Consider the following 60,948-nt stretch of genomic DNA (forward strand, 5'->3'; position numbering starts at 1 on the left):
TGATGAGAGGAGCTGCAACGTCAGATTGCAAAGGAGTGGTGGAGAACTGGGGTCCCTCCACTCTGGCCCCAATTACTCGCATGACTCTCACATGCAGTGTGCCCTCTCTCACATCCCAGGGTCTCTACAGGCCTTATATAAACCTAGCATCTGGCTCAAAATCCAGGATTTATAATCTATAGTAGGTCCATATGAGATCCTCAGATGCATCCTCTTGACCAGGACACTTATGAGCTAAAAGACTGCCCTGCCACATACACACTCAGCATACAGTGGTGAAACAGGGGCAGGATAGGCACAGTGAACAATCTCATTTGAAAAGAGGAGGGATGGGAGCCACATAACAGTCACTGCTCCAGAGCAATTCTCAATTTTCTCTGGGCAGATGTTGCCAAGGACCTTGACTCTGATGAGACTCCTTGATTTCCTTCTAGTTCTGCTTCTCAAGAGTAGTTCCCAATCTGTTGTTCTTGTCTCTGACCTCTAGGTTCTTTGCTATCTAAGACATCTTTCTTTTTCTATCAGCCTCCTTGTCTACCTCTGAAGAAATGGCCTGTGTTAGCAGCTAAGCTTTTTTGGCCTACTTCTTGCCCACAAAGGAAGGGCCCAGAGACTCTTAGCATTTGGATAATCTCAGTCTCTTTTAGCCTAGGCTGGCAGCACCTTTACCAGTACATTCCTTTACACACTCTGTGGGCTTTCCATGCTTCCAAAAGCCATATCTGTTAATAATCATTTTTGAAACATGTCCCTCTTTCTAAATCTATTTACTGTTTTGAGAATTATGTTTTCAAGGAACCATGTCTTTAAGCTTCCTAAAATCCCTTTCATCCAGCCAAGAAGGATGACTAAAACTGCCTTGATGCTTCCAGAAGTTTTAATAAATCACCCTTGATTTATTCTTGATCTTGATCTTTCTGCCAAGACTTTGTCTTTCTGACAGTGTTGTGGATTTGATCTGTTACTGGCTTGAGAATCTGGAGGTAAGAAATAATTTTATTTTCCAACATAGCAATTCTTGAACACTCTATATGTGCTATACATTTTATTTGGTAACTGGCCAGTTCCTTTTTGCAATACCTTATCATGTGCAGTTAGGAACAGCAGTTGACACTTCATTTTCTGCCTGGCAGTAATTCCTGGTCAGGGTCAAAACTGTATTGAGTACTTTTTCTATTTTCCAGACTACTGTGGGGCATCATTTTACCAAATGTTCTGCCACTACATAACAGGGGTCACCATTTTCCTAGCTTTTATTAAACGCATTTCATTTCTCCAGCCACAACTGCCACACAGCCCAAAGTCAGTGCCACAAATTTAGGATTTTGTTATAGCAGCACTCCATTCTGGGTACCAATTTTTGTATCAGCTAGCTATTTCTGTGTAACAAACTACCCCCAAGTTTAGCAATTTGAAATACTACTATTTTTAATGAGTCCAGGGAAGGCTCTGCAGTTCTGCTGATCTGGGCCAGGCTTACTCACATGTCTGGGGCCTTAGCAAAGACAGCTGATCCAGGTCAGCTCTGTTGCATGTATCTCATCCTAAGCAGGCAAGTCCAGGTTTGTTGAGGCAGAGTCAAGTTCCAAGAAATAGTAGAGACACAAAATCCCTTGAGATAGAGGTGCAAACTGACACATGACACTTTTGCCACATTCCTTTGGACAAAGTAAGTCTCAAGGCCAGCCTAGATTTGAGAGGTAGAGAAATAAGCTTTACCCTTTGATGGAAGGAGCTTCAGTCACCTTGCAAAGGATGGGTGGAGAGTTTTGACTGTTTATGCTATTACTTCACCATATATACAATATTTTCTTATAAATTTCCATAGTAATAGACACAGATATAGATCAATCTTAATGGTTTCATAGTATTCCAAGCATGGATATAAGACAGCTTATGTAACTAAATCCTTTTAAATGAAAACTAAAGTCTCAATGGAATACATGAATCTAAATATGTAGTCACAACACTATCAGAAAGACAAGGACTCAGGGGCTGGCCCCGTGGCTTAGCGGTAGGTGTGCGCACTCCACTACTGGCGGCCCAGGTTCGGATCCTGGGCGTGCACCGACGCACCGCTTGTCCAGCCATGCTGAGGCAGCGTCCCACATACAGCAACTAGAAGGATGTGCAACTATGACATATACAACTCTCTACTGGGGCTTTGGGAAGAAGAAGGGAAAAAAAAAAAGGAGGAGGATTGTCAATAGATGTTAGCTCAGGGCCAGTCTTCCTCAGCAAAAAAAAAAAAAGAGGAGGATTGGCATGGATGTTAGCTAGGGCTGATCTTCCTCACACACACACACACAAAAAAGTCAAGGACTCGGTATAAAAATCAAATCCAAGGTGTGGCTATAGGATATTTTATTAAAACCTCTGAGAGAAATAAGGCAGTCTAAGCTGAACAGAATTTTTCTAGGAAGCTTAAAGTCACAGCCTATGGAATCTTAATACCCACAGCAATAAACAGATCTAGAAACAGGAGCATATCCTGCAACAATTTGGTATTAGTGGGTGTGGATTTTGGAGCATGGGATGGACTATACTCAGTAAATAGAAAGCCCACAAAGTGTCAAAAGGATTATAGTGGGAAAGTGCTGCAAGCCTATACTGAAAGACTGATCAAATATTTTTATACTTGTGTCAATTAATTTTAAATAGAAAATATTTAAAAGTTCATTAAAAACACTGTACATAACTCTAAACTCCACTTTGCCACCTCCCTCCATACCACGCTCTTCCCCATAGGAAGCACTGTCATGTGTGACACGTACATATCTTTATAGATCCTTTTCTGTTCCATTGGGTCGTATATAACTACCCACAGGAAATATACAGTATTGTTTTGGTATACACACATACACACAGAGAGAGTATCAAACTGTATATAGTATATTGTTCAGCAACCTGATGTTTTCACTTAACCTTTGTCTTCTAGTTCCACATTGTATTAATTATTGTGACTTTATATATTTTATATATTTATATGTTATGGATATAATATATATGTGTGTGTGTATATATATATATCTTTTATTCTTGGTAGGGTAAGTCCAACCCTTTTGTTTGTTATTCTTTTAGTAAAATTGCCTTTTCTCCATTTTTTTTACCATTATTTCTATTATATTAACAGTTCTCTCTTAAATTTTTTTTGATTACATTGGCTAGAATCTTCAGTATAACTAGAGTAATAGAAGTACCACTGAATATCCTTTTTCTGTTTTAAAAATGAAAATATATGAAACATTTTACCATTTTTTAAATATAGGGTTTTGGTACAGACCTTTATCTCAAAAAGTTTAAAAGATTTTTTTCTGTTCATTTTCACAGTATGGTTTTAATCCATCTGCAGTTTAATTCTGTATATGGCGTGAAGCAGTAAATACTTTTTTAAATGACCATTTCTCATCATAATTTATTTGACTGTTTCATTCTCTTTCTCCATCATCTGGAAGCTCAATTCTCTAACATACTAAGATCCCATAAAACTTTGTGTCTCTTTCTGCACTTCCATCTACTTCATTGGGAAACCTTAAATCCTGTCACTATTTGACTAATTTAACTTGATCAAGGAAATTTAGTAAAATTGCCAATCATTGCTAAGGCTGCAATTAAGATTTGTGTTCTTATATTGAAAATGGGACTACTTATCTTCATGATGTGTGCTTTTCCAGCTATGTTCAGTCATGCTGGTTCAAACAGAGTGTCTGATGAAGCAGGATATTGAATTGAACCAAATTTGGAGATTGATTCAACAGTTACTGTGATAGATCAAGGAATCAAAGCTGAATAAGCAAAAATGAGAATAAGACAAAGGTGTTGGACTGTGAAAAAGTACTACCACTTACTGAGCAGTAGTTTATGTGAGAGATGGGTTTAAATAACATCCATTGCATAATTCTCATAGTTGCCAAACTCTCCCTCCTTAGTTATAACAATTAATAGTAGATACTACTTATTGAGAACTCATGTTGTGCCAAGGTTGTTTAGTCTTAATCCTCACAACAATTTCATCAGAATAGTTACCCATTTATCAAATGAGAGTTTGAGGACTCAGATTAGTTAAGTAATTTGTCTAAGACATAAAGGTAATGGGACTTGAAAATATAATCTATCTGAAGGGTGTTCTGGTTATTTTCCATGTGGAACTCATTAGTGATGTACCCTTTTCTCTAAACCTACCCATTTACTTTGTCACTGCTGGAACCTTCACTGAGTTCTTCCTCTCTTCTTTCAAAGACATTATAACACAAGCATACAGTTTAGAAGTTCCTGTAAATACGCTATATAATATTCATGGATTTCTTTTTATCCTCCACTCTTTGTAGACTTATTTAGCACCTTAAATTTTTTTCAATTCCTCTACCTGGACTCCTGTCCTCAATATTTGAGAATGTTTTTGGCTATTTACTTCTATTGAGCATGATTTTCACTTATCTCCAATTTCTGCCATAGAAGTTTTATTTTTCATGAAACAGGAAAACTTTATGTGTACAATTTATTGTTATTTTTCAGATTTGCAGTGCATGTGTGATACTGAGTTATTTCCAAACAAAAGCATTTTTGAAAAAATCATTTCAATGGTGTATAATGGAAAGATTAAAGAACCACCTTGATGGATCCAATTTCACAGGCCTATGTGAAAAACAACAGAGAACTGAGGAGGAATATTTCAGGCAAGGGAAATATGAAAATATGCATACTTTCAGCCAGCACCCAGCAGCAGCACACATTCATAAGACTTTTCATAAGAATTCTCAAGAGCTGCATCAGGGAGGTAATACTAACAAGAGACCTTATGAATGTAAGGAATGTAGGAAGGCTTTTAGTTGTGGATCACAACTTACTCTACACTGGATAATTCATACTGGAGAGAAACCCTATGAATGTTTGGAATGTGGGAAGGCCTTTGGTCATGGCTGACAACTTAATCGACATCAGAAAATTCATATTGGTGATAAACCCTATAAATGTAGGGAATGTGGGAAGGCCTTTATTCAGCTATCACACCTTGTTCAACATGAGAGAATTCATACTAGAGAAAAATCGTATGAATGTAAGGAAAGTGGGAATACTTTTAGACATGCCTCACAACTTACTAGACATCAGAAAATCCATTCTGGTGAGAAACCCTATAAATGTACACAATGTGGGAAGGTCTTTATTCAGCTGTCACATCTTGTTCAACATCTAAGAATTCATACTGGTGAGAAGGCTTTTAGCTGTGGCTCAGAACTTACTCAGCATCAGAGAACTCATACTGGTGAGAAGCCATATGAGTGTAAGGACTGTGGGAAGGCCTTTAGTCATGGTTCACACCTTGTTCAACATCGGAGAATATAGTGGCGAAAAACCTTATAAATGTAAGGAATGTGGTGAGGCTTTTATTCAATAATCACATCTTACTCGACATCAGAGAATTTATGCTGGTGAGAAACACTATGTATGTGAGGAATGTGGGAAGGCCTTTATCTGGAGCTCCAAATTCACTCAACATCAGAGACTTCAGATTGGAGGAAAAAAATGAATGTAAGCAAGGTGCAAAGCTCTTCCTGGGTGGCTCACAGCTTTACAACAGATAATTCATATTTAGAGTAACCCTATGAATATAAATAATTTAGAAAAGCCTTTATTTAGAGCTCATACTTTACTCAACATCAGAAAATGCATACTTGTGATAAATACTATGAATGTAAGAAATGTGAGAAGGCTGTTAGTCCTAGCTCAAAACTTAAAGATTAAAGAATTCATTTTCGAAGGAAAAAACCTCCTATGAATGTAAACAACGTGGGAAGGCCTTGAATTATAGCTCAAACTTATACACCATCAGAGATGGGATACAGGCTGGAACAGAAAAGTGAAGACTGTGGGAAGGTCTTTATTTATTTATTTTTCCCCCAAAGCCCCAGTAGATAGTTGTATGTCACAGCTCCACATCCTTCTAGTTGCTGTATGTGGGACGTGGCCTCAGCCTGGCTGGACAAGCAGTGCGTCAGTGCGCACCTGGGATCCGAACACGGGCCGCCAGCAGTGGAGCTCGTGCACTTAACTGCTAAGCCACGGGGCCGGCCCAGTGGGAAGTTCTTTAGTCATGGCTCACCTACTGGCAAGAAAGCTCTTTGTAAGCTATGTAGGAAAGCCTTTCTTCATGGCTCAGACCTGTTCAACATCACATAATTTGCAATGGTGAGAAACCTAGGAGTGTTAGGAATACATAAAAACCTTTCATTAGGATTCACAACTTACTCAGTATCAGTAAGTTCATAAATTAATAGAAGGTCACTTTGATTTGTAATGCATTAGTTATGTAACAACTTACTGGAAGAAAATCCTGTACACATAAATCCCATTTGCTTCCTATTTATACCTTAGCATCAGAAAATTTATTCTGGGTAAAAATTTGAATGTAGAAAATCTTCCCATCACAACTTAGACTTTATAAAACTTGAGAGAACTCTTACTAGAAATCTTTTTTTTTGAGGAAGATTAGCCCTGCACTAACATCTGCTGCCAATCTTCCTCTTTTCCTTTTTTCTCCCCAAAGCCCCATTACATAGTTGTGTATCATAGTTGTAGGGTTGTGGCCGTTCTATACGGGATGCTGCCTCAGCATGGCTTGAGGAGCGGTGAGTAGGTCTGCGCCCAGGATCCAAACTGGTGAACCCCAGGCTGCGAAGCGGAATGTGCGAACTTAACCGCTATGCCACCAGGTCAGCCCCTAGAAAACTTTTTTGTAAACCCATAGTACATATCTTAGTTCTAGCATTCTCTTATTACTGGAACATTGAGTAGGTAACTTACCTGCTCTTTTCCTCTTTACTCATTTTTAAGGTGGAGGGAATTAAATATTTCAACCCATATATTGTCTGCCACATGTTCCCAATAAATGTTGACAATATCACTATCACTAGTAGTATTATTATTAGGCATTAAAAATGAATGGATAATCCTTTATATTTCATTAACTAGGAAAGGATTTATCTCTTACTGCTTGTAAGAAAATTAACTTCAGAATGGATTGGATATCAGAAGGCCATTATTCAGATCTTTTTTGCTATGTTTGCAAATTCACACTGAGAAAATAATAACCCCATGATAAAGCAAGTGTGGGATTATTAATAGTATAGCTCTTAACGTGTTTTGTGAAGTAACTTCAAATATAACAAATTTCCAAAAGCAAAAGTTGTAAAATTTTTATTTTCTACAATTATAGATGGTGAAAAATTCTAAGCTCTTAGAAATTTAGTAACATCTGCGTGCTTATTTTTAAAAAGAAATGGAGAATAGACTCTTAAGTGGAATGACAATGATCCCCTAGTATATCAAGATATCGGATATGGCCAGAGCTGTTTTCAGTAGAAGTTAATGCATGCATCATATTTAAGAGTCAAGGGAAGTTTTTATCATTTTCACACTGTATCTTCAGAACATAGTGGGTACTGAATTAATATTTATTGAATGAATAAGTATGCATTTAACTCAAGAAACTGGGGAAAATTTTCAAAACAATCCTGAGGGGCCAGCCTGGTGGCATAGTGGTTAAGACTGGCACGCTCCGCTTCCACGGCCTGGGGATCATGGGTTTGGATTCCAGGTGTGGACCTACACCACACATCAAGCTACGCTGTGGTGGCGTCCCACATACAAAGTAGAGGATGATGGGCACAGGTGTTAGCTCAGGGCCACTCTATCTCACCAAACAAACAAACATAGAAAAAACAAACACTGAAATGAATAGATGGAAGAGTCTAACAAAAATTAAGAGATTAATGACACAGAGACGAAAACAATAGACAAAAATCTAGTTTATTTGAATTTGCTAGACTTTATCATGTCTCATCTGATAAAACAGGTCATATCTCAATCCAACATTATGAGTGAGAAAGGAGTTGTAACTATAGATGTGATGAAGATTTTTAACTAAAATAATTTTATTAGAATAAATTTAAAAATCTAGAGAAAAGGCATAATTTTTAAGATATATATGTCACCAAAACTGGTTCAAGAAGATAAACATTTCTTAAGACACCAATTAACAGAGAGAAAACAATAGTTGCAGATCTTTGCCTTTAGACATAATTAGAGTAAGATAATTTTAGAGGTGACATCTTGAGGGAACAGATATCAACTCATCACACAAGGCTCACATTATCCTGTTCAAAATGCTAGAGCAATGCTTCTCAAACAGGCGACTTCCCCACCCCCCCCCCAGGGAGAGCTGGCAATGTCTGGATACGTTTTTGATTGTTACAACTTCAGGAGGAGGTGGTGCTACTGGACCCCTCCAGTGGGTAGAGGCCAGGCGGCTAAATGTACAACGCACATGGCAGCCCCCCCCCACACACACAAAGAATTATTTGGCTGAAGATGTCAATAGTACTGCTGTTGAGAAAACCTGTGTTCAAGGATAGCACCTTAAGGACAGATGCTACATCAAGATCAAATGGAGCTTTTATTTTAAACATTTGCATACATTATATTTAGGTTTTGAATATCATCATTTCTTATTTATTGGGATTTTTTGTCTTTGGTATCATTTGCTATATATATTTGTGTGTGTACATGTGTGTATATACACATATGCATGTATGTGTTTATATTCCATTTAATAGAAAATCTCTCTTTTCCTTTGTGGTTTATTTTCATGTCTGTCTTAGAAGTATTCCCCACACCAAGGTTACACAAATAAATATCCTTCTAATAACTTCTTGTTTCATATGTGGACATTGAAAGATTTTTTAAGAGTAATATACTAAACAACCATATATCTACTATATAAAATCAACATTTTAACAATTTAATTTTCTTGCATATTTTTCTTTTTCTTTTCTTTTCTTTTATTTTTTTTATTGATATTTTAATGGTTTCTAACATTGTGAAATTTTGGGTTGTACATTTTTGTTTGTCCATCACCCCATATATGACTCCCTTCACCCCTTGTGCCCACCCCCCACCCCCACTTCCCGGATAACCACAGTCCAGTTTTCTCTGTCCATGTGTTGGTTTATATTCCACATATGAGTGAGATCATACAGTGTTTGTCTTTCTCTTTCTGGCTTATTTCACTTAACATAATACGCTCCAGGCCCATCCATGTTGTTGCAAATGGGACGATTTTGTCTTTTTTTATGGCTGAGTAGTATTCCATTGTATATATATACCACATTTTCTTAATCCAATCGTCAGTCGAGGGACACTTAGGTTGCTTCCACTTCTTGGCTATGGTGAATAATGCTGCAATGAACATAGGGGTGCATAAGCCTCTTTGGATTGTTGATTTCAGGTGCGTTGGATAGATTCCCAGTAGTGGGATGGCTGGATCATAGGGCATCTCTATTTTTAATTCTTTGAGGAATCTCCATACCGTTTTCCATAGAGGCTGCACCAATTTGCATTCCCACCAGCTGTGTATGAGGGTTCCTGTTTCTCCACATCCTCTCCAACATTTGTTGTTTTTTGTCTTGGTGATTATAGCCATTCTAACGGGCGTGAGGTGGTATCTTAGTGTTGTTTTGATTTGCATTTCCCTGATGATTAGTGATGTTGAGCATCTTTTCATGTGCCTATTGGCCATCTGTATATCTTCCTTGGAGAAGTGTCTGTTCATTTCCTCTGCCCATTTTTTGATCGGGTTGTTTGTTTTTTTGTTGTTCAATTGTGTGAGTTCTTTATATATTATGGAGATCAACCCCTTGTCAGATGTATGTTTTGCAAATATTCTCTCCCAGCTGGTTGGTTGTTTGTTCATCTTGATTCTGATTTCATTTGTCTTATAAAAGCTCTTTAGTCTGATAAAGTCCCACTTGTTTATTTTTTCTTTAGTTTCCCTAGTCTGGGTAGGCATGTCATCCGAAAAGATTCCTTTAAACCCAATGTCAAATAGTGTGTTGCCTATATTTTCTTCTATGAGTTTTATAGTTTCAGGTCTCACCTTCAGGTCTTTGATCCATTTTGAGTTAATTTTTGTGAATGGCGATAGCACACGGTCCACTTTCATTCTTTTGCATGTGGCTGTCCAGTTTTCCCAACACCATTTATTGAAGAGACTTTCCTTTCTCCATTGCATGTCCTTAGCACCTTTGTCGAAAATTAGCTGTCCGTATATGTGTGGTTTTATTTCTGGGCTTTCAATTCTGTTCCATTGATCTGTGTGTCTGTTTTTGTACCAGTACCATGCTGTTTTGATTACTATTGCTTTGTAGTATGTTTTGAAGTCAGGAATTGTGATGCCTCCTGCTTTGTTCTTTTTCTTTAGGATTTCTTTAGCTATTCGGGGTCTTTTGTTGCCCCATATAAATTTTAGTATTCTTTTTTCTATTTCTGTGAAGAATGTCATTGGGATTCTGATTGGGATTGCATTGAATCTGTAGATTGCTTTAGGTAATATAGACATTTTAACTATGTTTATTCTTCCAATCCACGTGCATGGGATATCTTTCCATTTCTTTATGTCATCGTAGATTTCCCTCAATAATGTCTTGTAGTTCTCATTGTATAGGTCCTTCACCTCCTTGGCAAGATTTATTCCTAGGTATTTTATTCTTTTTGATGCAATTGTAAATGGTATTATCTTTTTGAGCTCTCTTTCTGTTAGTTCATTATTAGCATATAGAAATGCAACTGATTTTTGTAGATTGATTTTGTACCCTGCAACTTTGCTGTAGTTGTTGATTGTTTCTAACAGTTTTCCAACAGATTCTTTAGGGTTTTCTATATATACAATCATGTCATCTGCAAATAGTGAGAGTTTCACTTCTTCGTTACCTATTTGGATTCCTTTTATTCCTTTTTCTTGCCTAATTGCTCTGGCCAAAACCTCCAGTACTATGTTGAACAGGAGTGGTGAGAGTGGGCAGCCCTGCCTCGTTCCTGTTCTCAGAGGAATGGCTTTCAGTCTTTCCCCGTTGAGTATGATGTTAGCTGTGGGTTTGTCATATATGGCCTTTATTATGTTGAGGTACTTTCCTTCTATTCCCATTTTATTGAGAGTTTTTATCATAAATGGATGTTGTATCTTGTCAAATGCCTTCTCTGCGTCTATTGAGGCGATCATGTGGTTTTTATTCTTTGTTTTGTTGATGTGATGTATCACGTTGATTGATTTGCGGATGTTGAACCATCCCTGCGTCTCTGGTATAAATCCCACTTGATCATGGTGTATGATCTTTTTAATATATTGTTGTATTCGGTTTGCCAATATTTTGTTGAGGATTTTTGCATCAATGTTCATCAGCGATATTGGCCTGTAATTTTCTTTCTTTGTATTGTCTTTGTCTGGTTTTGGTATCAGGGTGATGTTGGCCTCATAGAATGATTCAGGAAGTGTTCCATCTTCCTCTATTTTTTGGAATAGTTTGAGGAGGATGGGTATTAAATCTTCTTTGAATGTTTGGTAAAATTCACTGGAGAAGCCATCTGGTCCTGGACTTTTATTTTTTGGGAGGTTTTTGATTACTATTTCAATCTCTTTACTTGTGATTGGTCTATTCAGATTCTCCATTTCTTCTTGGTTCAATTTTGGGAGGTTGTATAAGTCTAAGAATTTATCCATTTCTTCTAGATTGTCCAATTTGTTGGCATATAATTTCTCATAGTATTCTCTTATAATCCTCTGTATTTCCATGGTATCCGTTGTAATTTCTCCTCTTTCATTTCTAATTTTATTTACTTGAGCCTTTTCTCTTTTTTTCTTAGTTAGCCTGGCTAAGGGTTTGTCTATTTTGTTTATCTTCTCGAAGAACCAACTCTTTGTTTCATTAATCCTTTCTACTGTTTTTTTGGTCTCAATATCATTTATTTCTGCTCTGATTTTTATTATTTCTCTCCTTCTGCTGGCTTTGGGCTTTGTTTGTTCTTCTTTTTCTAGTTCTGTTAGGTGTAATTTAAGGTTGCCTATTAGGGCTTTTTCTTGTTTGTTAAGGTGGGCTTGTATCGCTATGAGTTTCCCTCTCAGGACCGCTTTTGCTGCGTCCCATATGGTTTGATATGGCATGTTATCATTTTCGTTTGTTTCCAGATAGTTTTTGATTTCTCCTTTAATTTCATCAATGATCCATTGGTTGTTCAGTAGCATGTTGTTTAATCTCCACATTTTTGTCACTTTCCCAGTTTTTTTTTCCTGGTTCATTTCCAGTTTCATAGCCTTATGGTCTGAAAAGATGCTTGTTATGATTTCAATCTTCTTAAATTTATTGAGGCTTGCTTTGTTTCCCAACATATGGTCTATCCTAGAGAATGTTCCATGCGCGCTTGAGAAGAATGTGTAGTCAGCTGTTTTTGGGTGGAGTGCTCTGTATATGTCTACTAGGTCCATCTCGTCCAGTTTTTCATTTAAGTCTAATATTTCTTTATTAACTTTTTGTCTGGATGATCTATCCATTGCTGTAAGTGGGGTGTTAAGATCCCCTACTATTATTGTGTTGTTGTTGATTTCTCCTTTTAGGTTTGTTAATAGTTGTTTTATGTACATTGGTGCTCCTATGTTGGGTGCATATATATTTATAAGTGATATGTCTTCTTGATGGAGTGTCCCTTTTATCATTATATATTTCCCTTCTTTGTCTTTCTTAACCTGTTTTATCTTGAAGTCTACTTTGTCTGATATGAGTATGGCAACACCTGCTTTCTTTTGTTTGCCATTAGCTTGGAGTATTGTCTTCCATCCTTTCACCCTGAGCCTGTGCTTGTCTTTAGTGCTAAGATGTGTTTCCTGAAGGCAGCATATTGTTGGGTCTTGCTTTTTAATCCATCCTGCCACTCTGTATCTTTTGATTGGAGAGTTCAATCCATTTACATTTAGGGTAATTATTGAAATATGAGGGTTGAATGTTGCTATTTTGTCACTTATTTTCTGGTTCTTTTGCATTTCCTTTGTTTCTTGTCCCATTTGTTTTGGACTGCCAATTCAGTTTGGTTGTTCTGTCTTATGATTCTTCTAGTTTTCTCTTTGTTTATCATATGTGGTTTTAATTTGATTATTTGTTTAGTGGTTACCTTGAGGTTTGGGTGAAAAATCTTCTGTATGAGATAGTCCATTATCTGATAGCCTCCTATTTCCTTATACTAAGTCAATTCAGTCACTTTCCTCTTCCCCTTCTAAGTTGCTCTTGTTATACCTTATTCTATCTTGTGTTGTGGCTGTGTGTTACACAAATAAATATCCTTCTAATAACTTCTTGTTTCATATGTGGACATTGAAAGATTTTTTAAGAGTAATATACTAAACAACCATATATCTATTATATAAAATCAACATTTTAACAATTTAATTTTCTTGCATATTTTTCTTTTTCTGTTCTTCATTTCCACTTTTTTTTTTTGTAAGGAAGATCAGCCCTGAGCTAACATCCATGCCAATCCTCCTCTTTTTGCTGAGGAAGACCAGCCCTGACCTAACATCTATTGCCAATCCTCATCCTTTTTTTCTCCTTTTACTCCCCAAAGCCCCAGTAGATATTTGTATGTCATAGTTGCACATCCTTCTAGTTGTTGTATGTGGGATGCCACCTCAGCATGGCCGGACAAGCGGTGCGTCGGTGCACGCCTGGGATCTGAACCCAGGTCGCTAGTAGCAGAGCGCACGCACTTAGCCGCTAAGCCACGGGGCTGGCCCCTTCATTTCCACTTTTTTTGTGTGTGTGTGTGTGAGGAAGATCAGTCCTGAGCTAACATCCATGCCAATCCTCCTCTTTTTGCTGAGGAAGACCGGTTCTGAGCTAACATCTATTGCCAACTCTCCTCCTTTTTTTTTTACCCAAAGCCCCAGTAGATAGTCGTATGTTATAGTTGCACATCCTTCTAGTTGCTGTATGTGGGACGCCGCCTCAGCATGACTGGAGAAGCAGTGCGTCGGTGCGTGCCTGGGATCTGAAACTGGGCCACCAGTTGCAAAGAGCACGCACTTAACTGCTAAGTCATGGGGCTGGCCCCTTCATTTCCACTTTTTAAATTTCACTCTCCTTCTGCTTGTGCCAGGGGTAGCCATCACCGTTACTTTTATGTATATGCTTCCTGTATATGTATGTACATATTGATAAACACTGTGTAGTATTTTCTGTGGAGTTTCTTCTTTGTTTATCCTTTTAGCATCATACAGTTTCACCATGGTATATTTAGATGTCACTTTATTTTTATTTTATTTGAGATTCAATGTAATTTTTGAATCTAAGGATTCGTATCTTTCAATTCTGTAGAAATCTAAGCCACATATTGCATTTCCCCATTCTTTTATCTCTTTTTGGACCTCCAATTAAACATACATTGGGCCTTCTCAGTCTCTTCTCCATGTCTTACTTTTTTTTTCCCATCTGGTTTTTTCCCCTCTCTGTTGCATTCTCTATACTTTTAAGGTCTATTTTGCAGTTTAATAATTCCTTTTTTCAGCTAAGTCTAATCTGTTGCTTATCACTTCAGTTGAATTTAATATTATTTATGGGTTTTTCCTAGAAATTTTATTTGGTTATTTTCCAAATGTAAAGGTGCCTGGTCATTTTTTGATAGTCACATTCTATTTTCTCATGTTTTTAGTTGACTCTTCATTTTTAAACACATTAAACATAATCATTTCACATTTTATCTTTGATAATTCTAATATGGGAAGTCTTCATGATTCTGGTTCCGATGTATTTTTTGTTAGTTTTGGTTTTGTTTACTCTCATTTATGTAGTCTTATTTCCTAGTGTGGTTCTGTGGTTGGTTTTTTTGGCTTATATTCCTTGGAATTTTGTCTTTGGGAATTTTTTGAAGTCTGGATTAAAAGTATACTTCTTTAGAGACCATTTGCATTTTTTTTCTACCATGCACTGGAGACATTAGCAATGAATTCATTTTAAGTTAAAATTCATGCCCTGCAGTTTTTAAGACCTTGCAAATACTGTGTTAGGTTTCTAAACCTATGTGAGGGCCTACATGTGACCACAAATTTTCAGGGGAGATTTTTTTTCCCCTGCACTTAGAACCAATGTGAAAGCAAACATTGTTTATTTCTGTCTTACACTGTGAGATGGGTTTTTTTCCTGCTTTTCTCCTTCTTTAAGGATATAAACATTTCAGTTTCTGAGTTTTATGTTTTTATTATCTACCACACCATAAGTGGGCCCCAGGCTTTCTCTCTTATCCCCTACAGATATGTGACTATTATGATAGAAACTCTAGGACACCAAGGTCTGGTGGGTACCCTTTGAGGATTCCAACAGCTATAGTATGCTTTCATGTCATTCCCATCTTCAAATGATTTCCCTTAATTCTTACCAGTCCATAACATGTTCTAAAGGACTCTTAATAGAGCCTGCATCTGTAGGAATTTTCTATGAGGAGTTTTTCAGCCTACATTGCCCATCATATTGTCAAAATGAAAGCTACCCCCACTCTATCCTATTTCTGTGGTTTTTTCTGGTAGCACTTCTCACCATCTGATTTGTGTTTGTGTGTGTGTTATGTTTCTTTATCCTTAGTAAGAATGTAAGCTTTAAGAGGGCAGTAATATGTCAATTTTTAAATTGCTATTTCCACAACTCTAGTAAACCCCTGGCCTATAGCACAGTTAAGGTTTGTCTAGATAGAGATAGCAGATGATGCCAAAAAGCACAATAAATTGGTGGGAGAAAAGAGGCTTCCCTACCAAATACACAAATCTGTTATTGTTCTTGGTGAAGATCCAGAAGTAGAAAGAGGTCATCTCTATTTCAAGCATGCTCTGGTGTAAGATCAATCAAGATGAAAATTATGGTAATAAGTTTTAAAGGTTTAAGTTGGAAGTTTTTCATTCATGAAAATCTTGATTGATATAGCACTATGGGCAACATGGCTCAGTTTACCACTCTCAATGTGTGGAGATAATGTCAAAATCTAAATGTTACCTCGTCACACTTTAATAAGAATCCAAGTTTCTTATTTTAAACAAAGCTGCTGAATTTTTCTTAAGAAATGAGTCAGTAAGAGCAAACTGAATAGAACGGCTTGTGTTAACATATCTCCCACAGAGCCTACATAATATCAAATCTGCACCTCTTCTTCTAGCTCCACTAGTACCTCTCTGACACTTCTAACTTCAACATTTTTTATGTTTTTTTTTCCTGAGGAAGATTGGCCCTGAGCTAACATCTGTTGCGAATCATCCTCTTTTTGCTTGAGGAAGATTCGCCCTGAGCTAACATCAGTGACAATCTTCCTCTATTTTGTATGTGGGTCACTGACACAGCACGGCTGCCAATGAGTGGTGTAGGTCTGCTATCAGGAACCAAACCCAGGCGCAGGGCAGAGCATGCTGATTTTAACCACTAGGCCACAGGACTGGTCCTAACATCTTTTATGTTTTAATCCAGCATACTCAAGTTCTGTAAAAATATCATAATTTACCCCAGCTATGATCCATCTTAATTCTTGAGCCTGTTTTCTTAGTTCACCAAAAAATGTCTTCCATTTCTCCATCTAATTCTTTGACTCGTTCTTCAAGCTTCTATCTCAGGCCACAGATACTGAAAAGTGGCCTTCTTATTTTAGTCATCCACTGCATACCCTAACTGTGATCTCCTTTAGTTTCAGAGCACAAATGAAAGAGCTCTCTACCAGACTCTACCACCTATTAGAGTCAAACTCTGATCATTTAAAAAAATTTCTCTGCATTGCTTCTCATCTGTTAAGTAGAAAGAGGTACAGATGTGCTTTCATCTCACAGCATTTCACATTTAGCAGGTGTCCATGTAGCACCTACCATATGCAGGAGTTTTCCTTTTGGAGATAAGAGATTGGATATAGACATAAAAATGACCATACCCATAAGTATAAGTGGGTGCCAATTATTATATGTGCTCCCTTTCCCAAAATATTTAAAACTTGTTGAGCGTCTTTTCCTTCTTCTTTTGAATGGGAACAGTGATTGTTATGGACTAAATTGTGTTTCCCCAAAAATTCATATGTTGAAGCCCTAACACCCCAATTGTGACTGTATTTGGAAACAGGGCCTTTAAAGAGGTAATTAAGGTTAAATGGCCATAAGGGTGGGGCTCTAATCCGATATGACTGATGTCCTTATAAGAAGAGGAATAGACACCATGGATATGTGCACACAAAAATAAGGACATGTAAGGACAAGCAGGAAACTGGCCATCTGGAAGCCAATGGAAGGCCTCAAGAGAAATCAAACCTCCTGACACCGTGACCTTGTATTTTCAGTATCCAGGACTGTGAGACAATAAATTTCTGTTGTTTAAGCAACCCAGTTTGTGGTATTTTGTTATGCCAACCCTAGCAGACTAATACAGTGACTTTTCAGGATATCACCTTTCAGTGAAAGGTAAAGGAAACAATGATCCTGGCATTTTAGCCAATTCTTTAAGAAATCTAGTAAAGTTAGAGCTGTTTGTGCTCAAATAGACCTAAAGTAGATTTACCCAAGAGAAAATGATTGGAGAAGGACTTCCAAGTTATTATACCTCATTCTACTTCCTGGGGAAATTGGAAATTAAGTCTATTCTTATTTCACAGGATAGGTGATATGACGTGAAAAACCCAAACCACATGCACCTCCAGTTGAGAGCATCATTCTATCTTTATTGGAGGCCATCACTTCAGGCCCTGGGTTCTGCACACGTCTTTTCTGTGGTAGTGGGTACACCACTGCAGGGCATGCACTTCTGAAAGGTCTGACATTTAGAACGAGAGTGCACAATGCTGCACATGCTGTGGAAGTGCTTTTCTAGGACTGGGATTATTTGTTGAACTGCACATAAGTGATTTCCCCAGTATAGGAAGCAGGACTATTGAGTTTTGGTAGGACATGCATTTTCAAGTTTCTCTTAATTATCTAAATTACAACATATTCTTGTTAAAGCTTTGTGTTGAGGCAATGCTCTACTACTCCATAGATAAGGGCAACTGATAGTTTTTGAGTTTGAATTTTTTTATCTGCCCTGTGGGCCAGGTCAGAAATTGATTACTTGAGATCTTTTCACTCCTTTGTTATAGCATTATTCTGTTAGAAAACAAAGCAAAGTTAAAATAAACAGTAGGGTTAGGGTTAGAGTTAGGTAACTGACAAGGTAATTATGGAGGACCTAATTTTAAAATAATTACTCAAAATAAACTCAAAATAGATTAAAGAGCTGAACATGAGACCTGAAACCACAAAACTCAGAAAAGAAAACACGAGGGGAAAGCTCCTTGATATTGGTATTGGCAATGATTTTTTTTTGGATTTGACACCAAAGCAAAAATAAACAAGTGGGACTACATCAAACTAAAAATCTTCTGGTCAGCAAAGGAAACCATCAAGAAAATGAAAAGGAAACCTATGGAATGGGAGAAAATATTTGCAAACCACATACATATCCAATAAGGGGTTAATATCAAAATATACAAGAAATTTATACAACTCAATAGCAAAAAAAAAAAAAAAAAAGAAATAATCCAATTAAAAAATAAAGAAAAGGACCTGAATAGACATCTTCCCCAAACAAAATATACAAATGGCCAACAGTACATGAAAAGGTGCTCAACATCACTAATCATCAGGTAAATGCAAACCAAAACCACCATGAGATATCACCTCACACATGTTAGGATGGCTATTATCAAAAAGTCAAGAGATAAATGCTGGCAAGGATGTGGAGAAAAGGGAACTCTTGTGTGCTGTTGGTGGGAATGTAGACTGGTACAGCTACTATGGAAAATAGTATGGAGGTTCCTCAAGAAATTAAAAATAGAGCTACCATAGGATTCAGCAATCTCACATCTTGGTATACATCCAAGAGAAACAAAATCATTATCTTCAAGAGATATCTGTACTCCCATGTTTCTTGCAGCATTATTCACAATAGGCAAGGTGTGGAAACAACCTAGGTGCCCATCAACAGATGAACGGATCAAGAAAATGTGGTAGGTATATGTATAATGGAATATTACTCATTCTTAAAAAAGAAAATCCTGTCATTTGCAACAACATGGATAAACCCCAAGGGCATTAGGATAAGTGAAATAAGCCAGCTAGAGAAAGACAAATACTGCATAGCATCATTTACACGTGGAATCTAAAAAAAAATTTTTTTTTAACTCATAGAAACAGCAGAAAAGTGGTTGTCAGGGGCTGGGGAGTGGGGGACTAGGGAGAAGTTGGTAAAAGGGTACAAACATTCAGTTATATGATGAAAAATAAAAAATAATAATAATTACTGAAAGTGATTATTTCCCATAGAAGCCTGTAGGAATTACGAGAGAATATCTCTCTTTTTAGAGTTATCACTCTTTCTTTTGTTCACTTCATCTTAACATTGTGGGTTTGTAAGTTTTCACTATGAAAGTTGTGAAACTACATAAATGATTTTAAAATACATTATAATTCTATCACTTAATTGTCTTCACAATTCTGTGATGTAAAATTTATTATCCTCATCCTATAGATGATTTTGGTGGTTTAATGGTTAATATTTGGCACTCTCATCACCATGGCTTGGGTTCATTTCCTGGTCAGGGAACCACACCACTTATCAGTTGTCATATTGTAGCAGCTGCATATGGCTGTGATGCTGAAAGCCACATCACTGATATTTCAAATACCAACAGGGTCACCCATTATGGACAGATTTCAGTGGAGCTTCCAGACTAAGCTAGACTAGGAAGAAAGACCCGGCCACCCACTTCCAAAAAATGGCCATGAAAACCCCATGAACAGCAGCAGAGCATTGTCTGATAGAGTGCCAGAAGATGAGAGGACAGCTCAAAAAGACCAGGCAGGGTTCCACTCTGCTGTATACAGGGTTGCTAGAAGTCAGAATCAACTCAACAGCACTAACAACAAACAGATGATTGAAATTTTTAGTTTAGAAAAATCCCCTGTATTATTTATCTATTGTAGCATAACAAATTAGCCCAAGGCTTAGCAGCATAAAACCACAAACATTTATCATTTCAGTTTCTGTGCCTCAGGAATCTGAGTGCAGCTTAGCTTAGTGCCTCTGGCTCCAGGTCTTTCATTAGGTTGCCATCAAATTGTTGTCTGGGGCTACTGCCTCATCTGAAGGCTTGTCTGGGGGAGGGTCTGCTTCCAAACTCACTCATGCAGTTGTTGGTAAGATTCAGTTCCTTGTATGTTGTTGGACTGAGACTTCAGTTCCTTACTGGCTATTGGCTGGAGGTGTCCCTCAGTTCCCTGCCACGTGGACCTCTTCATAGGGCATCCCATAACATGGAAGCTGTCTTCTTGCAGTGCGAGACAGTGAAAGAGAACAAGCAAGAAGGAAGCCACAGTTTCTTTGTAACCTAATCTCAGAAGTGATATTTTATCACTTTTGCTATTTCTACTTGTTTGAGATGAGTCACTAGGTCCAGCCCACACTCAAGGAGAGGGGAATACACATACATAAATACCAGGAAGTGGGATCATCGAGGCCATCTCAAAAACTGCCTATTACAAGCCCCATGAAGAGCATTAAAACACATTTGACAAACTGGGAAAAGAATTTGCAACATATAGAAAAGACAAAATGGTAACTTTCCTAATATATCCTAAAATCAATAAAGATAAACAACCCAAAAGAAAAAATGGGAAAAGAATATGAAAGAAAATACCAATGGCTCTTAAACATATGAAAATACGCTCAAACTCATAATATGTGAAATACAAATTTAAACTAAACTGAAGTACCATTTTCACTTGGGTCAAAGGCTACATGCATCTTAAATTTGATAGATTTTGCCAAAATGCTCTTAATAGAGGTTGTACTCTCATTAGAAACAAAAAGTACCTGTTTCTCCAGTACCTTTGCCAATATTGTGTTATCAATTTTTCTTTCTTTTTTTACTGTGTTGTAGTACACAACATAAAACTTACCATCTTCACCATTTTTAAGTATACAGTTCCTTGGTATTAAATATATTCACATTGTTGTGCATCCATCACTACCATTCATCCCCATAACTTTCATCTTGTAAAACTGAAACTCTATACATATTAAACAATAACTCTTCATTCTTCCCTCCCCCCAGCCCCTGGCAACCACCTTTCTACTTTCTGTCTTTATGATTTTGACTACTCTAAGTCCCTCATATAAGTGGAATCATACATTATTTGTCTTTTTGTGACTAGCTTATTTCAGCGAGCATAATGTCCTCAAGTTTCAACCGTGTTGTAACATATTACAGATTTTCCTTCCTTTTTAAGGCTATTATTCCCTTGTATATATGTACCACATTTAGCTTATCCATTCATTGGTTGATGGACACTTGTGTTGCTTTCATGTTTTAGCTACTGTGAATAATGCTGCTATGAACATGGGTGTACAAATATCTTTTTGAGACCCTGCTTTTAATTCTTTTGAGTATATGCCCAGAAGTGGAATTGCTGAGTCATATGATAATTCTATTTTTAATTTTTTGAGGAACTTCCATACCGTTTTCCACAGCAGCTGTATCATTTTGCATTCCCACCAACAGTGCACAAGGTTTCCAATTCTTCACATCCTTGCCAACATTTGTTTTCTGGGGTTTTTTTTTTGATGGTAGCTTCCTAATGGCTGTGAGGTGATATCTCACTGTAGTTTTGATTAGCATTTTCCTAATTATTAGTGATGTCAAACATCTTACCATGTGTCTATTGGCCATTCATATATCTTCTTTGGAGAAATGTCTATTCAAGTCCTTTGCCCATTTTTGAATCAGTCTTTTTTGTTGAGTTTTAGGAGTTCTCTATGGATTCTGGATATTAATATCTTATTAGGTATATGATTTGCGAATATTTTCTCCCATCCTATGATTGCGTTTTTACTCTGTGGATAGTGTCTTTTTATGCACAAATTTTAAAAATTTTCATGAAGTGCAGTATGTCTATTTTTCTTTTGTTGCCTGTGCCTTTGGTGTCATATCCAGGAAATCATTGCCAAATCAATGTTGTGAAGCTTTTAACATGAATCAATGTTGTGAAGCTGTTTTCTTCTAAGAGTTTTACTGTTTCTAGGTCTTAACATTTAGGTCCTTGATCCATTTTGAGCTAATTTTTGTTTATGGTGTTAATAAGGGCCCAACTTCATTCTTTTTCATGTTGATAGTCAGTTTTCCCAGCACCATTTGTTGAAGACTATCCTTTCTCCTGAAATAATCTTGACACCCATGTCAAAAATCATTTGACTATATATGTAAGGGTTTATTTCTCGGCTATCTATTCTACTCCATTGATCCATATGTCTGTCTTTATGACAATACCACACTGTTCTGATTACTGTAGCTTTGTAATAAGTTTTGGAATCAAGAAGCGTGAGTCCTCTAATTTTGTTCTTTTTTGGGATTATTTTGGCTATTCAGGGTCCCTTGAGATTCCATATGAATTTTAGGATGGGTTTTTCTATTTCTGCAAAATGTGTCGTTGGGATTTTCAAAGGGATTGCATTGAATCTGTAGATGGCTTTGGGTAATGACATTTTAACAATATTAAGTCTTCCAGTACATAAACATGGGATGTGTTTCCATTTATTTCTATCATCTTTAATGTCTTTCAGCAATGTTTTATAGTTTTCATTGTACAAGTCTTTCACCTCCTTGGTTAAGTTAATTCCTAAGTATTTTATTCTTTTTGATGCTATTGTTATTGGAATTCTTTTGGTAATTTCCTTTTCAGATTGTTCACTGAGTATAGAGATGCAACTGATTTTTGTGTTGACTTTGTATCCTGCTACTTTGCTGAATTCATTTGTTAGATCTAACAGCTTTTTTTATGGAGTCTTTAGGATTTTCTATGTATAAGATCATATTATCTGCAAACAGACATTTTTACTTTCTCCTTTCCAATTTGGATAACTTTTATTTCTTTTTCTTGTCTAATTGCTCTAGCTGGAACTTCCAGTACTATGTTGAATAGATCTGGCAAAGGTGGGCATCCTTGCCTTGTTCCTGATCTTAGAGGAAAGCCTTTCAGTCTTTCACCATTGAGTATTATGTGGGTTTTTCATATTTGGCTTTTATTATGTTGACATAGTTTCCTTCTATTCTTATTTTCTTGAGTGTTTTTATCATGAAAGGGTGTTGAATTTGTCAAATGCTTTTTCTGCATCGAGATGATCCTGTGGTTTTTTTCCTTCACTTTATTGATGTGGCATATTACATTGATCTATTTCCATATGTTGAACCTTCTTTGCATTCCAGGAATAAATGCCACTTGGTCATGGAGTATAATCCTTTCAATATGCTATTGATTTGAGTTAGGATTTTCTGGTGGATTTTTGCATCTATATTTATAAGATGTATGGTCTGCAGTTTTCTTTTCCTTGGTATCAGGGTTATGCTGACCTCATAGGATAAGTAAGGAAGTGCTCCCTCCTCTTTAATTTTTTGGAAATGTTTGTGAAGGACAGGTAATAGTTCTTCTTTAAGTTTAGTAGAATTCACCAGTCAAATGATCAGGTCCAGGGCTTTGCTTTGTTGGGAGATTTTTGATTACTGATTCAATCTCCTTACTAGTTCTAGGTCTACTCACACTGTTTATTCCTTTGTAACTTAGTCTTGGTAGGTTTTCTGTTTCTAGGAATTTGGCCATTTCATCTAGGTTATCCACTTTATTGGTGTAGTTGCTCAGAGTACTCTCTTATAATTCTTTTTATTTCTGTAGAATTGGTAGTAATATCCCCACTTTCATTTCTGATTTGAGTAATTTGTCTTTTTTTTCTTTGTCCATCTAGCTAAAGGTTTGGGAATTTTGTGGATCTTTTCAAAGAACCAACTTTTGGTTTCATTGATTTTCTCTATTGTTTTCTATTCTCTATTTTATTTAGCTCTGCTTTAATCTTTATTATTTCCTTCCTTTTGCTAGCTTTGGAGTTAGCTCTTCTTTTTCTAGTTTCTTAAGTTGTAACATTAGGTCATTGATTTCTTTCTTGTTTTTTAATGTAAGCATTTATAGCTATAAATTTATTGGGGACAATCTTATTGCGGATCTTTTGTATGTGATAAGCCACTTCTCTCTGCTTTCAAGATTCTGTACTTGTCTTTTAAAAGTTTGATTATAATGAGTTTCTTGGATGTTTATATTCATGTCTTTTATTAAATTTGGGAAATATTTAACCATTATTTCTTGAAATAATCTCTCCTCTCCTTTCTCTCTCTCTTCTCCTGCTGGAAATCTCATAATGTGTATGTTGGTATGCTTGATGGTGTCCCATGGGTTCCTTAGGCTGTTTACTTTTCTTTAATCCTTATTTATTTCTGTTCCTCAGACTGTATAATTTCAATTGTCCTATCTTCAAGTTTGCTGATTCTTTCTTCTGCCTGCTCAAATCTGATTTTGATTCGCTCTAGTAAATTTTTCATTTCAAGTAGTGAACTTTTCAGCTCTAGATTTTTTGTTCATTTTTATGTTTTCTATATCTTTACTGATATTTCCATTATGTTCATATATAATTTTATTGGCTTTGTCCATGTTTTAACTCTTTGAGCTTAAGATCGTTAAAGTTGTTGTCTAATAAGTCCACCATCTGATCTTTCTTAGGGATAGTTTTGTTGATTTTTTTTCCTTTGAATGTATCATAGTTTTCTGTTTCTTTTCATGCCTTGTGATTTTTTTGTTGTTGAAAACTGGACATTTAAGTCTCACAAGGTGGTAACTCTGAAAATCCAATTCTTTTCCTTCCCTAGGGTTTGTTATTTTGTTTCATTTTGTTTGATTGTTGTAGGGTGTTTCTGTGCTGAGGATCAGCCTGACATGTAAACTTAAGGACTTTTTAGGTATTTTCTGAGCCTGTGCCTTTCTCTGGGCATGCAAAGTGAGTTTATAAATTCCACTGTATGTGTGGTTGCTTGTGAATGTCCTGGTCATTGAATATCTCTCTCTCTAAAGGGGAAAAGAAAAAAGAAGAAGAAAAGTAATATCCCTTCAAATCCCCTAGAATTACTTCAGCCAGAGTGAGAAGGGCTTGCAAAAAGTGGCTGCCTGCCTCTATGCCTGCACCTCTGAGATCAGAAACAGTAATCAGTGATCAGCACTGATCCCTGATTTTGGAAGACCGAGTTCTTCTTGCTCATTTTGGCACCCACAAGCTGCTTGCAAGCTGTTCCAGAAACAATGAATATCTGCCATGGTGCTGGGGGTTGGGCTGATGGATAGCTGCTACTGTACTAAGAGCTGAAATTGACCAAAATTAACCACAATTACCATCCAACCCTTCTCCAACATTCAAAAATAGTTACATCAGAGTCTGCCAGTGCAAATGGCTACATGGGGAGACAGACTCCTGGTGCTTGCTATGCTGCCATCCTCCCTCTAGCTCCACCTCTGGCTTCCTATGCACACCTTTTTAAACCAAATTCACCACTGAGAAGATTTGCTTCTGTTATAATAAAAGGGGTGAAAACAATAATAAATGTTCCTCCACAACTGTTCCCTCCATCTTACACACACACACACACACACACACACACACACACACACACACACAGGAAAGGATATCCAAGACGTAGTTTTGAATTAGAAAACCACAGAGAAATGTGTATAGCATGATTTCACTTTTCTTAAAAAACGAAGCAACATTTATATATAAAGGAGTTTGCATGAACATTCAGAAAGGGTATGAAAAGATATATATTGAGCCCTCAACAATAGCTTTTTTGCTTAGAGGAGGGAGGTTGTAGAATAAAGATGGAGATAAACACTTTTTCCTTCACTTCTGTGTAGTTTCACTGTTGATTGTGAAAATGTGTTATTTTTGTAATTTTGGAGTTTAATAAAAGGTTGTAATATATTTACATACAGGAAAAAGGGAATTTTATCAGTTAATAACAGTAAATTTTAAGAGTAGAGGCGGAGTCAACATTGTAATTAGTTACTTTATCCTGTCTATTCTTTTATTTGCTAACATTTTTACCACTAAGAAAGGCACCTCTGATTTTCTCAAATTGATTTATGAAAGACATGCCAATCTCACTTTTTCCTATTAAGATATACTATAATATTAAAAATTATTTTTAAAAACTCTCTCACAGGACTAATAAAAATGTTGAAAGAAAAAATTACCTTTGTGAATATTGGCGTCATGCATTTTCCCTCTGCAGAAAACGATTAACCCACACATGTCAGGTAGGTTGCTGTCTATAATACAATAGACACAGGAAATCCCTTAATGGCCAAATTGTGTCATCACTTAAGATTTTTTCTAAGTCTTTATCCTCCCAGCCATACTTCTTAGTTAAGCAAATACTTACGAAGTTACAGTCAACTCCCAAAGATGATATCTGTTAGAGGCAAAGGGGATTTTAAAATAAAATTATTTTGAATCATGCTGGGTTAAAAATGTAAATTGTGCTTTTTTGTCTTTTTTACACTTAAATTACAAGGTTTCTGAGCCTTTTGATATACTTATCTATAGTGGGTGTCTCCCAGAGAGAAATTTATTATGGTGTTTCTCACTCTTGCTTGATAACAGAACCCTTCTTCTAGGAAGCACTTTGGGGGAACAGTGTTCCTTAGGACACACTCAGAAAAATAAAGCATATGCCTGTGAACATGGCATTTGAAATGGGTAACTCAGTGACCTATGAGTACCCCAAGTCACTCAATATTATATTCACAGTAATTTATTTTATAATGGCATCTACTATGTTCTGCATTGTGTTCACTGCAATAAAACCTAGTTGCTATAGTGTATGGAAGTGGTGGAAACTGCTGGACTGTGACATTAATAAAAATGATGTCAGGGCTACACAATACAAGGAAAAGGACAGGGTGTTACAGATTATAATGGATGACCATATGATATCATAGACTGCTCACTGCTGAAGGTTTTGGCCATTTTTTTTTTTGGTGGGTTAACAATTAATAATTAAAAATTAGGATACTAGTTGTATGTTATTTAAATATTAAAAAGGGATATATGTGTATGTATGGAATACCCTCCCTTTTCAATCCTAACTCAACTCAAAAGAACACATCCAGAAGTCCTTAGAATTGGATCACAACTTTTTTCAATCTTTTTACTTAGAACCTTACCTATTGTTATAATTGTAAATATTATTTTGAAATAAGTCACATTCCTTAGTCTTATATGCCTTTATTCTTTGTACAACTAAATTTATAGTTTATATATTTCAGATGCCTGAACATACTTTCATAAGTGAAACAGGCCAGGTTCTTTTTTTTTATTAATCTAGGTAAGTTTTAACATCAGAGCTAGATTTATCATGGAAGATGGCAAGCTTTGCACATAGTTATATGTTCTGGAATAGTTCCTTAAATATTGTACATTTTTAACTTCTCATTCCCACATGTTGGGTTAGTGACTTCTTTAGGGGTAGGTATTTAACTCTAATTTACTTTTTTTCTCCCTGAGATTATTGGTCTAATAAGATTTTTCTACCTTTTCCTGGATCAATACTAGAAGTTTACATTTTATTAAAAAAAATTATAATTCTGTCTAGAACTTGAAATGTATTAAGAATAGTAGTAATATAGTACTGATTTAAAAACTATTAAATTTGCATGCATTTGTCATGTCTACCCATTACTTATTCATTACATTGTTTATTCGCAACTTCTATAGTTTTTTCATCAGAATCAACAATTTGTTTTTGCTTGTTTAAAAAATAAAATATTTCCATACTATTGATTTGTTCCTTTTTATGTTTCTATGTCAATTATTTCTGCCTCTGTCCTAATACTTTCCTTTTATTGTTTTTTGGTTTATTTTACTGAGCTTTTTTGTTAAAAAACGACTTTTATGTTTGATTAATTAATCAGTAATTGATTATTAATCTTGCAGATATTCTGACATGTCATGCATTAGTCTTATGTATTTTACTGGGTATAGTATTTGCTATACCCTTCAGGTTTTTTTATACAGTGAGCTCTTTGCCATTCATTCTCTTCCAGAGATTTTGCAATTTTAGTCTTGATTTCCACTTTACGTTAATGATTACTTAGATGGGCATTAAATGGATATTCAGATGTTTTAGGCTATACTATTACTGTCAAGTCTTTTGTTATTACTATGATTTTGATCCAGAAGCATGACCTCTATATTGATTTTCCTTCTCTGGAACTGATTATAAAGACACATTACTACATCTTTCCTCTGCCCTTTTTTTGCATGATATTTTTATGCAGTCTAAAGGATGAGGTCTGAATAAAGTGTTTCCTTCATATTAGGTTCTGTTTTTGCTTTTAATTCTTTGGAATGAATTATCTCATGTTCAATAATGAAAAATTGCTGATAAGTCTTCCTAATATTTACTTTATTGATAACACAATAACTACCATAAGAAATATGTAAGACTGACTGTGGTAAACAATATATTTAAGTTTCTTTCTACAAATAATAATCATGATGGCTAACACTTACTGAATAATTATAATGCAACAGGTACTGTTCTAAGAAGTTTAGGTTTATTAACTCATTTGATCCTCACAATCATGCTACAAAGTAGAATATCCCTATTGCATAATGCATACACAAAATACCACAAAACATACTTACATATTTGTATAGGGATCAAAGATTTGGAATGGTGAAGACTAAACTGATAACAGTGGTTACCTTTGGAGAGCATACAGGGATTTGAGTAGGTACGAAACAGGAATTTAGGAATATGTCATGTTTAAATCTTTTCGAGAGTAGGATGTATTTGTGCATTACTTGCAAAAAAATTAATTTTTCTAAGAGAAAGATAAGCATACAGAGACATCTAGAAAAATGCTGATCTAGGACATTGTTCATGAGCTCCCCAAATTAAAGGCAAATCATCAAATGTATTTGGTAAATACAGCCCCATAATGAAGGCATTTTACAACAATAAAGGATTTCTAACAATGGACAGGAAAATTTCTCTGGTATAGGAGTGGCAAATGAAAGTACAGTTATAGCACGTTAATATATCTTAAGAACAAAAGCTGGAAGGATCTGATCCAATTATTTGACAGTGGTTTGCTCCAGTCGATAGAATTGCAAGTCATCTTTTTACATGTTTCTCTATATTTTCTAAAATTTTGTGGTATTACTTTTATAAAGGAAAAATAAAAGCAATCTTTTCAAACAAAAAGATATATTTCAGTTATTATAAAGTATTAAATTTATATAACTAAATAATGAGAGCAAGCAGAGATATTTAGGATCAAGTTAGTAGAAAAAAGGGTCCCAAAACATAAGGCTAACTTAAATAAGAATATATAGATCAACAAGAGGAAACATAAAAGTGAGATGAGTTAATAATTACATGGTGCTGAGATAAGAATTTGAGGGAAAATGACCAGTTTAGGCACTTTCATATTTTGGAGTAAGATTTGAAATGGTTTGAAAAATTGAGTATGAAAAAAAATTATAGATATTAATTTTAAAAGGTAAATCCCCATGGTTACTCTCATGGGGTACTTCTGATGCCAAATAAGTTCGAACTATTGATGTTTTCCAACATTTATTTTCTTCATAGGGTGTTTCCACTGTTTGTATTCTCTTCAGTTATGTAGACTCAGAACCAAGAAAAGGTCTTCTACACAGTCCTTTCAATCATTGGGTTAATCAACATTATGAATTCTCTGATGTTGAATAAAGCTTGAGCTCCTAGTGAAGGCCTTGCCACAGTTCTTGCATTCATAGGGTTTCTCACCTGTATGCATTTTCTTATGTACAGTGAAGTTTGAGCGATAGCTAAATGCCTTCCCACATTCTTTACATTCATAGGGCTTTTTACCAGTGTGAAATCTCTGATGTTGAGAAAGGTATGAGCTACAACTAAAGGTCTTTCCACAATCCTTACATTCATAGGGTTTCTCACCAGTATGAATTCTCTCATGTTGAATAACGCTTGAACTCCTAGTAAAGGCCTTTCCACATTCTTTACATTCATAAGGTTTCTCACCAGTATGAATTCTCTGATGCTGAACAAGTTTTGATTTCTTATTAAAGGCCTTCCCACATTCCACACATTCATAGGGTTTCTCACCAGTATGAATTCTCTGATGTTTGGTAAGATAGGAGCTCCAACAAAATGTCTTTCCACATTCCTTACATTCATATGGTTTCTTACCAGTGTGAATTTTCTGATGTTGGGAAAGGTATGAGCTAGTTCTAAAAGCCTTTCCACATTCCTTACATTCGTATGGTTTCTCACCGGTATGAATTCTTTGATGTTGAGAAAAGTATGAGATCCAACTAAAAGCCTTCCCACATTGTCTACATTCATAGGGTTTCTCACCAGTATGAATTCTTCTATGTCGTAAAAGGTCTGAGCCACAACTAAAAGGTTTCCCACATTCCTTACATTCATGAGGTTTCTCACCAGTGTGAATTTTTTGATGTTTAGTAAGTGCTGAACCACAACTAAAGGCCTTCCCACAATCCCTACATTCATAGGGTTTCTCACCAGTATGAGTTCTCTGGTGTTGAGTAAGTTGTGAGCCACGACTAAAAGTCTTCCCACATTCCTTACATTCATATGGTTTCTCTTCATTTTCAATTTTTTTATGTAGAGTAAGAGATACATGCTGTTTGAAAGCAGGTACATCTTCATGAGTGATTATTACTTGGCTTAAATGTGCCTCCTGATGCGACTTTTGTCTCTCAAACTGATCTTTATACTCCCAAACATCTCTGACACTTGAACTTGGCTTTCTAATTCTTTCCATTAACTCCAATTGGAATGTTTTTACATTACTAATTTTTTTCCTTAAAGATGGTTTCCTGGTCACAGACTTTGATGCTTGATCTGAAATGAAATAAATATCAAACATTTACCTTTTTTCTATTCTGAGAGAAATAAAACTTCTATACTAGAAAAGGTGGAAGTAAACTGAAAATGTTTTCAAATAAAATTCTAATAGTGAATGGTTAAGACACTACTGAAATATAGCCATGAATTTCAGAAAATGAAAAAAGAAAACAGAGAGTGAAGAAAGTCCACATAGAAAGATGAGGAAAATGATTAAGGAAAAAGATTAAGTTAACGATAATCAAAAACTTGTATAACTCAGAATTATTTGGGATGCTTGTCAAATATATATTACCCTGGGTGATCATCCAAATTGAAGGAAGAATTGGTTAATTATATATATTTTTATGCACATAATATCATACTGTGTAATCTAAAAGGGGAGGAATATATTTATCTCATAAGATAATATGATAATAAGTAAAACCAGAGGATGTTTCTGAGGTGAAAGGAGGACAGAGAGTTTGCTAACAAGTAATATATTGAAAATGATCTGAAGGTAGGTTAATAGGAGGTAGAAATCCAGACTAGTTATAACCTAAGGAAAAACAGATGAGTCAGACATGAATTCAGTTAGAGAAGACTTCTGTGGCTGGACTTCCATATGTTGTGGGGACTTCAATGAAAACACTATTTGGGAATTCCATGAAACATAACCTTAGTGGAGGGAACATTACTCAGCAAAGGCTAAGAGACTGAGGGCGAAGTCAGCTGTTAAGTTCAGATAAATAGGAAAAGAATAAAATGTGTAACAATGTGGACTTGAGGTAAAATTAGGGGAACTGGGTACTTTTGTACCCCAGCACTGAAATACTAGCTTAAAATTTGGGGAGCAAATCACTAAATCACTCTAAGTCCCTATGCAGTAAAGGATTAACCTTTCCCAAAGGTTTGGTCCTTGACCAGTTCCTGGTAGGTAAACTCTAAGGCCTTGGTATATCCTCTCTGATAAGATTCTTTGTTGATCTAGAGGCCTTGCTTGGGCCATGCAAGATAATCTACGCTAAGAATGTGATTTATTATAGGGGCTTTAGGTCATGCAGTATCAACTTGACCTCTGAGGGAGCTGGAGACTGAGGGCAGCCAAGTGGCAGTCAGCAATGCCTACATGACTAACACCCAATAAAAACCCCAACTCAAAAGGTCGGGTGAGCCTCTCTGGCTGCCAATACTCTGTGCTGTCACACATCATTACTGGGAAAAGTAAATGCTGTCCACGTGACTCCACTGGAATAGGACAACTGGAAGCTCATGCTGATCTCTCCTGGACCCTCCTCTATGTGCCTCTTCCCTGATTTTAATCTGTATTCTTCCATTGTAATAAACTGTGAATGTGAGTATAACAGCTTTTCTGAAATCTGAGTCATTTTAGTAACTCACTGAACCTTAAGGTGGGCTTGGGGACCTCCTGACTGCACATGGTGTCAGAAGTGGGATTTGCTAGAATGACTCTGGTTCACCGAAATATGGCAAAAGTACTGTTTAGGATGAGAAAGATGAGAGTGTGGGGGCTGATGAAACTTAGATTCCTGAATGGCCACCTAGTAACCATAGAATAAAACTGCAGCTATGTGGCAATCAGTTACTGAAGGTAAAAGTTACCAGTGAAATTTTGAATTGATAGATCTAACTCCTGAGGAGTTGGCTCATAGGATACATAAGAAAAAGCAAAGTAAAAAGAAACAAGATAAATGCACAATCCCTTGGTTATTGTTATCTGTAATCCATGTCAAGTTTGTATTTCATCCATTCTGAGCTACAGCCACGGGGCTACTACCAAAGAAAAAGAATATGCTGAAACGATAGCTAAGACAATTAGAGTGATTTGTAAAATGGAGAAAAATAAAGGTGAGAGTCAAGGGACTCATCAAAGAAGGGTGGAAATCAATGAATGGCTAAGAAATGAGAATAAAGCAAAAAATGATGGAAGCAAAACAAAGGTCTTAATGCAGCACTATTGGAGATGGGGTGGATCAACAGAAGCCTGTGTCAGTCCAACAATGAAGGGCACTAAACAAATCTGCTGTATTTACCCTGGTTTGAAAGAAGCTAGAAAACTTCAAGGCAAAGATAACAATGAGGAATCTGACTTCAAATTGCCTGTGGAGAACTAATCAGTATAAGGATTGAGCAAAGGGCTAAGGCCCTTTGGCCCAACCTCTGGCTGGAGACCCAAGGCCACATGCAAATGTGTGGGTTAAATGGCCAAGGGGCAGGGAAGAAATTTTTCTGGGACTCCTTGACATGGGAATCCAATACACCATGATTCAAAACCCATTGGTGAAGTCTTATTGAGGACTACATTTAGATTGGGAGGATATGAAAATGTAATAGTTGATGGGATTTAGTTGAAAGCTTGGATAAAAATTGAAATGAACACAATTTATGTGAAGTGGTTGCATCTCCTCTACCTGAACATATGACAAGAACAGACCTTATGTTTGTCTAGGAATACTTCCTTTATTTAGTATTGTAAAACAGAAGGCACGTAAATTCAGTTTAGTTAATATTGAGTAGAAATGCTAAACAGAAACCAACAGAATTGCCACAGCTCAAAACGGTTGTTAACTTGAAACAGAATAGGATACCTGGTGGAAAAAAAGAGATTACCACTTTGATGCCCTGTTAGAAGCTGGAGTGCTGGTACCAACAAATTCTTTCCAAAGCTCTGTGTGGACTGTAGACTGGGCTTTATTTTAAAAGCTAGTGAGTGCCACCCAGAGGCAACCAGTCAGATTTTGGATGAGAAAATTTCCAGTCACTGTGATACAACATACACCATTTGACAGACTCTTATTACCTTGCTTAACTGTAACTTCCTCTAGGACTAAAGAACATAAAAATCTTGAAACCTGAAATATCTATAATGCCTTTGAGCAATTTGATTATGACATGTCCTTTTTTTTCTTAAATGTGTCTTCTGCTATGGGCTCACTAAGCTTGTTGGATCTGTTTTTGTCAAGTTTCAGCCATTATTTCTTCAAAAAATTTTCTGCTACCACTCCTCTTTTTGGGGGAACTCCAAATACTTGTATGATAAGGCTGCTTCAAGTTATCCCACAGACACTAATGCTCTTTATAAAAATTTTCTTTCATATTAGATAAGTTTGTATTGCTTTGCTTTCAAGTTCACTAATTTCTTCTGCACTATCTAATGTCTTCTGCAATGTCTAATCCATCATTAACCCCATCCAGTGTATTTTTCAACCTAGACATTGTAGTTTTCAACTCTAGAAATGAAATTTGAGTTGAAAAATATACTGTGTGTCTGTCTCTACTTAATTTTTGAACATTTATAATTATCATTGTCAATGTTTTCTGCTAATGCTAATATTTGTCAGTTCTGGGTTAATTTTGATTGGTTAAAAATTCCCATCATTACGAGTCTTCTTTTTTTTCTCCCCCTTTGCATGCATAGTAATCTTTGATTGAATGCTACACACTATGAGGTTTACCTTGAGTGCTGTATTCTGCATTCCCCTAAATCTTCTTGAGCTTTGTTCTGGGATCCAGTTAAATTACTTGAAAATAGTTTGATCCTTTCCTTAATGATGTTTTTAGGAAAATCCCAAGCATTACACTTTTTATTGACCAGTCCCCTATCCCCACTACTAAGATAAGCCATTGCTGAGGAGTCTAACCAATACACCATGAATTATGAATTTTTCCAATCTGACTGGTATTGTTCCTTGCCTTGTGTGAGTGTTGGGCATGGTTCACTCCAATCTTTTGAATTTTTTTTTTTGCCAGCCTCAGGTAGTTTCCCATTTGCTGATAGTACTGTGCTGAACACTCAAAGATGACCTTCTGCAGATCTTGAAGATTCCCTCACTTTAGTGCTCTCTTGTTTAGTACTCCTCTGAACACTTATTGCCTTGATCACTCTGACTCTCAGCTTCATCTCAACTCAGGGAGCCTGCTGAGCTCTGCCTCACTTCTTTTCTGTGTTGCATACTAGAGTATCTCTTACGGCAGTAAGAGGAGGCAATCATAGGACTTTGTTTCCTGTCCCGCAAGAATCACTACTCTCCATTGCCTGATATCCAGACATGTTCCTGAAAAATCATTTTTCTTTTTCTTCTTGTTTTGTTGTTGTTGTTTCAGGCAGGAGAGTAAAACTTCCTGTTACTCCATCTTGGCTAGATGCAGAACCTCTCAGAGCACTGACGCATTTATTTTTAAGGCTATTTTTGCCAGAAATAAAATTCTAGTTTGACAGTTTCTTTGAGTACTTTAAAGATGTCTTCCAGTTATCATTGCTTTCATAGTTTCTGAATAAAAGCCTCAGAATCCATTGTTCCTGTTTTTAATGAGTTTTCTCTCTCTTGCTGCTTTATAAAGCTGTCTCTTGATCATTGCTTTTCAAAAATTGATTTTGATGAACCTAGCTAGATTTTCTTTATGTTTATACTGTTTTGAGTTCCTTGAAGTAGTCAGATCTCTGGATTTATAGTTTTCATCTAACTTGGAAATTAATCAGCAATTCTTCTTTCAAATATCTTCGCTGATCCCTTTTTCTCTGGAATTCTAATTACATTCATTTTAGACCACTTGACACTGTTCCACAGGTTACTGTTGTTTTTCTCTCTTTGCTTCATTTTGCATAATTTCTATTTGTTTTCAAAATCAATTTCTTCTTTTCTAAACTGTGTAAGCTGCTGTTAAAATCATTCACTATTTTTATGCTCCCCAAATCTCATATGGTTTTATACTGTCATCAATTTCTCTCTCCATTATATTCATGTTTTCCTCTAACTTCATAAGCTTATTAAACATATTTATAATAGTTATTTTAACATTCTTGTTTGCTAATTTCATCATCCTTGTCATTTCTATTCACTATTATCTCACCTGATTATGGTCATATTTTCCTGCTGCTTCTATATATAGTAATTTTCCTTGCTGAGGAAGATTGGCCTTGAGCTAACATCTATGCCAATCTTTCTCTATTTTGTATGTGGGATGCCACCACAGCATGGCTTGATGAGTGGTGTGTTGGTCTGCACCCAGGATCCAAACCCACGAACCCCAGGCCGCTGAAGCAGAATGCGCAAACTTAACCACTACACAACCAGGCTGGCCCCAATATCTAGTAATTTTTGATTAGATGGTGGAAATCATGAATGTTATATTGTTTAATGCTGAATTTGTTAATTTCCCTTAAAGACTGTTGGATTTTGTTCTAGCATACAGTCAAGTTATTTGAGGATAAGTCTGATCCTTTCAAGGTTATTATCAAGCTTTGTTAGGACAGGTTTAGAATAGTATTTCTTGTGAGCTAGTTTAATTCTACTATGGAATGACCATTCTCAGGTATTCAATGAACTCTTCACATTGGCTGGTCAGAACTCGAACATCTCTTATTACTGTGTGACCTCTGGAAACCGTTCCGATTATAGCTTTGTCGTCATTCTTTGCCTGGTCTTAATGTAGCTTCATCCTGTGCATGCATAGTTTAGTATTCAGCAACAATCTTATGGTGATCACTATGTAGATTTCTGGAGCTCTTTCTCAGGATAATTTCTCTCTAGTTCTCCTGGAGTCAATTTTAATGTCCTTAACCCACGTCTTTTGCTCATTATACTTACTTGACATAAGAAATTCTTCCATAATAACAGCAACCATAAACATTTGCTTTTATGCCAGATACTTTGCATATGTTATTCCTTATCCACACAATCATTAAATGAGTTAATTTTTATCCCTTTTCACACAAAAGGAATTGGGGCTGTAGTTCAGGAGATCCCCAACACTTCAGGATCCATGATGCACCAGAAGGACTAAAAAACTCAGAAAAGCTATTATACTCACAGTTTCAGTTTATTACAGTGAAAGGATACACATTAAAATCAGCAAAGAGCACATAGGCAGGGTCCAGGAAGAGTTCCAGGCACAAGCTTCCAGTTGTCCTCTTTCAGTGGAGTTATGCAGACAGTGCTTACTTCTCCCAGCAACAATGTGTGGCTACACACATGGAGTATTGCCACCTAAGAAGCTCACCCAAACTTTGGTGTCCAGGGTTTTTGTTGGGGGTCAGTTACATATGCATGGCTGACTGGCCCCACAGTTGCCCTGTCTCTAGCCCCTCCAAAGGTCCAGCTGACACCACATGGCTCAAAAAACCCATGATAAATCACATTGTTTGCATAGACTATCTGTTGTGGCCCAAGCACCCCAAGTAAACAAAGACACTCTCATCAGACACTCTCATCACCCTCTAAGGCCTCAGAGGTTACCTCTCATGAGCTGGGCAAGAGCCAAACATTTCTTTGGGGAACATCAATTCTTAACTGCACAGGCCAGGCCCTAACTCTTGGCCTAGGCTTTCTTTCAGCAAAAGGATCATATTTGTCTGAGCATCTACATTTAGTATAACATTTATACAATAGGTACAGCAATAGTATCAGTATGAATATGCCTAACATTTGGAGTAGGCAGTATGGAGTACAGGTAAACTTAAAAAAACTAACCCATCTTCTAAAGCCATTACATACATTTTCATATTTCTGAACTAACTTGATTATTTGTTTCTCCCTTTGACCCACTGCTATTCGTACCTTATGATAATCTTGGAAGACTATTTAGCATAGAAATTAGTTGATGGTTAGCTAAATCCACTTCTTCCTCAGGCCAGTCATTTTTCCATTAGTATTACATCTTGAGGAGTCTTTAACTCAATCTCCTAATATATTTAGTCATTAATATCACTGTTATCATAGGACTTATTTACATATGGTAGTTGAATCTTACCAACAATGCCAGTGTTACACCACACTGCAGTATGGTTTTGGTACAACTCAAGGGTGTCACTCCCTCACTGGCAGCTGGGTCACTCCCTGAAATGCTCCCCTCCAACACTCCTGATATTCCCTCACTTACTTGAGCACTGGCCTCTAGCTGGTGCTCTGTCATCTGTCCAGGGCTCCTGCCCTTGCTCCAGTAAGGAGATCACAGCTGGCTTAGAAATGGAAAGTCCTGCTCACAAGAAAAAAGAGTTATACTGGGATGTCCTAGAATTTACATGCAGTTCTTTGATCAGGAAATAAATATAATTATAGGAAGGACCAGAGAGAAGTATATATTATGAAAAATGGAGAAAATGAAGCTTCCACCATAATCTCTGAAGCCACCTATTTCCATCCCACAGAGTCCAAACTCTGTGAACAGAAAGCAGAAATTCAGCTGGTTATTTGAAAGGCAGCTAAATAATTCATAATGTAGGAAGCAGACATTGTTAAGAGCAGATTTTGAGATTTTGGGGCTAGGTGTCCTTACCCACTGAGACTAGGTTGCTGTAGTTCTCCAACATCACGTCTCTGTATAAAACTCTCTGCACAGAGTCCAGGCAGTCCCACTCCTCCTGGGAGAAATCCACAGTCACATCACTGAACACCACCACCCTCTGAAAAAGCAGACATGAAGAGGCAGAAGGAAATAGGTGAGCACAGACAAGGGAGCAGTACTAAATAAAAGGGGAGCTACTGTGTGCCAACAAACTGGGGATGGAGAATTCTAAGGAAATTAGTGACTGAAGCAGTAGGTCTTCAGGTCCTCAAACACTCTAGTTTCTCCATGCAGAATGTCCAGTATAAAACGGGCATTTCCTTGATTCAGACAGGTCTGGGTACATACAAAATCAAACTATGTGGAATCTCACAATTAAAAGAAATGTTGTATATGCAAGCACTCAACATAATTCCTGGAAGAGCAAATATTAACAAATGTTTCATTTTTTCCCTTGTCTCTTTAAGCCTTAGAAAGGAGAAATTCTGAGAATCTAAAAAACATCTTATGATACCTACAAATATACAGAAAATATATCTACAAAATGACTTATTACATTTAGAGTAAAATTTTATAACACTTGATATAAAGACAAAATCCTAAAACATCCAGTGAGAAAAAGCAGGTCCAATAACAGCTAGTATGGCAAGGGGCTTCCCAACAGCATCTCTAGAAGTAGGGAGACAGAGAAGCAATTCTTCTGACATCTCGAGAAAAATCAACACAGACCTAAATTCTATGCCATATCAACCTAGTGTGGGTGAATCTAGACATTTCTAGATATGTAATGACTCAAAAAAAAGCATCATTATCAAATTCATATGCACCTTTCTTATAAAGCAAGTAGAGTACAAGCTGGAGGTAATGAGAATGAGAAGACATAGGGAACCCCTAACTCCCCCCCAAAAGAGGAAGTGTCACAGGGGTTACTGAAGCAAAGTCTTAGTATAATATGGGAAAGTGACATCAAGATAAAAAACTGGCAGCAGCCAAATGTCAGTCAGTACATTCTGCAGCAGGGAAGAGGGCTCTATAAGGAAGATCTCAGGAGAAAAAAGAACTAATGTATGTGGCCATATGAAAAGATATCATTGACAGGCATGTGACATTATTGTTGCATTTTTGGAAAAACTAAGTGATATATGCATGAATGAATTTTTTTAAAAAACATGGCAATTAACTCCAGGAAAAAGTTCTTCAAAGAATCTACAAGCTTCACGTACCACTTGTCCTAGCAGTGTATAATCATAATTATGTGTATACTACTGATCTAACCAAAAATGTTTATATAACCTACTGGGTGAGGAGGAGTAGGGGTGTGGTATGGGAACTCTAAGACCCATATGGGAAGTCGGCAGATGACGTCTAAAACTGATTAAGGGGCCGGCCCCGTGGCTTAGTGGTTAAGTGCGCGCGCTCCGCTGCTGGCGGCCCGGGTTCGGATCCCGGGCGCACACCGACACGCCGCTTCTACCGCCATGCTGAGGCCGCGTCCCACGTACAGCGACGGGAAGGATGTGCAGCTATGGTATACAACTATCTACTGGGGCTTTGGGGGAAAAAATAAATAAATAAAATTATAAAACTGATTAAGAAATACCAGGCTAAGAATATTAGGAAAGTGAAGGTAAATAACAGAGGAGTTGGCTTAAAGAGTTGAGGTAGCCACCCTTGGCAGGGAGATGGTGTCATGCAGCAAGGCTCTGCTTTTTGTTTTAAATAAGCTTTAGCTTAGAAAATAGAATGTGCACATAATTTAGAAGATTTTAACAATTAGCATATTCTTATGCCATACTATCATATAAAAAAGTATTTCTTGTTATGAAAACTTATTTAGTAAACTTATTGTTTTTATTGGCTGCATAATATTACATCATATGAATATATCTTAAAACTTTGACACCTACTGCTCTCCATCTCTGGAGTCTTAGAGAAAACTGAAACAGAGAGTATCCCATTTTAACTTTCTGTTATAAAATAAAAACTGTAACTTCCACACAGAGACTTCAGGAAAATGGCTGATGGAGCTGGCTTATTGTAGCTTTATGTTTTAATATCTGGTTACAAATCAGGAAAGAGGGAGAGCTAGAATGAATCTCATGGTGTTAGATTAGCATCAGAGACATTAGTATTAACTCATGGTTTTTAATATATAGAGGGACAGATATATAAATATAGATGCGTGTGAATGTGTGTGTTAGTAAACATATGCATCCATTTCCTACCTCTGTCTGCTAAAAGGACCTAGAAGCAATGATACCCAGAAGCAATTATCACACCTAGACATCTATATCTTGGTTTCTAAATACTATTCCCTAATAAAAAGAAACAAGGCTTCTTAGAAAAATGTTGATTCCAGAGCTGGGAAAATACAAAATGGGCCTGGAGCATCTTGGGGGTGCCAGAAAGTAAAGAAGTTGTCAAAAAATAATAGGGGCATCAAAAGTACACAGGACCTAATTTGAAAGAGCTTCCTATCAACAAAGCTAGGACAATTTGAGCAACAAAATAAATAAATGTGAATCTGTACTGATGTAAATAAGTTAATAGAGAAAAAGGATAGCTCTTTCTTCTTATAGTTGAATTTCAATGAATAAACAGAAGAAACAGAAAAATAGATGCCATTAGACAAATACCACAGTAAAAATTGTTGCAGACAAGTATTGTTTGATGCTAAAATGAGTGGGCCAATCAATGTAGGATGAGACACAGGGTATTTGGATAGTCTCCAAGTATCTCTCCACAAGACATTTAACAACTACAGAGAATAGGTAGTAACTTTACAGTGGAGAAACCAGGCAGCCACGACCTTAACCAGGTGACGCAGGTTAACATTGCCAGTGACTAGATATATGATCACATCAGCATCACGGAACCCCCCAGTGAGATGTTCCTCAAAGGTAATGTACCATCACTTCTGTGGTACACTGGCCAAAATGCATAACCTCAACCTAATCATGGTAAGACATGGGCCATTCTACATTAAGTGAGCAGTTCTCTTCACAAGTGTCAAGGTCATCAAAACAAAGACTGAGGAATTGTCAGATTTGAGGAGACTAAGGATACAGGACAACTAAATGCAATGTGTGATTGTGGACCAGCAAAATTACATTAGGAGGAAAACTGGCAAAATTGGAGTAAGGTCTGTACATTAGTTTTTCATATTCTATCAATGTTATTTTCCTAGTTTTGATAGCATGTACTAGAATATGCTAGCATTGGGCAGAGCTGGGTGAATGGTATATGGGAACTCTTGCACTATTTCTTTAATTGTAAGAGCGTGAGACATGTAAGGGAGGTGAAAGTCCCAATGCATGCCTTTTTGAAAGCTCAGTATCGTGTATTTCAGTAAGTGAAATAAGTGCCTTAGTCACTATCGATATGCAGAACTCTGAAGGGGGTAAGGAGTGTCTTAGTGAGGCCTTGTCCTTTCACTCCAAGAGGAATGAAAAGAGGTTGCTAAAACCTCAGTAGTGAAGGAATCTCTGGGGGTAATAATGGGGGTACCCACTGTATTGTAATTTAAACAGATCCTAGAGCCTTTTGTTGGATGGAATCCCATTCACGTTGGACTGATTTGCAAGTAACAGTGCAAACAGACTTAAAAGTAAAATTTGTAAATGAGGAGTATGTTGCCTCCAGAACCCAAGAAGGCCTAAAAGATACTGTGCTTGTTTTAACATTGTGGGTGCTGAAAGAGTCAATAGCTGTGTCTTGACAGTGTCAGGGATAGAGAAGCCTGTGGCTTGCCAAATAATTTTAGGAATTTAACTAAGGTAGCTGAGCCTAGCACTGTATGTAGGCAATGGCCCATCCCTTCATTGAGCTCCTTCGTATTTGTATATACTGAATGTGTGTCAAATGAGTCTCCTTGGAGAAGAATGTCTTCAACGTAATGTCATACATGTGTTCCTGGAGAAAGTCAGATGCAGTTAAGATCTTGCCTGAAAAGACTGTGTGTGATGTCAGGGCTGCTGAGGTACCCCATGGGTAGCTTTGTCAAGGTGTATTATGGCCCTTCAAAGGTGAAGGCAAACTGCAACTGAGAGGCGCCGAAACAGGTCCTAAACAGAGCACATCTGCCAAATCTACAATAGTGAAATATTCACCAGTTGCTGCCTGGATGGAGTCAGTCATTCCAATCATATTGGGTTTGGGGGCCTTGATGGATGGGACCAGAGTGTTACAGTTGCAGTAATTCACCATGAGGTGCTATTCACACCTTCCAAGTTTAACAGGCCAAATCAGGAAATGGCGAAGTGGGGACAGGAGGGGGGGTGGATTGCCCTTCTAAATAGGTCCTGTAGAATGGGTTTCAATCCTTGAAGCCCCTGTTGTAATTTACATCAGGCCATTGTCACAGGCAGGATGATGGCCCCCTACAGATGTCTGCATCCTAATCCCTGGAACCTGTTAATATGTTACTTACATAGCAAAAGGGAATTTTGCAGATGTGATTAAGTTAAAACTCTTGAGATGGAGAGATTATCCTGGATTATCTGGGTGGGCCCATGTAATCTCTAGGCCTTATAAGAACAAGAGAGAGGCAGAGTCAGGGAGAGATTTGAAGATGCTACACTGCTGGCTTAGAAGATGGAAGAAGGGGCCACGAGCAGAGGAATGTGGGCAGCCTCAATAAAATGGAAGAGGCAAGGATTCTCTTCTAGAGCCCCCAGAGGTGATGCAGTCCTGCCAATGCATTGATTTTAGCCCACTGAAAGTCATTTAGGACTTCTGATATCCAGAAGTGTAAAACGGTAAACTTGTGTTGTTTTAAGCCAGTACTTTTCTGGTAATTTGTTACACTAGCAGTAAGAAACTAATACAGCTGTATTTACTTATTTAACTGGAGATGGGTACACAGGGTCCCATTTTGTCAAGCCTATTATAAACATCATACAATTTATTACTTATTGGGTTGGAATATCCATGCCCATTATGGGGTATTTTAGGGCAGTGGGTGCTGTGACCATGATGAATTTAGAAAGGCAGTATTTCTGATGGTTAAGATGTGTCATACCTATTTGTCCTCTATTTTATGTTCAATAACTCCCCTAAAATCATAGGGAGTACCTTATTTAAATTTAGAGGGAACTCTAAGTAATTTGAGCCCCAGTATTAAGGCCATGAAGATTTGCCAACTGGTCCATTCTGGCAGATGTTAAAGTTAATTCAGACCTATTTTATAAAGGTGTAAAAGTCAGTCAGCACTCTTATCTTTGTTGTGTAAATTCGTTTAGTAAATTTAGATTTCCAATTGGGTCAAAATGTGAACTTCTGTTTCAGTTTTCTGTTTCCTTTCCCCTGTATTCAGGCTTATTCTATCTGTCCTTGCTTATTTTTTGCTACTGGATATATACTTCGGTGGTAGCAGGGTTCTCTACCCTGCTCATATTTATAAGTTTTTTCCTCCGAAGTCTCTAAGTATTGTCAAGGTTAGGGGCCTCCCCCACGGCAATGGTTAAAGTGAGCCTTTGGTTGTGCCACAGGGGTGCCGAGAGGGCTTCTCCCTATAACCCAGGATCAGGATTCTTTTTGATGGCACAGGCATAAGCAGCAACAGCAAAGCTGCCACAAAGTAACTACTCTTCTTCCACTAAAGCAACCACCTGTTGGGCTCACAGACTGCACAGGGCATCAGTCTTTCTGCTGAGCACATTGTACAATGCGGGCCAATGCCTGCTTGAGACACACAATCAACAATGACAGGGGAACAGTCATTCCCCTGAGCCTGGTGTCAGTCACAGCTAATGCCAGAATTGAAATACGATTCAATCTGAGACACATTGATAGGTCCAGACTGAGACATGTGACCCAGGGTGACTTTGGGGAAGGCCCACTCCCTTATACCTTTCCCTAAATGCCAATTATAACTTCCAACTTCAGTTGATTGAATATATGACAGAGGCTCATAGGACTCAGCAAATGTAGCACAGAGCTGCACAACTCAAAGTGCAAACCTACTACCAGCCACCAACACAGCTCAAAGAGCATGCTAGCTGGCAAGCAATAGCTCAAAGTGCATACTTGCTAGTAGGCAGCAAACCAAAGCAAAAGACAGACCCCCAGTGGTGGTGGTCACCATCTACACATCTTGGTCACAGTATCAATTAATTATCATGGTCACTCTAGAGGCAGGACAGACGCCCACCTAAACTTATGTTCAGATGTCAAGACGACGTTGCCACACAAACACTAAGGGAGTGTGAAGAGATTTATGACTCATATGAGGCTTTCTGGGAAGAGCAAGGCAGGGTCCCAAGTAGCTCCAAAAATTGCTTGGGAGTGCAAGGATGGCTTTGGTTTTTATTGTGGTTGGGGGTGAAGCCAGGATGTAGATTTCTGTGCATGGACCAGGGTAGACTCATTGTTATAAATACATACCGTATGACTCCATTTGTACAAAATTCTAGAAAATACAAACTAATCTACAATGACAGAAAGCAGATCAATGGTTGTCTGAGGGGGAGGAGGAGGCTGGAGAGTAGTGGGAAAGAGGTGTTACAAACAGGCCAAAAAAAACTTTTGGGAGTGATAGATATGTTCATTATCGTCATTGTGGTAATGATTTCATGGATATACAGACATATGTTGTCAAAATTAGCAAAGACCAAAGGCTTAACAACATATGGTTGGCCAGACCACAGGGAAAGAGGCACTCGGGTACACTGCAGGTGCACAGAAGGTGGTATAGGACCCCTAAAGAGGAAAATCTGGCAATAACTAGCAAAATTACATATGCATTTACCCTTGATCCAATAAGCCCTCTTTTCGGAATCTATCCCAAAGATACACCAGCAAATGTATGAAAAGATGTACACAGAAGACTAGTCATTTTAGCACTACCTGGAATTTAACAAAAGATCAAAAACAATCTAAAGTGCCATCAACAGAGGACTGGTTGAATGAACTATGCCAAATCCTTACAATGGAGTAGTATGAAGCTTAAAAGAAACGAGGGACACCTTTACATAATGCTATAGGTTTATTACCTCTGTGTGTGTTTGTGTGTGTATGTCTCTGTGTGTGTGTACGTATATAAGAAAAACAAGTTCAAGATAAGTATGTATATCGTGGTACCGTTTTCTAAGAAAAAGGAGAATAAAAGTATACACAGATACGCATGCACACAAACACATACAAACTTTGCTTATATTAAAGTTAAAGAAAAAAATATGAGAATTAACCACAAAATAAATTTGTCTATGGAAGAGGGAGGGAAGTGGGTAAGAGGAACAGTAACAGAAACTACATTTCTCTGAATATACCTTGTTTTGTAGATTAAACTTTAGAACTTCGTAAATATTTCAAACTGTAGAATTAAATTAAAATATTAAAAACAAGCCCTAAAATTTAAAAGCAAAATGAAACAAATGAACCTACCCACGTATTGAGTGGGAATATACCCTAAGGACAAAAAGAACTGGAAAAAACCTCAACATATTTAAAACAGAGAAGCAAATAAGTAATTATGACAATAACCATAGGAAGCAAGATTTCAATGTAAGAAAAAGAGGAACAAATACGTAATTACAAAATTAAGTAAAGCTTTTTTTCCTAAACTTGAATTAGAAATCAGTTTGAACTCAACGTATTTCTCTTTTTTAAAAATACATATTGCCTAGCTCTGTACACCAAAAAGGCCAAGGAATAATGACCAATCCAAAAGTACTCAGCACCTACAGCATAAACACTGTCCTCTTCAAATGCTATTTCCTACCCAACAGAACTAGGGTTCCTTGAAGAAGTGGAAATGGGTGAACTGAGGACAGGAATAGGAGTTGTATAAGGTAAACCTCAAGTACATTATTAGACCAGAAAGCTAGGACATAATTAAAAGCAATTGTCTTTAATTGGTAAAAAGTCTTATGTGCCAATTTTAAAAGGCTCCCACTTTAGATAACAAAGAGAAGATAACATCAGAACATCAAATGTGTTTAAATCTTTGACTTCATAATTATATTCAAAAAACAAAAAAGCAAATTCATTTGAAGTCAGCTAAGGGATCAACGCATTATTCTGACAACGGATAATGTAAAGAACAGAGCATTTAACCTGCCTTTTCTGTAGGAACTGTACTTCCAGGTAATAATACATGAGGAGAAAAAGTTATTGATTAATAAATTAAAAAGGAATGATGGAGCACTGTTATTGTACGAAATCTTAATAAAATATTGGATAAAGGCAAGGATCACTGATTGCTGCTAATACTAAAAAAGAGACAGTGGAACATTATACTTCCTGATAGATGTACATAAGACTGCCTGTGTAATTTTGCTGAAAAGAAAAACATAGAAAACCTTTCAATCCCAAATGTGATCAAGCCTCTAGATCTCGGTAAATGCAAGATTACAGAAAATAAGGTACAGAAAAACATATTGATGACATCATGGTGGGGTACAATCAGTAAAATTTGAAATGTTGGTAAACTCTAAAAGACCAACAACTCAATTACTTCAAAAAGTTGCAAGAAAAAAAATAGAGGAAGGAGGAACCCACAGACTAAGAGACTTAAGAAGCATCAAACAGGGGAGGAAGTCAAGATGGCAGCGTAGGCAGACTCTGAACTCACCTCCACCCGCGGACAAAGCCAATTTACAACTACTCGTGGAAAAATTACCCGAGACAGAACTGAAAACTGGATAAGAGGAACTCCTGCAACAACGGACAATCCTAATTGAGGTAGAAGAGCCAGAAACTCCCTTCTGGAGAGGAAAAACGCCGTCTTCACAAGCCACCAGCTGCACGGCCGCCCAGGAGCAGCCCAAAGGCACGCAGCCCTCCGTGGAGGAGCAGGGCCCCGAGCCGGGGAGCGCCCCCGCTGTGGGCATTTTGTGGACCCAGCACAATCGAGACGAGTGGCATAATATCTGACTTTGCCTGCGACTAAAACATCTGGGAGTACCCCAGGAAAGCTGGTTCACAAAGAAATTAAAACCGGCTCGTAAAGGGCCCATGTGCAAACTCACCAGGTTCAGAAAGCAACCTAAAATCACCAGAAAGAAAGGTGCACAGTGCTGTGGTGAAAAGAGACTCACCTGATAGGCCCTGAGTGCATCTCGGTGAGAGGTGAGACCTCTCCAGGGACTGGGACATTGGTGGCAGCCATTGTTGTGGCCTGGTGTGGGCGTGCTGACACAGATGCCATTGGAGTTCTCCCTGAGGCCTGCTAGCCCAAGGTTTGCCCCACCCGCTAGAGCACCAATTTAATCCAGCTCAGCCAGGGCAGGCAGCCCACTCTAGAGAATGGCCCCACCCAACAACAAGCCCTCAGGCAACTTGTGGGCCTGCATAGATTGGTGACTGGATTCTCTGCAGCCTGGCAACTGAGCCCACTTCAGTGGGGCAGGGTGTGCACAAGGAGCAGGTGGAGGGTGTGGGGCGGTGGTGGAGGGTGTGGGGCTCCTGCCCGGGAGAGACTGGGTCCGCTTCGGGAGGTCAGGGCCCGCACACAGGGCAGGACTGTGTTGACTGTGTGTGTGGACCTGTGGGCAGCAGGGCTTGTCAGCTGCAGAAGCCTTGTGCTTCTCAAAGACCCAAGTAGGGGGACTGCCCGACCTTCCAAAGCCTGAAACAATTGGGTGCTCCCATGCCTGAGGCCAGCCCCACCTAGCTGCAATCCTCAGAGAGCTGACAAGAGACCTAAAGGCTGGAGGCTTACAGCAATTGTAAGTCCCTGAGCCTAACAACCTGCCACACTGGGGGCATACTCACTTAAAAGAAATACTGCAACACAAATGTGGTATTAGAACCTGCAGCCAACTGTGCTGGGGCTCCCCACATCTGATAAAGAGACTGAAAGGCCCACAACAACTACAAGCAGCTGAGCACTACAACAGCTGGCCAGGAGCATAACTCAGCCTCCCTGGGCGCCTACAGGGAGAGCAAACAGGCCACAACAGAAGGACACACGTAGCCCACATAGGGGTCACCCCTGGAACATTGAGAACTGAGGCAAGCACACTGCAGGCTTCCTAAGGCATCACTTACATAAGGTCACCTATCCAAGAGCAGGAGATGTAGCTGACCTACCTAATACATAGACACAAGCACAGGGAAAGAGGCAAAATGAGGAGGCAAAGGAATACATTCCAAGTAAGGGAACAGGACAAAACCCCAGAAAAGGAACTAAGTGAAACAGAAATGAGCAACCTACCCGACAGAGAGTTCAAACTAAGAGTGTTAAGGATGCTCACTGATCTGGGGAGAAGAATAGATGAACTCAGTGAGAATGTCAACAAAGAAATGGAAGATATAAAAAAGAACCAATCAGAAATGAAGAACACAATACTGGAAATGAAAAATTCACTAGAGGGACTCAAAAGCAGAGTAGAGGATACAGAAGAACGGATCTGTGAGCTAGAAGAAAGACTAGAAGAATTTACCTAAGCTGAACAGAAGCTGAGAAAAGAATTAAAAAGAGTGAGGACAGTCTAAGGGACCTCTGGGACAACATCAAGCACACTAACATCTGTGTTATAGGTGTCCCAGGAGGAAAAGAGCGAGACAAAGGGGCAGAGACTCTATTTCAAGAAATAACAGATGAAAACTTCCCTAACCTAAGGAAGGAAACAGACATCCAGGTACAGGAAGCAGAGAGCCCCAAATAAGATAAACCCAAAGAGGCCCAAACCAAGACATATCATAATCAAAATGTCCAGAATTAAAGATAAAGAGAGAATTCTAAAAGCCACAAGAGAAAGTCAAGTTACATACAAAGGAAACCCCATAAGGCTATCAGCTGACTTCTCAGCAGAAACCTTACAGGCTAGAAGAGAGTGGCATGATATATTTAAAGTGCTAAAAGGAAAAAACTTACAGCCAAGAATACTCTACCCAGCAAGGTTATCATTCAAAATGGAAGGACAGATCAAAAATTTCCCAGACAAGCAAAAATTAAAGGAGTTTGTCACCAAGAAACCAGTGCTACAAGAAATGTTAAAGGGACTGATTTAAGGGGAAAAGAGAAGACCACAAATAGGAAAAATTATCTATTTCCATGATAAGAGGGTAATGGATACAAATACACAAAAAAAGAGGTTAGATATGACGTCAAAAACATAAAAGGAGGGAGGAGGGGAGTTAAAGAGTAGAGCTTTCAGACAGAGGTCAAACTAAAGAGACCATCAATTCTGTATAGAAGAAGAAAGGAACAGAGAAGGACTACTAAAACACTGAGAAAAAAAAAAAAGTTTAAAAATGGCAGTAAGTACATACTTATCAATAACTACTTTAAACGTCAATGGACTAAATGCTCCAATTAAAAGGCATAGGGTGGCTGACTGGATAAAAAAACAAGACCAATATATATGCTGCACACAAGAGACACGCTTCAGACCTAAAGACACTCACAAACTGAAAGTGAAGGGATGGAAAAAGATACTCCACGCAAACGGCAATGAAAAGAAAGCTGGGGTAGCAGTACTCATATCAGACAAAATAGACTTTAAAACAAAAACTGTAAAAAGAGACAAAGAAGGGCATTATATAATGATCAAGGGAACAATCCAACAAGAGGATATAACACTTGTAAATATCTACGCACCCAGTGTAGGTGCACCTAAATATATAAAGCTATTATTAACAGACATAAAAACAGAAATAGACAGTAACACAATAACAATAGAGGACTTTACACCAACGGATAGATCATCCAAACAGAACATCAATAAGGAAACGTTGGCCTTAAAAGACACACTAGAACAGATGGATCTAGTAGATATATACAGAGCAATCCATCCAAAAACCGAAGAATACACGTTCTTTTCAAATGCACATGGAACATTCCCCAGGATTGATCACATATTAGGCCACAAAACAAGTCTCCATAAATTTAAGAAGACTGAAATAATACCAAGCATCTTTTCTGATCACAACGGTATGAAACTAGAAATCAACTATAGGAAGAAAATCAGAAAAGCCACAAATACGTGGAGATTAAACAAAACGCTACTGAACAACGACTGGGTCAACGAAGAAATCAAAGAAGAAATCAAAAAATACCTGGAGACAAATGAAAATGAAAATAGGACATGCCAGGATTTATGGGATACGGCAAAAGCGGTTCTGAGAGGGAAGTTTATAGCAATACAGGCCTATCTCAACAAACAAGAAAAATCTCAAATAAACAATCTAACAATGCACCTAAAGGAACTGGAAAAAGAAGAACAAACAAAGCCCAAAATCAGTAGAAAAAGGGAAATAATAAAAATCAGAGAAGAAATAAATGAAATAGAGACCAAAAAAACAGTAGAAAAAATTAATAAAACCAAGAGCTGGTTCTTTGAAAAGATAAACAAAATTCACAAACCTTTAGCTAGGTTCACCAAGAAAAAAAGAGAGAAGGCACAAATAAGTAAAATCAGAAATGAAAGAGGAGAGGTTACAACAGACACCTCACAAATACAAAAGATTATAAGAGAATACTATGAAAAGCTATATGCCAACCAATTTGACAATCTGGAAGAAATGGATACATTCTTAGAATGATACAACCTTCCAAAACTGGATCAAGAAGAAGTAGAGAATTTGAATAGACCAATCACCAGTAAGGAGATCGAAACAGTAATCAAAAACCTCCCCAAAAATAAAAGTCCAGGACCAGTCGGCTTCCCTGGTGAACTCTACCAAACATTCAAAGGAGATTTAATACCTATCCTTCTCAAACTCTTCCAAAAAATTGAGCAGGGGGGGAAGCTCCCTAACTCATTTTACAAAGCCGACATTACCCTGACACCAAAGCCAGACACGGACAACACTAAAAAAGAAAATTACAGGCCAACATCACTGATGAACTTCGATGCAAAAATCCTCAACAAAATACTAGCAAACCACATACAAAAATACGTTAAAAAGATTATACACCATGATCAAGTGGGATTTATTCCAGGTATGCAGGGATGGTTTAACATTCGCAAATCAATCAACATAATACACCACGTTAATAAAATGAAGAATAAAAATCACATGATCATCTCAATAGATGCAGAGAAAGCATTTGACAAGATACAGCATCCATTTATGATAAAAACTCTGAATAAAATGGGTATAGAAGGAAAGTACTTCAACATAATAAAGGCCATATATGACAAACCCACAGCTAATACCATCCTCAATGGTGAAAAACTGAAAGCTATCCCTCTAAGAACAGGAAGCAGACAAGGATGCCCACTGTCACCAATCCTATTTAACATAGTACTGGAAGTCCTAGCCAGAGCAATCAGGCAAGAGAAAGAAATAAAAGGGATCCAAATTGGAAAGGAAGAAGTGAAACTGTCACTATTTACAGATGGCATGATTTTATATATAGAAAACCCTAAAAGAATCCACCAGAAAACTTTTAGAAGTAAGAAACGAATATGGTAAAGTTGCAGGATACAAAATCAACATACAAAAATCAGTTGCATTTCTATACACTAACAACGAAGTAGCAGAAAGAGAAATTAAGAATACCATCCCATTTACAATTGTAACAAAAAGAATAAAATACCTAGGAATAAACTTAACCAAAGAGGTGAAACAGCTGTACACGGAAAACTATAAAACACTGCTGAAAGAAATTGAAGAAGACACAAAGAAATGGAAAGATATTCCGTGCCCTTGGATTGGAAGAATTAACATAGTTAAGGTGTCCATACTTCCTAAAGCAATCTATAGATTCAATACAATCCCTATCAGAGTTCCAACAAAATTTTCCACAGAAATAGAACAAAAAATCCTAAAATTTATGTGGAACAACAAAAGACCCCGAATAGCTAAAGGAATCCTGAGAAAAAAGAACAAAGCTGGAGAGCTCACACTCCCTGATTTCAAAATATACTACAAAGCTATAGTAACCAAAACAGCATGGTACTGGCACAAAAACAGACACACAGATCAATGGAATAGAATCGAAAGCCCAGAAATAAACCCACACATCTATGGACAGCTAATCTTTGACAAAGGAGCCAAGAACATACAATGGAGAAAAGAAAGTCTCTTCAACAAATGGTGTTGGGAAAACTGGATCGCCACATGCAAAAAAATGAAAGTAGACCCTTACCTTACACCATACACAAAAATTAACTCAAAACGGATTAAAGACTTGAATGTAAGACCTGAAACTGTGAAACTTCTAGAAGAAAACATAGGCAGTATGCTCTTTGACATCGGGCTTAGCAACATATTTTCAAGCACCATGTCTGACCGGGCAAGAGAAACAATAGAAAAAATAAACAAATGGGACTACATCAAACTAAAAAGCTTCTGCACAGCAAAGGAAACCATCAATAAAACGAAAAGACAACCTAACAATTGGGAGAAGATATTTGCAAACCACACATCTGATAAGGGCTTAATCTCCAAAATATATAAAGAACTCATGCATCTCAACAACAAAAAAACTAACAACCCAATTAAAAAATGGGCAAAAGACCTGAACAGACATTTCTCCAAAGAAGATATACACATGGCCAACAGACACATGAAAAGATGTTCAAAATCATTAACTATCAGGGAAATGCAAATCAAAACTACAATGAGATATCACCTCACGCCTGTCAGAATGGCTATAATTAACAAGACAGGAAACAACATATGTTGGAGAGGATGTGGAGAGAAGGGAACTCTCATACACTGCTGGTGGGAGTGCAAACTGGTGCAGCCACTATGGAAAACAGTATGGAGATATCTAAAAAAATCAAGGCTAGAACTACCATATGATCCAGCTATTCCAGTGCTGGGTATTTATCCAAAGAACTTGAAAACACCAATGCATAAAGATACATGCACCCCTGTGTTCATTGCAGCATTATTCACAATAGCCAAGACTTGGAAGCAACCTAAGTGCCCATCAAGGGACGAACGGATAAAGAAGATGTGGCATATATACACAATGGAATACTACTCAGCCATAAGAAACGATGAAACCCAGCCATTTGTGACAACATGGATGGACATTGAGGGTATAATGCAAATTGAAATAAGTCAGAGGGAGAAGGTCAAATACTGTATGATTTCCTTCATTAAGTAGTAGATAACAACAACAATAAACAAACACATAGAGACAGAGATTGGATTGGTGGTTACCAGAGGGGAAGAGGAGAGGGAGGAGGGCGAAAGGGATAATTCGGCACACGTGTGTGGTGATGGGTTGTAATTAGTATTTGGGTGGTGAACATGATGTAATCTATGTAGAAATAGAAGCACAACGATGTAAACCTGAAATTTATACAATGTTATAAACCAATGTTACTGCAATAAAGAAAAAATTAAAAAAGAAGAAACAGCATCACATATAAGGACTGTTTGGTTCCTGACTTGAATAAGTTAACTTTTTAAATTATGTAACATTGGGAAAATGTTTAAAGAATCCTTTTATTTTACAAATTCATACTGAAAATATAAACTTTGTTTATTTATAGATAAATGATATGATGTCTGCGGTTTGCTTAAAAGTAATCTTGGGGTCAGGCACTGGAAGTATATATGAAAGAAGAATAACCATGATTTGATCTTGTTGAATCTGGGGGAATAGCCCATTGGGATTCTATTTTCCCTACTTTTGTATACGCCTGAAATTTTCCATGATAAAATTTCAAAAGTCATTTCAAAAATAATCAATATGTACTCTTTTGGGGCTGGCTCCTTTTGTTCAACATTATTTTCATGAGATGCAGCCATGTTTTTGCATGTAATGATAGTTTTTTTCATTTTCACTGCTGTGTAGTTTCGCATGACTTTATCACAATTTTTAAAATCCATTCTACTAATCATTGGCACTTGAATCATTTCAAGGAACAATTCTGTATATCCAAAGAATCTGTAAACAAATTCACAATTAGTAACTATTTTTATCAAAGTCACTGGATATAAGATCAATATATAAAATTTATTTCATTTTTATATGCCAGCAACAAACAGAAAATGAAAATTTAAAAGATGCCATCTTTACAAAATTAACAAAAGAATGCAAGACCTCTATATTGAAATCTATAACAAAACTGAAAACGTAAACAATCAGAGAGGTATAGCTTGTTCAGGGACTGAAAGATTCCATAATGGAAAGATGTCAATTTTCCTCAAATTAATCTACAGATTAACTACAATCTCAATCAAAATCTTAGCAGGATTGTTTGTGGAAATTCACAAGCTGAGTCTAATAGGTACATGTAAACCAAGGTACCAAGAGCCAAGGCACTCATGAAGTATAAAAATAAGGTAGGAGATGTCAGTTAGATATCAAGAGTTATTAAAGCTACATTTAATACAGTATGATATTCCCCTCAGAGATAGAAAAATGGATGAATGGAACAGAAGAGCCCAACAACAATAAAAAACCATGCATATATGGCCATATCATTTATGAATGAAATGTCATCAAATTATGAGGGAAAAAATGATTTTTCAATAAACTGTGCGGGGAAAAGAGAGTATCCAAATACCAGGAAAAAAAAAAAAACAAACCCTGAAATTCACCCCTTTAATCACATGATACACAAACCAATTCCAGGTGGATTAAGACAAAATTGAAAGGCAAAACAGTGAAGCTTTTAAAGATAATACTATATAGGATAATATCTTCAAGAACACAAGGAACACGGAATAAAACACAGCAATCATTAGAAAGTTAATAAATTTGACTATATTAGAATTAAGAACTTCTGTCTATCCAAAGATACCATCTACGTATATGTTAAAAAAAAAAAGTCAGACAACCCAATGTTATTCCATTGACTCGAGCAGGCACTTTACAAAGGATATCATTTTCCCAATAAACACATGAAAAGGTTCTCAACCTCATGGGTCATCAGGGAACGTCAATTTAAACCAAAATTAGATATCACTATACATTTACCAGAATGACTTAAGTTAAAAACCTGATTATATCAAATGTTGGTGAGGATGTGAAACAACTGGAACTCTCATATAAACTGATTAAAGTATAAACTGGTGCAACCACATTGAAAAAGTTTGTCACTATCTACTAAAGCTGAACATAGACATACTCCCCGACCAGCAATTCTACCCCAGGTATATATTATATATGACAGATATGTATACATAAGCTCACTAAATGACATGTAGAATGCTCCTAACAACACTCTTCATAATAACCTAAGGATGGAAACCAAATGCCTGCCAACATCACAACAGAAGACACAGTATTTTCAGACAACGGAGGACAGCACACAGCCACGAAGATGTATGATTTTCAAGTACAGTCGTGTATCACTTAACGACATGGATATGTACTGAGACGTGTCGTCAGGAGATTTTGTCGTTGCGCAAACATCAGAGTGTACTTACACAAATCTAGATGGTACAGCCTACTACACACCTAGGCTATATGGTACTAATCTCAGGGGCCCACCACCATACATGTGGTCTGTCTTAACTGAAATGCCATTATGCCTGCATAACTGTAAACGCAGCAACATGGATGATGCTGCAACAGAATATTAAGAGAAAGGCAGCAGACACAAAAGAGCGTACGCTATATGATTCCATTTACATAAAATTCAAGAACTAATCTATGATGTTAGAAGTCAACAGGTTATCCCTGGGGGACAGGTGGGTGGGAAAGTGACTGGAAGTGAGCACGAAAAAGTACACATTCTGTCTCTTTATTTGGTACCAAGGAAAATTCACAAGCTACACATTCATGATTTTTGTCGTTATTTCTACTTACATTAGTGTTCCATAAAAATCTTAAAAGAAACCACAAGGAGATGCCATTACACTCCACCGAATAAAAATAATTATAGTTATGTAGAACCAAGGAATGAACAGCCATACAGCCAAATGCTCATACATTGCTGATGGGAAGATTGCAAATTGACACAAGTAGTTTGAGACAGTATTTGGCACCTTTTTTTAAAGCGGAAATAGGCATATCCCATTACCTAGCAATTCCATTCCTAAGTGTATATCCTAGAGAAATATGCCTACCCACACACCGGTAGTTATGTATAAACATGTTCCAGTAGCATTTTAATAACCCCAAATTGAAAAGACCCAAAGTAACCATCAACAATATAATGGGGGCCAGGCCAGTGGCGAAGCAGTTAAGTTTTCGTGCTCTGCTCTGGCTGCCCAGGGTCGCAGGTTCGGATCCCGGGCCGGACCCACACACCACTTATCAAGCCATGCTGTGGCAGCGTCCCATAAAAGTAGAGGAAGATGGGCACCGATGTTAGCTCAGGGCCAATCTTTCCCAGCAAAAAAGAGGAGGATTGGCAACAGATGTTAGCTCAGGGCTCATTTTCCTCAAAAAACAAAAACACAAACAAAAAAACAATATAATAGACATAAATTAACCTATTTCACCTAAGGGCACAGTATCCAACAATATGAAAAAATACACAATACAAACTAACTTCACAATTATAATGTTAAAAAATAGCATAATACAAAAGAACCGAAAGTCACATAAAATTAACAAGTAAAAATAAACTATATTATTTATTGATGCATACTTAACTAAGTAAAACGATAATGAAAAACTGATTATCATAAAAGCTAGGGGTGGGTGGGAAGAATGATTTTGATTGGGGTGTTACAGAAGTGCTTGCAATATTCTGTCTTGACCTGGGTGGTTACCTGAGTGTCCTCTTTACATTTCTTATTACACTTTACATATATCTTTATAATAAAACGCAAAAAATACATTATTGCAAATTTATTCAAAGAAAACCACGTGTCTATAAAAAATGGTATTTTCAACGTGTAGTCAAAGATACAGAAAGAGACACTATAAATTTAGATGGTCACGTAGACTAAGACTTCAAGTATGGTATAAATGTACCCCTTACAAGTGAACTGAAAATGCATTAGAACGAAATAAAACTACATCAAAATTTTAACAATGGTTATGCTCCTTTACAGCTTGGAATTTTAATTTTCGTTACTTTGAGTATTTTCCAAATTCTCTAAACTGATATGTAATTTTATAATCAGAAAAAATACATTAAATAAAATAAAAAGACAACACAGGACAAAACCAAAACAGTCGTCCAGTTACTAACAGAACGTTAGAGGGAGGCGAGACATACTGGGCTCTTTATCCCCCACCCGCAAGATTTTCTCAAACGGTAAATAGAAACCGGGTCACCTGGTGAGCCTAAGTCAGGCAAAACAATTCAGAAGGGAAGCAAATCAAGGCCTGAGGAAAAAAATTGTTACAGAAAAAAAATGAAAAGGAAAGACCAAGCTACCTCATAAGCGGTTTCTAGACATGCTACAGCCATTCCGTCCTCCTTCAGGCGCCCCTCTTGAGAAGGCGGAACTGGGGAGCGGAAAGGATTCGTGAGACGCCAGGTTTTTCTTGGAGTCCGAACGACCGGGTTTGACATCACCCTCAGCTCCAGCCCCACCCCAACGCCCAACCGCGGACTCACAAGGGGCGAGCATCGAGGACCTGCCGGCCCGCTCCCGCCTCCCAGGGAGGCGCGTCCTGTGAGGCGGCATCTGACCGCACGGCGCTCGAGGCGCGGGTACACACACCCACGCCCCACAGACCCGCACCCCCCGACCTGCAGCCCCTACACACCCCACAGACTGGCACCCCACACACACCCACACCCCCCGACCTGTACCCCCTAACACCCCACAGACTCGCACCCCACACCCCCACTTCCCCACAGACCCGCACCCCACCCACACACACACCCTCACACACGCACCCACACCCCCCACAGACACGCACCCCCCGACACACCCCCCACCCCATACGCACCCACACGCCGACACACAGCCATACACACACACCTGCCACAGGCCCGCACCCCACACACACACCCACCCCCGACACCCCCCCCCCACTCACACCCACACCTCAGGTGCAGCAGAGTCGCAAACGCCCTCGGCCAGAACCAGCCCCCGCCGGACACAAGCACACGCCTGGATCACGCCTCCGCCACCGCCCCGCCCGCAGGCCGGAGACACCCACCGTCTCCCCCCGCCGCCGGAATCCGGAGGCCCCTGCTTTCAGCCTCCCCTGGGTCCGGTCAGCAACGACCTAAACTGTCCTGGGGATCTGCCACGCCTGTGCCCCCGCCCCTCTGCCCACAACAGCCGGATTCTCCGCCAACTCCAAAAGAAGCGCCAGGACAGGGCCTACGGGAAACGTGGTGCAGAGCCGGGCCAGGGGCGCAAAACGGACGCCGGGGCAGTGGTCCCCGCGCCAAGCTTGTACCGGTCTGGCCGCCCCGTGCGACCCCAACGTCCCGGAAAGTTCTGGGAAAACCCTCTTGCAAGCCGGCCCTTTCCCCAGGGAGCCTACGCCTTGCTAGGCAGGTTGCACGGCAAGGCCTGGGAAATGTCGCGCAGAGCCGTAAAAACGGCGAGACGGACGCGGGAGGCGGTTGGCTCGCGCGGCAGAGCCTCCTAGGAGATGTCGCGCAGAGTCGTAAAACCTGCTGGCCCCGCAAGGGAGGTGGTCTTTCTTCTTCCCCTCAGCTGGCGTGCCTTGACCGCAGTGACCCTGCTTGGCCGCCGTTGAGAACTCCTGAGAGTTCTGGCCCAGCTTCCAGGTGTCCGGCTTCTGACAAAGGGCACATGATGTAGGCCTTTCTCCGTAGGCTTGTGTCTTGCGGTTAGTAGTGCGTGGAGCGAGGACGTGTGAGCTGCGTGGGTGAAGGGGCGGGGTCTGCGAGCCCCGGGCAGGGCCGGCTGTGTCCCGAGCTTCGGCCAGGCGGAATGCGTCTGGGCGGGATGGGGCTGAGGAAGGCCTCGGTGTGTTTGCATGTGAGACTCAGCGTCTGGGATGCGGGGTGAATAGGAAACTACGAGGATTCAAGATCCGGGTGGTGTGACTGTCAGAAAGCGGGTCCGAGTAGGGGAGGCGAGGTCTGTGAATATATGAGAGCCGTTAACCGCTGACGTTTCTGTGACGAAAGTGCTAAAACTGCACTGTCTTGGAGCTTCAGTGTATGGAAAGGCAAAAAATAAATCGTTTGAAACAGTGTTTATATCAAGACATTTATTTTGCTATTCATGCAAGATCCGAATTTGTTTTTAAGCAAGAAAGACTATTTGAAAAGAATTTTTTGCTCTTGGGTGCCTACTTTTTCACATCCCCCTGAAGGTAGGCGTTCATTCTGTTCTTGCGTGGATATTTGGGGGTTCGGGGGGATTGGCCCAAATTTACAAGTCTTGAGCTAAGGTAAAGCATTCAAGTTTGACAGGCAGTGTCTGCGGAGAGCTCAGAATTGAGGAAAGGGGCAAGTGTCTAGGTCAGGTAGCGTTATGTTCATTTTCTGAAGAGAAAACCTTGGCTCAGAATAGAATTTAAGGCTGAACACAATATGCCATGGAGGCTGGTCACAGACCGCTTAAAAAACGTTTCTACCAAGATTTGGTTTCCAGTTATTTCACCATCATTCTTTACATGATTATAAATAATAGAGTCCAGTAGGGTAGCTGGAAATAAAATTATCATACTGATGGCGTTATTAAAATAAGAGTTGAAGGATGTAAGGGAAGTAAAGACAACCTGCTATTTCACAGTAGATGCTAATAAGAATAGAAATAAACTTAACATGAAATACATAGGACCTGTTTAGAAAAACTCTGAACTCTATAGAAAAAAATAAACCTTAAGAAATGGAATGTCAACATAATCTTAGATAGGAAGACTTAACATCAGATGTCAGTTTGCTGGACAAAAGTGAGTAAGGATCTAAAACACCAAACATAAGGTAGTTTTTAGGCACGGCTCTTAATCTTCACACTGTGATAGGAAGAGAATACCATCTTCTCAAGCACATGTGAAACTTTCATGAAATTCATCATTATATAAGTTTCGAAGAAAAAAGTAATTTCCTTAAAGTAAAAATAAGGTATATTCTGTTATCACAATGGAGCAAAACTAGAAATTATTTCTGGGGCTGGCCCCGTGGCTTAGCAGTTAAGGGCGTGTGCTCCGCTACTGGCTCGCGGCCCAGGTTCAGATCCCGGGCACGCACCGACGCACCGCTTCTCCGGCCATGCTGAGGCCACGTCCCACATACAGCAACTAGAAGGATGTGCAACTATGACATACAACTGTCTACTGGGGCTTTGGGGGAAAAAAAGGAGGAGAATTGGCTATAGATGTTAGCTCAGAGCCAGTCTTCCTCAGCAGAAAAGAGGAGGATTGGCATGGATGTTAGCTCAGGGCTGATCTTCCTCACAAAAAAAAAAAGTATTTCTTTAAATGTACCTGGAAATTAAAAAGCTCTCAAATTAAAAAACAAAACAAAACCCCTCAACCAGCTTTTTCCCTGCTAGTCTCGAGTTGTGCAGAGGTGGAGGCCCAGGTGCGTTCGAGAGTTGGCTCCACCTGTAATCCACCTCCATGGCTGAGGAAGGCATTGCTGCTGGAGGTGTAATGGACATTAACGCCACTTTAGAAGAGGGGCTGAAGACCGCCCTCATCAGCGATGGCCTAGTGTGTGGAATTTGAGAAGTTGTCACAGCCTTAGACAAGCGCCAAGCCTGTCCTTGTGTGCTCGCATCCAACTGTGATGAGCCTATGTATGTCAAGGTGGGGGCTCTTTGTGCTGAACACCAAATCAAGCTAATTAAGGTTGATGAAAACAAGAAACTAGGGGAATGGGTAGACCTCTGTAAAATTGACAGAGAGGGAAAACCCCGTAAAATGGTTGGTTGCAGTTGTGTGGTGGTTAAGTACTAGGGCAAAGAGTCTAAGGCCAAGGATATCATCGAGGAGTACTTAAAATGCAAGAAATGACCAAATAAAAAACTTGGCTTTTGTTCCTCAAAAAAAAAAAAACCAAAACTCAACCAAAGAAGAAATGCAAAATGATATTGCAGATTTTAAAAGAAAATTGGTAGGGGCTTGCCCAGTGGCATAGCAGTTAAGTTCGTGCACTCCACTTTGGCGGCCTGAGGTTCACAGGTGCAGATCCCGGGCGTGGACATACACATCACTTATCAAGCCATGCTGTGGCGGTGACCCATATAAAGTAGAGGAAGATGGGCACGAATGTTATCCCAGGGCCAATCTTCCTCAGC

The 60,948-nt window shown here is 38.2% G+C and overlaps 1 protein-coding gene and 1 pseudogene across 1 annotated transcript; one reads left to right on the forward strand and one right to left on the reverse strand.

The window, feature by feature from the left end:
* Nucleotides 1-28,970: 28,970 nt before the first annotated feature.
* On the reverse strand, nt 28,971-57,460 carry LOC131420237 (zinc finger protein 383-like). Its single transcript, XM_058566122.1, has 4 exons — nt 57,147-57,460; nt 37,945-38,071; nt 37,549-37,644; nt 28,971-30,666 (listed from the first exon to the last, which is right to left on the reverse strand). The coding sequence occupies exons 1-4, from the start codon at nt 57,282-57,284 to the stop codon at nt 29,477-29,479; spliced, it is 1,551 nt and encodes a 516-aa protein (XP_058422105.1). The 5' UTR covers nt 57,285-57,460; the 3' UTR covers nt 28,971-29,476.
* Nucleotides 57,461-60,253: 2,793 nt separating this feature from the next.
* On the forward strand, nt 60,254-60,679 carry LOC131420238 (small ribosomal subunit protein eS12-like; annotated as a pseudogene).
* The last annotated feature ends 269 nt before the right edge of the window (nt 60,680-60,948 follow it).

This window comes from Diceros bicornis, chromosome 22, assembly GCF_020826845.1.
Source record: "Diceros bicornis minor isolate mBicDic1 chromosome 22, mDicBic1.mat.cur, whole genome shotgun sequence".
Classification (NCBI taxonomy): Eukaryota; Metazoa; Chordata; class Mammalia; order Perissodactyla; family Rhinocerotidae; genus Diceros; species Diceros bicornis.

Bases quoted from the DNA above. Each gene is read 5' to 3' on its own strand.
- LOC131420237 (XM_058566122.1), bottom strand. From the start codon at position 57,284: ATGTCAAACCCGGTCGTTCGGACTCCAAGAAAAACCTGGCGTCTCACG. The intron at 37,645-37,944 runs GTAAGGACACCT...TCTTGTGAGCAG, and splicing joins CAGCAACCTAGTCTCAGTGG to GACTTTCCATTTCTAAGCCA. The intron at 30,667-37,548 runs GTAAGTGAGGGA...ATTTCATTTCAG, and splicing joins AGCTAGAGGCCAGTGCTCAA to ATCAAGCATCAAAGTCTGTG.